At 47.0% G+C, this 72,089-nt stretch overlaps 1 protein-coding gene across 1 annotated transcript; it reads left to right on the top strand.

The window, feature by feature from the left end:
• The first annotated feature begins 54,194 nt into the window (after nt 1-54,194).
• Nucleotides 54,195-64,784, top strand: LOC142188673 (uncharacterized). The gene is made up of 9 exons (XM_075261916.1): nt 54,195-54,234; nt 55,728-55,874; nt 58,585-58,752; nt 58,829-58,952; nt 59,139-59,242; nt 60,166-60,247; nt 60,326-60,414; nt 60,541-60,655; nt 62,489-64,784. The coding sequence occupies exons 2-9, from the start codon at nt 55,797-55,799 to the stop codon at nt 63,493-63,495; spliced, it is 1,767 nt and encodes a 588-aa protein (XP_075118017.1). The 5' UTR covers nt 54,195-54,234; nt 55,728-55,796; the 3' UTR covers nt 63,496-64,784.
• The last annotated feature ends 7,305 nt before the right edge of the window (nt 64,785-72,089 follow it).

Genomic DNA, 72,089 nt, shown 5'->3' with positions numbered 1-72,089 from the left:
AGCACCATGGGATTAATATAATAATGTACAGCACCATGGGATTAATATAATAATGTACAGAACACCATGGGATTAATATAATAATGTACATAGCACCATGGGATTAATATAATAATGTACAGAGCACCATGGGATTAATATAATAATGTACAGCACCATGGGATTAATATAGTAATGTACAGAACACCATGGGATTAATATAATAATGTACAGAGCACCATGGGATTAATATAATAATGTACAGCACCATGGGATTAATATAATAATGTACAGAGCACCATGGGAATAATATAATAATGTACAGCACCATGGGATTAATATAACAATGTACAGAGCACCATGGGATTAATATAATAATTTACAGAGCACCATGGGATTAATATAATAATGTACAGAGCACCATGGGATTAATATAATAATGTACAGAGCACCATGGGAATAATATAATAATGTACAGCACCATGGGATTAATATAATAATGTACAGAGCACCATGGGATTAATATAATAATGTACAGAGCACCATGGGATTAATATAATAATGTACAGAGCACCATGGGATTAATATAATAATGTACAGAGCACCATGGGAATAATATAATAATGTACAGCACCATGGGATTAATATAATAATGTAGAGAGCACCATGGGATTAATATAATAATGTACAGCACCATGGGATTAATATAATAATGTACAGAGCACCATGGGAATAATATAATAATGTACAGAGCACCATGGGAATAATATAATAATGTACAGAGCACCATGGGATTAATATAATAATGTACAGAGCACCATGGGAATAATATAATAATGTACAGCACCATGGGATTAATATAATAATGTACAGAGCACCATGGGATTAATATAATAATGTACAGAGCACCATGGGATTAATATAATAATGTACAGAGCACCATGGGATTAATATAATAATGTACAGAGCACCATGGGATTAATATAATAATGTACAGAGCACCATGGGATTAATATAATAATGGACAGCACCATGGGATTAATATAATAATGTACAGAGCACTATGGGATTAATATAATAATGTACAGCACCATGGGAAGTAATATAATAATGTACAGAGCACCATGGGATTAATATAATAATGTACAGAGCACCATGGGATTAATATAATAATGTACAGAGCACCATGGGATTAATATAATAATGTACAGAGCACCATGGGATTAATATAATAATGTACAGAGCACCATGGGATTAATGTAATAATGTACAGCACCATGGGAAGTAATATAATAATGTACAGAGCACCATGGGATTAATATAATAATGTACAGCACCATGGAAGTAATATAATAATGTACAGAGCACTATGGGATTAATATAATAATGTACAGCACCATGGGATTAATATAATAATGTACAGAGCACCATGGGATTAATATAATAATGTACAGAGCACCATGGGATTAATATAATAATGTACAGAGCACCATGGGATTAATATAATAATGTACAGAGCACCATGGGATTAATATAATAATATACAGAGCACCATGGGATTAATATAATAATGTACAGAGCACCATGGGATTAATATAATAATGTACAGAGCACCATGGGATTAATATAATAATGTACAGAGCACCATGGGAATAATATAATAATGTACAGCACCATGGGATTAATATAATAATGTACAGAGCACCATGGGATTAATATAATAATGTACAGAGCACCATGGGATTAATATAATAATGTACAGCACCATGGGATTAATATAATAATGTACAGAGCACCATGGGAATAATATAATAATGTACAGCACCATGGGATTAATATAATAATGTACAGAGCACCATGGGATTAATATAATAATGTACAGAGCACCATGGGATTAATATAATAATGTACAGAGCACCATGGGATTAATATAATAATGTACAGAGCACCATGGGATTAATATAATAATGTACAGAGCACCATGGGATTAATATAATAATGTACAGAGCACCATGGGATTAATATAATAATGTACAGAGCACCATGGGATTAATATAATAATATACAGAGCACCATGGGATTAATATAATAATGTACAGAGCACCATGGGATTAATATAATAATGTACAGAGCACCATGGGATTAATATAATAATGTACAGAGCACCATGGGAATAATATAATAATGTACAGCACCATGGGATTAATATAATAATGTACAGAGCACCATGGGATTAATATAATAATGTACAGAGCACCATGGGATTAATATAATAATGTACAGCACCATGGGATTAATATAATAATGTACAGAGCACCATGGGAATAATATAATAATGTACAGCACCATGGGATTAATATAATAATGTACAGAGCACCATGGGATTAATATAATAATGTACAGAGCACCATGGGATTAATATTATAATGTACAGAGCACCATGGAAGTAATATAATAATGTACAGAGCACCATGGGATTAATATAATAATGTACAGAGCACCATGGGATTAATATAATAATGTACAGAGCACCATGGGATTAATATAATAATGTACATAGCACCATGGGATTAATATAATAATGTACAGAGCACCATGGGATTAATATAATAATGTACAGCACCATGGGATTAATATAGTAATGTACAGAACACCATGGGATTAATATAGTAATGTACAGAGCACCATGGGATTAATATAATAATGTACAGCACCATGGGATTAATATAATAATGTACAGAGCACCATGGGAATAATATAATAATGTACAGCACCATGGGATTAATATAACAATGTACAGAGCACCATGGGATTAATATAATAATTTACAGAGCACCATGGGATTAATATAATAATGTACAGCACCATGGGATTAATATAATAAATTATTATATTAATCCCATGGTGCTGTACATTATTATATTATTCCCATGGTGCTCTGTACATTATTAGATTAATCCCATGGTGCTCTGTACATTATTATTAATATTGTACAGAGCACCATGGGATTAATCTAATAATGTACAGAGCACCATGGGAATAATATAATAATGTACAGCACCATGGGATTAATATAATAATGTACAGAGCACCATGGGATTAATATAATAATGTACAGAGCACCATGGGATTAATATAATAATGTACAGAGCACCATGGGATTAATATAATAATGTACAGAGCACCATGGGAATAATATAATAATGTACAGCACCATGGGATTAATATAATAATGTACAGAGCACCATGGGATTAATCTAATAATGTACAGAGCACCATGGGATTAATATAATAATGTACAGCACCATGGGATTAATATAATAATGTACAGAGCACCATGGGATTAATATAATAATGTACAGCACCATGGGATTAATATAATAATGTACAGAGCGCCATGGGATTAATATAATAATGTACAGAGCACCATGGGAATAATATAATAATGTACAGCACCATGGGATTAATATAATAATGTACAGAGCACCATGGGATTAATATAATAATGTACAGAGCACCATGGGATTAATATAATAATGTACAGAGCACCATGGGATTAATATAATAATGTACAGAGCACCATGGGATTAATATAATAATGTACAGAGCACCATGGGATTAATATAATAATGGACAGCACCATGGGATTAATATAATAATGTACAGAGCACTATGGGATTAATATAATAATGTACAGCGCCATGGGAATAATATAATAATGTACAGAGCACCATGGGATTAATATAATAATGTACAGAGCACCATGGAAGTAATATAATAATGTACAGAGCACCATGGGATTAATATAATAATGTACAGAGCACCATGGGATTAATATAATAATGTACAGAGCACCATGGGATTAATATAATAATGTACAGCACCATGGGATTAATATAATAATGTACAGCACCATGGGATTAATGTAATAATGTACAGAGCACCATGGGATTAATATAATAATGTACAGAGCACCATGGGAATAATATAATAATGTACAGCACCATGGGATTAATATAATAATGTACAGAGCACCATGGGATTAATATAATAATGTACAGAGCACCATGGGATTAATATAATAATGTACAGCACCATGGGATTAATATAATAATGTACAGAGCACCATGGGAATAATATAATAATGTACAGCACCATGGGATTAATATAATAATGTACAGAGCACCATGGGATTAATATAATAATGTACAGAGCACCATGGGATTAATATTATAATGTACAGAGCACCATGGAAGTAATATAATAATGTACAGAGCACCATGGGATTAATATAATAATGTACAGAGCACCATGGGATTAATATAATAATGTACAGAGCACCATGGGATTAATATAATAATGTACATAGCACCATGGGATTAATATAATAATGTACAGAGCACCATGGGATTAATATAATAATGTACAGCACCATGGGATTAATATAGTAATGTACAGAACACCATGGGATTAATATAGTAATGTACAGAGCACCATGGGATTAATATAATAATGTACAGCACCATGGGATTAATATAATAATGTACAGAGCACCATGGGAATAATATAATAATGTACAGCACCATGGGATTAATATAACAATGTACAGAGCACCATGGGATTAATATAATAATTTACAGAGCACCATGGGATTAATATAATAATGTACAGCACCATGGGATTAATATAATAAATTATTATATTAATCCCATGGTGCTGTACATTATTATATTATTCCCATGGTGCTCTGTACATTATTAGATTAATCCCATGGTGCTCTGTACATTATTATTAATAATGTACAGAGCACCATGGGATTAATCTAATAATGTACAGAGCACCATGGGAATAATATAATAATGTACAGCACCATGGGATTAATATAATAATGTACAGAGCACCATGGGATTAATATAATAATGTACAGAGCACCATGGGATTAATATAATAATGTACAGAGCACCATGGGATTAATATAATAATGTACAGAGCACCATGGGAATAATATAATAATGTACAGCACCATGGGATTAATATAATAATGTACAGAGCACCATGGGATTAATCTAATAATGTACAGAGCACCATGGGATTAATATAATAATGTACAGCACCATGGGATTAATATAATAATGTACAGAGCACCATGGGATTAATATAATAATGTACAGCACCATGGGATTAATATAATAATGTACAGAGCGCCATGGGATTAATATAATAATGTACAGAGCACCATGGGAATAATATAATAATGTACAGCACCATGGGATTAATATAATAATGTACAGAGCACCATGGGATTAATATAATAATGTACAGAGCACCATGGGATTAATATAATAATGTACAGAGCACCATGGGATTTATATAATAATGTACAGAGCACCATGGGATTAATATAATAATGTACAGAGCACCATGGGATTAATATAATAATGGACAGCACCATGGGATTAATATAATAATGTACAGAGCACTATGGGATTAATATAATAATGTACAGCGCCATGGGAATAATATAATAATGTACAGAGCACCATGGGATTAATATAATAATGTACAGAGCACCATGGAAGTAATATAATAATGTACAGAGCACCATGGGATTAATATAATAATGTACAGAGCACCATGGGATTAATATAATAATGTACAGAGCACCATGGGATTAATATAATAATGTACAGCACCATGGGATTAATATAATAATGTACAGCACCATGGGATTAATGTAATAATGTACAGCACCATGGGAAGTAATATAATAATGTACAGAGCACCATGGGATTAATATAATAATGTACAGAGCACCATGGAAGTAATATAATAATGTACAGAGCACTATGGGATTAATATAATAATGTACAGCACCATGGGATTAATATAATAATGTACAGAGCACCATGGGATTAATATAATAATGTACAGAGCACCATGGAATTAATATAATAATGTTCAGACTACAGAGCACCATGGGATTAATATAATAATGTACAGAGCACCATGGGATTAATATAATAATGTACAGAGCACCATGGGATTAATATAATAATGTACAGCACCATGGGATTAATATAATAAATTATTATATTAATCCCATGGTGCTGTACATTATTATATTATTCCCATGGTGCTCTGTACATTATTAGATTAATCCCATGGTGCTCTGTACATTATTATTAATAATGTACAGAGCACCATGGGATTAATCTAATAATGTACAGAGCACCATGGGAATAATATAATAATGTACAGCACCATGGGATTAATATAATAATGTACAGAGCACCATGGGATTAATATAATAATGTACAGAGCACCATGGGATTAATATAATAATGTACAGAGCACCATGGGATTAATATAATAATGTACAGAGCACCATGGGAATAATATAATAATGTACAGCACCATGGGATTAATATAATAATGTACAGAGCACCATGGGATTAATCTAATAATGTACAGAGCACCATGGGATTAATATAATAATGTACAGCACCATGGGATTAATATAATAATGTACAGAGCACCATGGGATTAATATAATAATGTACAGCACCATGGGATTAATATAATAATGTACAGAGCGCCATGGGATTAATATAATAATGTACAGAGCACCATGGGAATAATATAATAATGTACAGCACCATGGGATTAATATAATAATGTACAGAGCACCATGGGATTAATATAATAATGTACAGAGCACCATGGGATTAATATAATAATGTACAGAGCACCATGGGATTTATATAATAATGTACAGAGCACCATGGGATTAATATAATAATGTACAGAGCACCATGGGATTAATATAATAATGGACAGCACCATGGGATTAATATAATAATGTACAGAGCACTATGGGATTAATATAATAATGTACAGCGCCATGGGAATAATATAATAATGTACAGAGCACCATGGGATTAATATAATAATGTACAGAGCACCATGGAAGTAATATAATAATGTACAGAGCACCATGGGATTAATATAATAATGTACAGAGCACCATGGGATTAATATAATAATGTACAGAGCACCATGGGATTAATATAATAATGTACAGCACCATGGGATTAATATAATAATGTACAGCACCATGGGATTAATGTAATAATGTACAGCACCATGGGAAGTAATATAATAATGTACAGAGCACCATGGGATTAATATAATAATGTACAGAGCACCATGGAAGTAATATAATAATGTACAGAGCACTATGGGATTAATATAATAATGTACAGCACCATGGGATTAATATAATAATGTACAGAGCACCATGGGATTAATATAATAATGTACAGAGCACCATGGAATTAATATAATAATGTTCAGACTACAGAGCACCATGGGATTAATATAATAATGTACAGAGCACCATGGGATTAATATAATAATGTACAGAGCACCATGGGATTAATATAATAATGTACATAGCACCATGGGATTAATATAATAATATACAGAGCACCATGGGATTAATATAATAATGTACAGCACCATGGGATTAATATAATAATGTACAGAGCACCATGGGATTAATATAATAATGTACAGAACACCATGGGATTAATATAATAATGTACAGAGCACCATGGAATGAATATATTAATGTACAGCACCATGGGATTAATATAATAATGTACAGAGCACCATGGGATTAATATAATAATGTACAGCATCATGGGATTAATATAATAATGCACAGCACCATGGGATTAATATAATAATGTACAGAACACCATGGGATTAATATAATAATGTACAGAGCACCATTGGAGTAATATAATAATGTACAGAGCACCATGGAAGTAATATAATTATGTGCAGCACCATGGAATTAATATAATAATGTACAGCACCATGGGATTAATATAATAATGTACAGAGCACCATGGGATTAATATAATAATGTACAGAGCACCATGGGATTAATATAATAATGTACAGAGCACCATGGGATTAATATCATAATGTACAGCACCATGGGATTAATATAATAATGTACAGAACACCATGGGATTAATATAATAATGTACAGAGCACCATGGGATTAATATAATAATGTACAGAGCACCAGGGGATTAATATAATAATGTACAGAGCACCATGGGATTAATATAATAATGTACAGCACCATGGGATTAATATAATAATGTACAGAGCACCATGGGAGTAATATAATAATGTACAGAGCACCATGGGATTAATATAATAATGACAGAGCACCATGGGATTAATATAATAATGTACAGAGCACCATGGGATTAATATAATAATGTACAGAGCACCATGGGATTAATATAATAATGTACAGAGCACCATGGGAGTAATATAATAATGTACAGAGTGCCATGGGATTAATATAATAATCTACAGTGCCATGGAAATAATATAATAATGTACAGAGCACCATGGGAGTAATGTATTGTATTATTCCTCTGTATTATTCTCTGTATTATTTTCATTGCCTTTAATTCCCTTTAATATTTTTTGACTCCATACCTGCATTAGGTGAAGGATATTATCTATATGTTGGAAGTTGTTGGGCCAATCAGACAGAGGCAGGGTGTTCAGATCACACTTGTAGGTTTATTGGTAACAGTTCAGACAGTCCAGCAGTAAATATAACAGAATGTCTTTCTCCAGCACAAGGATCACTCACAGTAACATCAGCCGTCCTCACTTCAGGTACAAGGAAGTAAATCTCCAAAGTTTCTCTCACCAACACCCCGGGGGATTAGTTTGGGCTTTCTCCTCCAGACACATAAGGCCGTGTGTACACCAGGTTCTCTTACAGGAGACGACCACCCCCCCCCTCCCATGGAGGACCTCACTGCTGTAATATCTGACCACCTGGGTCAGCCAACAAAACCAGGACTGGAGCATCGGCCGGGGTGTACAACAATACCCAACTCCTGGTCCCATACTCCAGCCAGTCACCTTGTAGATACCAAACACCTCAGTGGAAGATACCTGCCCTCTACCACCGTACCATCTGCCTGTTTACAATGTGTATATAAGGGACTACACCATGGCCACCTACCTGGAGAGAATACGCCACCCCAAGCACAGACAGACCCTGAGCCGATACAGACTGAGCGCCCACAACCTAGAGATAGAGACGGGGCGATACAGACAGACGTACAAGCCACGGGAGAAGAGACTGTGCCAGCACTGTGACCAGGGGGCCCAAGAAGACCAGACCCACTTCCTGCTACACTGCACCAAATACTCAGCTGTGAGGGCCGTCTACTACCAAAGACTCTCTGCCCACATCCCAGACTGGGAGAAGAGGAAACTCTACATCCTACTGGGAGAAGAAGAGGCCACTGTGGAGATCGCTGCCCAATACGTGTCCAGCTGTCACCAAACCAGAGGAAGATGAGACTCCACGGACTGTTATATTTATCCCAATACACCCCCCCACCCCCACCTCCCCATATAGCAGTCACCAACGAAGAGGAAGACGAGACTCCACGGACTGTTATATTTATCCCAATACACCCGCACCACCCCACCCCACCCCCACCCCCCCATATAGCAGTCACCAACTAAGAGGAAGATGAGACTCCACGGACTGTTATATTTATCCCAATACACCCACCCCACCCCCACCTCCCCATATAGCGGTCACCAACGAAGAGGAAGATGAGACTCCACGGACTGTTATATTTATCCCAATACACCCGTCCCACCCCACCCCACCTCCCCATATAGCAGTCACCAACGAAGAGGAAGATGAGACTCCACGGACTGTTATATTTATCCCAATACACCCGTCCCACCCCACCCCACCTCCCCATATAGCAGTCACCAACTAAGAGGAAGATGAGACTCCACGGACTGTTATATTTATCCCAATACACCCGCCCCCCCCCACCTCCACCTCCCCATATAGCGGTCACCAACTAAGAGGAAGATGAGACTCCACGGACTGTTATATTTATCCCAATACACCTGCCCCACCCCCACCCCACCTCCCCATATAGAGGTCACCAACTAAGAGGAAGATGAGACTCCACGGACTGTTATATTTATCCCAATACACCCGCCCCACCCCACCCCCACCTCCCCATATAGCGGTCACCAACCAAGAGGAAGATGAAACTCCACAGACTGTAATACCCCAAAACAACCCCCCCCCCACACACACACACTCACACTTTACTAGCTTTGGCAATGCCAAATATCTATTCGGATGTGCCAATAAAGCTTGTTTGATTTGATTTGTATCTCTGTACTTTCCTGCCCCCTCCATCCTCTCCTATAGAATTCCTCTCTATACTGAGCCTTACCTGTTTTCTGTGCTGTATCATCATCTAGTGGTCATTTCTGAGTATTACAATTGTAAATGCAGTCTATGAGACAAGACTAGATGTGTCTATAGGAGGTGTAAAGGTATTGTCTGCCCCTGGCCCCGATGTTTGGAGGGGGGGGGGGGTAGTATTTAGGTTGACACGTTACTATATAAGAAGACCCCATTATTATAAATACACGCACAGGGTGGAGGATCCGTCACATATTTTGCTTACTTTTACAACCAATCCCCTGATATCTGTCGCTGATCAGACCCCGGACAAGGCTCCAGATCCCAATACATAATGTCATTTAATGGCCCCTCTGAAGGGGGTTGTAGGAATAGGGGTTGCATTAAAGGGGTTGTCCCATCTTCAGGATCCTATCTATACTGCTAGCTTATCAAAACTGCTTTGTTTGGCCACTGAGATTATTCACTTCATTGTTTACACTGCGTTTCCATAAGCAAGGACTTGGGAATGATCTTATCTCTCCGCCCAGGACAAGTGACCTAGCGCCATACTCTCAGGAGGGGAGGGGGGCTGAGTGCGCGGAGCAGCTTGTATTTCTGAGCTCTTTATCTCCAGCTCTTCCAGTTATCAGGGGGTGCACGATGGCGGTGGTAGTCCAGGGCTGATGGGGTAGTAGTCACGGTTGTGTCACAGGCCTGAGTGCTATACACCCCTGTTCCCCTGTCACATACACTATCACTTTAGCTGTTACTTGTCTACACTGTACAGGCTGCAATGACTTCTGTGAGTCCAGTAACAAAGGTTTGGAAGAACTTTACTTGGAAATCTCTTGTGCAGGCAAAGTCCAGACATCTCAGTGTCTTTAGTAGCAAATAGCAGTATAGCTTTTACACTTCTCACAAGTAATTGCAGCACGTCAGTCACAGTCCCATATCCACTGCAGTAGCAGGTATACAGATTCTGGGTAGGTAATGGTTAATCAGTCACAGTCCCATATCCTCTTGTGGGGGGCTAACAATATTGTTTGAAAATTATATTTGATAAATTACATGAAGTGGGGGCCCAGATTACTTGTCTTCCAGTGATATTGCCTTTCCAGCCATCTTGTCCCTATCAAAGATAAGTAGTTTTGTCTCACAAAGGAATTGGTAAGACTAATTAACATGGAGACGCTATGGGCTGCGCTATTGAGACTTTAAACAAAAGATCAAAGAAGAAAAGCCCTTCTTTAAGGTGATAAGGAAATGGAATGTTAATGAATCCTTATCTAACTAATTGTCTTCACGGAGATGTAAACACAGGATGTCTATAGGCTATTGAATGTTAGCCCCAGACTGGAGTGACCTGACCAGCCTGTGATTATTATCTCTCTTGGTATGATATATGCAGAAAGTCCATCCCAGTTTGGATAGCAATAATGAGATGGAGATTACAGTAGGCTTTAGCCAATGGTCACAGGCTAGGATTATGTTACCACTCTACATCCAATCCTGTTATGTTATGTTATAGTCCAAACTGCTCATTTGTATTGTATAAAAACTACCTCTCTGTAACAATAAATTATAATTCATTTTGATACACCACCATCTGTGTCTTTGTGATTCTCCAGGCTTAGAGGATGGGTGTAGCCTGTCCAGGCCTGTTATTTAATTTGAAACTACAGACAACATAGCTCTGGGGGTCTTGTGCCCCTAACAGAAATTGGTGCCCAACGTGGGGTCATCGATGATCGTTTGATGTGCAGCCGATAGTGTACTGATCCACTCACCAACCGATTTGGAGACGGGCCCAGAGGACCTCAGATGAATAAAACAGTGCTGTAAAAGGTAAGCCCTTGCCTTGCCAAATAATTAATCTGAGTTCCTATGTGTCCTGGATCCTGTGTGTTGATAAGTGAGGTTATTGCTGCATATTTCTATTATAACAATCAATGCCATTTTTATATAGCTCGGAAGAACCAAAAGCGTATGTTGTTGTAGCGGGGTGGGAAATGTTATACTTCATTCTTTGTATACTGTCCATGCTGTCATTTGATTGATACATCTGTTATAAAGTGTATAAGGCGGTACAGGAGGGAGAGTCAGTCTCTATCCTTAATCTATAGAATTGCAAAAGTACTGAGTGATTGAAAAGTCCTTGTTTGGGAACACTAGCCTCCAGCCGTGCCTGGATGGTCAGGGTCAAATGAGACCTGAGTAGTAGCACTAAGGACTGAGTAGAATCTGTGCAAGTACGTGCAAAGATTCAGGTGTGTTTTTGTAAGGGACAACCAAAAATTGAGGATTACAAAATATATATATATATATATATATATATATATATATATATATATATATATTGAAAAAATAATCATAAAACACATACAAAACATATAACATACAATGGAGGGCAACACAGAGGGGTCTGACTGTATGAAAACAGTCCGACAGAACCGTACCCCTCTCACTACTGATGAACCAGAGAAAACATCCTCATATATGGTATATAATCCGAATTACTCTAATCGTCAGAGAAATAAATATATGCACTGCACTGACAAAATGCACACATGTAGGATAAAAAAGGTGCAAAAATATAGACCTCCAAAAAGATTATATCCCCTATGACAGAAGTAATGACATAGTAATACAATACACCTGTAGTTACCTACATCTGCAGCGTTTCCATGTCCCTTCGTTTCCGGCTAAGGCCACGTATGCGCAATGACGTCACCATGTACGCGTACCGTGATGACGACACTGTCACTATAAGATAAGACGCACCGGCCGAATAAAGCAACTAGAGGCCGTACAATACGGCTGAAGTACTACAAAGACATGGCCGCCGGATAGGACATATATAAGTAACAGTCTCTAATAGAACGGAGCAATTTATAAATAACATATAAACTATCGAGAATTCATCAGATAAGATAAAATTCCACATAATATATTAAACAAAATGAAAAAACAAATAATAAATACATAATCATGACATATAATAAATGCTAAAAACAATCAAGTGACAAAAAGTAGTGACAAATAAATAATATATAGATATCATATAATATCAAAAAGTGCAAGTGCATTTAATATACATAATAAACATGATATTTACATAAATAATAATCATTTGTCAAAAAATGACACAATTAGATTGTCACGGAGCGAAGGTATACGTCCTTCCCCCGGAGGATATCTTGAATCAACACGGACGCAAGAGGACGGGAGACAACAGCAATTTATTGTAATCCACAAAGTTAGTAGCCGGTGGCGGTCGCATCAACCGTAATAACAATAAGTCCACAGAAGTCACAATCCAATGATAGCTTTGGTTCCTTGGTCCTGTAACTAAATCCTGGCTCTCTGCAGAGCTGTGCACAGGCCGGCTAACACATACTAACTGCTAGCTATATACTATATACTAAGACTGTTACACCTATATCTGTGGGTGGGAAGGGCTGAGTCACAGATCCTTCCCCCCTCACCTATACCAAGGAGAGCAGACTCCCTGTCTACTATGGACAACGCACCATCCAACATCTTCTTGGAGACACTGATCAGATTATCTCCACCCATTGTCCTCACTAGTTAGAGGTATTTGCATACAATGTGCTAACACACTAGACCCTAATCAGCCAACTACACATTGATGTATACAACAGGTTAGAGAATACATTCCACACCAAATATATATTACACATGGCCTATAGTATAGACTCTAACCATCCCGTGACATAGATTAAACAATAATACAATATTTAGTCAAAAAGTGCATAAGTGCTAACTATAAATGTAAGTGCGGTGCCATAAAGTGCACGTGCCGAAAATAAATAAATTAATTAATATTTGTCTGAAAGCTCCGGCTTCAGACATCTCATACAATGGATCCAAATGGAAATGAAGGAAACACAGACAGGGTAGACCTACAACAAAACAAAACAGAAACAGGACAAATTAATTATAATAAAAAGACAAGGGACAAAAGAATAATAAAATTTGCGCAAGATGGAAAATACCAAAAAGAAATTTTACAAAAAGGACCTAAAACTTACAGCTTCATTTAATCCAACTGGGCTAACTGTGTCTAACTCCACAATCCAACGGGTCTCCTTACGCAATAGAGCCTTGTGTAGGTTACCCCCCGACTTTCTAAATGGACCCTATCAATGCCCCGTACCCTGAAACCCCGAGGATTGCTCTGATGAAATTCTTTAAAATGTCTGGGGACAGGTTGTAATCTTTCAAAATCGCGAGATCTCGCAGATGCTAAAATTTTCCCAACATGTTCAAGTACACGTACTTTAAAGGCCCTGCTGGTCATACCAATATATATTAGCCCACAAGGGCATGTGGCATAGTAGATCACCCCCCTGTATTGCACGAAATGTGTTGAACGATGTTATATTCCCTATCACCTTTGGAATTTGCAAACATAGATGTACGTAACATATACTTGCAAGCAGTACAGTTGCCACAGCAAAAAGAGCCCCAAACTGGACCTTGACTCCCAAATATATACCTCGGCGTATCAGGCACATAATGACTAGAGGTAAGAATATCTCGCAAATTTTCAGATCTCCTCCATGTAATCTGAGGATATGCAGGCAAGATCTGTGAGAGCTGACGATCTGTATGTAGGACGTTCCAATGTTTCTGCAGAATGTCCTGTAGGACCCGCCATTGGCAATTAAATTTAGTAACAAAGCGTAAATCTTGGGAGGAGGATGCTTCCGCCCTCCTTTCCTTACTTACCGACAATGAATCTCTAGAAGTTCTTTTGGCCCTCTCATATCCCGCAGAGATGTTTTTCAGATGATATCCCCGATTCAAAAATCTCATGGTGAGATCAGATGCCTGTCTCTCGAACATTGTATCGTTGGAGCAGATTCTTTTCCTCCGCAAAAATTGGCCAGTTGGTATAGCCTGTTTCACCTTTGGATACACAGTTAGCCCAGTTGGATTAAATGAAGCTGTAAGTTTTAGGTCCTTTTTGTAAAATTTCTTTTTGGCATTTTCCATCTTGCACAAATTTTATTATTCTTTTGTCCCTTGTCTTTTTATTATAATTAGTTAATTTGTCCTGTTTCTGTTTTGTTTTTGTTGTAGGTCTACCCTGTCTGTGTTTCCTTAATTTCCATTTGGATCCATTGTATGAGATGTCTGAAGCCGGAGCTTTCAGACAAATATTATTATTATTTTTTTTTTTCGGCACGCGCACTTTATGGCACTGCACTTACATTTATAGTTAGCACTTATGCACTTTTTGACTAAATATTGTATTATTGTTTAATCTAATTGTGTCATTTTTTTGACAAATGATTATTATTTATGTAAATATCATGTTTATTATGTAAATGCACTTCTGCACTTGCACTTTTTGATATTATATGATATCTATATATTATTTATTTGTCACTACTTTTTGTCTCTTGATTGTTTTTAGCATTTATTATATGTCATAATTATGGATTTATTATTTGTTTTTTCATTTTGTTTAATATATTATGTGGAATTTTATCTTATCTGATGAATTCTCGATAGTTGATATGTTATTTATAAATTGCTCCGTTCTATTAGAGACTGTTACTTATATATGTCCTATCCGGCGGCCATGTCTTTGTAGTACTTCAGCCGTATTGTACGGCCTCTAGTTGCTTTATTCGGTCGGTGCGTTCACCGGCCAGAACTTTATTTAAGATCTTATAATGACAGTGACGTCATCACGGTACGCGTACATGGTGACGTCACTGCGCATACGTGGCCTTAGCCGGAAACGAAGGGACATGGAAACGCTGCAGATGTCGGTAACTACAGGAGTATTGTATTACTATGTTTATTTAGAAGGGTATTTATATGCTATCGCGATGTACTGTCATTCACCTCCTGATGAAGCCACGCTAAGGCGAAACGCGCGTCGGGGTGTCTTGGTTCCCTCACTGCTGATGTTCCGGGATTAACCCCTTATGGTTTATTTACACTGCCACCATGTCTATGGGTATGTATTGACATTGGACCCATGACATTTATTGTCGTATCTTCTATCTACCTTTTATCAGGATACTCTTCATTATATGGTTATCATACCTCAGTTATGGGGATTCTGTCATAGGTGATATAATCTTTTTGGAGGTCTATATTTTTGCACCTTGTTTATCCTACATGTGTGCATTTTGTCAGTGCAGTGCATATATTTATTTCTCTGAGGATTAGAGTAATTAGGATTATATACCATATATGGGGATGTTTTCTCTGGTTCATCAGTAGTGAGAGGGGTACGGTTCTGTCGGACTGTTTTCATACAGTCAGACCCCTCTGTGTTGCCCTCCATTGTATGTTATATGTTTTGTATGTGTTTTATGATTATTTTTTCAATAAATATATTTTTATTTATTTTTTTGTACTCCTCAATTTTTGGTTGTGGTTCAGTTGTATTAGTTTTGGGGTTACTTGTTTATTATTGATGGATAAATTTGGTTGGTTGTATTTTTGTAAGAGGACACAGACAGAAAGTTGAGTCTGTGGAAACCGAATGAGGTTTTGTCCTGAGCACTACGCCAGAATTTTGCACATCAGACATTAGGTCGACTGTTGAGAATTCCCCTATAGAACAGTCTGTGTGGCCGTGGAAAGGTCTGTGTGGCCGTAGAACGGTCTGTGTGGCCGTGGAAAGGTCTGTGTGGCCGTAGAACGGTCTGTGTGGCCGTGGAAGGATCAGAGGTCTGTGTGGCCCTAGAAAAATCTGTGTGATGACCCTGGGGAGAAATCTGTGTGACCCCCAGAGAAATAGTGGGAAGCTCACAGCTGAGTGGCCATCAGCTAACATGGGGAAGGGACCCTCTAAGATATGGTACACCCCATGTGAACTAATAGAGATGAGAGAAGGGAAAGAAGTTGCCGCCGAAGTAAAAATGATTTTTAAAAGAGCAGGTGTCCCAAGATAGGATAGGATTGTTTGATAGTAAATTTTGGGAACCAATGGGGATTAGATCATGCAGGACAGATACAGGAGCATAAGTTACAAAGGGGAATATATGCTCTGATTGAAGGTAGTAACGGAGCACAGAAGGGACAGTCCGCTGAAGTATATTGTGGCAGACCACTCACCAAGGTAGTAGATTCTGGGTGAAATCAGGTCTATAATGCTTTGAAAACACCATGATTGCTGAAGCATTTATGCAAGGAATCAGACCAAAACTGGCCGAAAAGATCAGAAGCTGCCTCCTGCCTGTCTCTGATTGTGGTCAGGATAATTCACAATGAATGTCAGGCCCCTCCCCCACCTCCCAGTGTCCTTTGTATCCACAGCAGAGGTATACAGTATATATGCTTTGGTAAAAGTCAGCAAGAAGGGGGAGGGGGAGACACGTCAGGTAGTTAAGATGTCAGCTTTAAGTGATAGATTGTAACATCACTCGGTTAATGTATGGACAATTATGAATATATGGTTTAATAATTTGTAACTGTATAGTGTAAGCTGTTTCTAGCAATGCCAGTATTTCTAAAAGAGTATTGTGATGTGTAACAGTGGTAAAAACTTTGATTGGAATCTCGTAAAGAATAATGTTAAAAGTCTGGCAGTCGGCCAAGGCAAACCTTAAATATAGTTTAAGAGGTTCTGAACATCTGTGGTAATTAGAAGAGTGAGGTTTGCCATGGAAATATTCAAAAATTGCACAAAAATATTAATATGTAATGTTGGTGTCAGTATTGGCTGTTTAAATCATATTTAATGTCTTTAGAATTGGATTAATGGCATAAATGTTAGATAATCATTATCATGTTTATTTTACAGTAATATACAAATTGATGAGAAGATGAAGCCATCTAATTACTTGTTTTGTTTATTTTTCTCCTCAATATTTAGCTGTGTGGGGATTATAACTAACTCTGTGATTATTTGTAGGAAAAGAAGAACAAGATTTGGCCATCCTGAGATAATAAGTGATATCACTGTACAAAATATATGAAAACTTGACAAGTTCTTTATGATTTAATGGATGTGTTTTGTCTGGAGCTCCAGTGTGAAGTTTGCATGTATATATGGAAGTGAATGGGCCCATATGTGTTACCTATATGCACATGCTCTGTTTGTCTATGTCTGTATTGTTACATTCTTAGACTCCACAGCGAGCAGATGAACATATTGACTGCTTGATAACCCCACAGAGGGTGTTGACAAGTAGATATGAAAGGGAGACATAAGTTCTTTCCATCGTTGAATACATATGTGTGTTCTGGTGAATATGAGATGTACTTGATATACCATGTACATGTACTAGGTACTCAGTGTTTATTGGTGCTTGTGTGTATCAAGTATATCACATGGGCTTTATACTTGTAATATAAATATTGGTTATGGGTTTATACTACAAATCCATGAATGTTAACAATCGGGAATTATTGTGTGAAGAAGTTTTATCTGATACTTGTACATGTACATTGTTATTGGTCATTGCTATTCGGATGATCCTTCTGATATGGGATTAGGCACCATAGGGGTAGGCAATACATGTGAACTATCTTACCACAAGGGGCACAGAACTCCCCTAATATGTACACGCAGGTAAAGATAAATTGCAGTTCTGCAAAACTAAAGTGGTGTTTCTGCGACATTGTTTGCTACAAGGTGCTAGACATCTGACTAAGTAAATTAGAAGTCACTTGCATATCTGCTCTGTAATGTGTTTTTGTGTATAAATTTTTGTTATGGTGATCAGGAGATAGATTTGATCCCTTATTTAAGGCTTCCGCCTTCTCTGCTGATATATTTTGAGCATTTACTTACCTCAATGAATTAGTTGTAATTCTGGAGTGTTTAGAAGTTTTAGAGAATTTAATTTACTTAGGATTGTAGAAATATGTCTGAATACAGGTTTGACAAGTTTGGGGAAAGCCAGCTGATTCTATGATAAGACACTGTTTAATCTTACAGTGGAGACAAAGAGAACAATGACTGGTCCGCTCAGACTACAGAGTGTCTTATTTATGTCCCAATTGTCCCTATTGTGTAACTGCTGATAGTGTCCTGAGGGCAAATGAAGTATTGTACTGCTATATCTTAAAGTGACCCACTGGATTGTGAGTAATTACTTTCTAGAGATAGGTTTTGTATGAAAAAATAAGACAAATGTTTTATGGGAAATTAAGTGAATATTATTGCGAGATGTTGATAATTTTTATTTATTTATTTATTTTTGTGCCACAGATAGACAGACATGAACCTGATGTGTTTCCTCTATCAGAATGGTGGTAAGGCAATCCTCACACAGGTAGACAGATGTCATATTTCCTTGGCAAGATAGAGCAAGATGGAATTTGCTCTACAATCCTCCTCAAACATCTCATTTCAGCGTTATTTGACTTTTGAATCCTGCAACTCTTTTACCAGTAGGAGTTCACCAGTAGGGGGAGTAGATGATGAGATATTTAGTAGATGATGAGATATTTAGTAGATGATGAGAATTTTTTAATTTTTTTTATTATTAATGAGATATTTTTAAACTCCCTCTTAGAAGAGTCAGTTTCAGTTATGTCACTGATGCCCCATTGGAGAATCCTGACTATGAGATGTTTGTGGACGGTTCCAGGTACCTAACAGAAAAAGGCAAATTTGTTACAGGGTATGCTGTAGTCACTATACACCATAGTATAAGAAGCCCTTCCACCACACATGTCAGCACAAGAGGCTGACCTTATAGAAGCCTGATAGCACAGCAAACATTTACACTGACTCCAGGTATGCTTTTGGCATTGCACATGGTTATGGTCCAATATGGAGGTCCAGGAACTTCCTGACAGCACAGGGCAAACCAATTAAGAATGGAATCTTAGTAAGTCAGTTGATGGAGGCCATATTGCTCCCTAAGCAGTTGGCAATTGTGAAAGTCAGAGCTCACACAAAGGGAAGAGACCCTGAGAGTATTGGAAATGAAAAGGCTGATTAAGCAGCGGCACTACTGCCATGGAAGGGTCTCAACCAGGTGAGAAAAATAGACATTGACCTAGCAGACCCCAAGGGGCTGTACTCTAAGGTGACTGGTGCCAGAGAATGTGAAGGAATGTGGAAAATGGGGGATAGACTGTGTCTGCCCGCAGCAGTATACCCCCAAATGGCTGGTTTGGCCCACGGTAAGGTGCATGCCTCTTGAAATGCCATGGAGTCACTAGTGGGTAAACTATAGTTTGCCTCAGGTTTTGGAAGGGCTGCAGGGAATCACGTAAAAGCATGTCACATATGTGCTCTACACAATCCAGGGCAGGTAGTTAAGGCACACTGCATGCACACCAAAATCCCTGTATCCATTTCAGATAATACAAGTAGTTTACATACAATTGCCTGAATCTGGAACGTACGAATATGTGTTGGTCTGTGTGGATTTGTTCTCAAGTTGGATCAGCCGAGCAACGACACAGGTAACTGCCAAGAAATTGATATCGGAGCTTGTGTGTAGATTGGGGATACCTGAGATGATAGAGTCTGATAGAGGTACATGTCTGTATTGGGGATTCAGCAGAGTTCAGGCAAAGTAGAAAGGTTGAAATGCACACTCAAGGTGCTTTATAGAAGGGTGATGATAAGTACTGCCAGATGTGTCCAGAACTTGTGACAAAGACTGAAATTAACACATGACCAGGTGTTCTCTTCTATTCCAGACCCTGTTTGATTTTTCAGGAGCACATAGCTTGCAGGTGGTGATTGGGTGATCGTGAAAAGACATATCAGAAAACCTCTTGAACCAAGATTTGATGGTGCCCTCCAAGTGCTGCTAACCACTAATACTTCTATGAAACTTGAAGGAAAGAGTAACTGTATCCATGCTTCACATGGCAAAGAAGTCTCTACACGAAAAGTGATGAAGATTCTCCTGATAACGCTGTTACAGATGGTTCTGGCGATAAGCCCACATAGAATATTTGACAATGAGTGGGACAATAAGTTTCTTGAACATCATATGATCTTGAACGAAGATCTGAATGTGTCAGATTGTAGGATATGTACTCATAGCCCCATATTAGCCTCAGTCATGTTATATAACTCTGTTTTCATAATGCAACAGGAAATGTTTGAAGTAGTGATACATAGTATAAGCAAGTGAATGTCAGTAAAGTTGCAGTAATAATCGTATGTTTATTTTGTTTGAAAAATACAAAGCAGACTGAAAATAACAGGCCAGAACTATGATTGAGATTAGGTTGGAATACAGGAACATATGAGGGGAATCTGGAAAAAGTCCAGCAGTAGACGTTAAGCCACTGAAGTACCTAAATATGAATTCCTGTATTCAAATATCTCAAAATGGGGGAATTGTGGGGGGCTAACAATATTGTTTGAAAATTATATTTGATAAATTACATGAAGTGGGGGCCCAGATTACTTGTCTTCCAGTGATATTGCCTTTCCAGCCATCTTGTCCCTATCAAAGATAAGTAGTTTTGTCTCACAAAGGAATTGGTTAGACTAATTAACATGGAGACGCTATGGGCTGCGTACTATTGAGACTTTAAACAAAAGATCAAAGAAGGAAAACCCTTCTGTAGGTGATAAGGAAATAGAATGTTAATGAATCCTTAGCTATCTGATCGACTTCAGAGCTGCACCTTTGTGTCAATGTAGAGTGTGTAAACACAGGATGTCTATAGTCCATTGAATGTTAGTTCCAAGAGTGGCTTCAAGCCTTTTGATCTCTAATTATCTTCTGAGCCTTGAAATGTACATCTACAGTGACTGTGTGTGTGTGTGGGGGGTAGCTTCCTGTTGGAATGTAATAATTAGATGGAGATTACAGTAGACTTTAGCCAATGGTCACAGGCTAGGATTATGTTACCACTCCACATCCAATCCTGTTATGTTATGTTATAAGTCCAACCTGCTTTTGTCTGTATAAATACTACCTCCTTTGTAACAATAAAATAGAATTCATCTTGATACACCACCAGCTGTGTCTTTTGTGGTTCTCCAGGCTACAAAGATGGGTGTAGCCTATCCAGGCCTGTTATTTAATTTGAAACTACAGACAACATAGCTCTGGGGGTCTTGTGCCCCTAACAGGTATGTTTGAGAAAAAGGGTTGAGACCTCTTCAGTTAGTAGAGCTCGCCCTTTTTTTAGATTGGTGTGTTTCATGAGTCGAGTTGAGTCTTTGAGGTATAAAGGCCGTTGTATAACAAGTCCTTGAGATTGGAGGTCAATAAAGTGGGAAAGGTTACTTGTGAGTGATCCTATTCCAGAAATAAGGAGCCGACCAGGGAGACAAGCCAAAGATTTGGTAGGAGGTAAAAGAATGGGAGAGGGGATCCGTGATTTGAAGGAATCTTTTTTGTTGAGTCGTTTGTTTTTATCAGCCTGATAAATAAAGATCTATATTGACTACCATAGGTCGGCAGTGGGCTACTTGTTGGAGGTTCATAGAACTACTTATCATCAAGGCGACGGTTTGCTTCTTTTATAGAGTCGGTATGATTGTGAATTTCATCTCCGCTTGCATTGTCGGCTGTTCGGATAACAGTTTCTGAGTTCAGTTGTAGGTTTTCTGAGGATGAAGGATTCTTTCATGACCGTATCTTTTCCACTTTTTGGAATCTCCAATGACCAAGGAAAAGAGGCCCCTGTGCTAGTTTAGACAGAGGGTGTGCATGGACGGGAATCACTTGTGGTGTAGGGTCCATAGCAGTAATGGTTATTTGAGGAGAAGCTGTCTGGTGAAGGAATTAAAGGGGTTGTCAAGGATAAGTTGATAATTCTAAACTAAGCTACAACCCCCCCCACCTATCTTTCAAATTTCTCATTGTTCAAAAAAATCTATATTTGTGTAGATCGACGTGGCAGTCACGTGAGCCCCAGGCACTTTCCTGATCTTCCTAACTCACCAGCCTTACAATCCGCAACTTCTGGGCCCTTACGTCATTTCTTCTGGGCCCACGACTGCAAAATAGTCTACGTCACCCCATGCATCGTGTGCCAGCCGCTCACTGTAGTGTGCCTGCCAGCATTCCAGCTCTATTGCACAGGTGAGAAGGTCCCAGAAGAACAGACCTAAGTGCCCAGAAGGTCCGAACTCGAAAATAGGCAAGTATGGTGGGTCGGGGGAGAAAAGGGGGTTGAGTTAGCTAGAATGCTAGTAGTGGGCAGGCTAGCTAGGGAAACAGGGAGGGGTTGTGAGTGATAAAGAGAGGGGCATCGAGTGATTGAGGGATGTGGGGTGAGTTAGCTATGAGTGAAGTCTATGGCATCATGGTAGTTGTAGGAAACTCAGAACAGGAAGATGCTCAAGTAAACAAATGCAGAAAATACAAGGAGCTCCCAGATCAACCCAAAAATCATCCAAAATACTGCTAAAGGTATTCGAGTGCACTTATTAACTGGTGGTAGCAGCTAGTTATGGATTGGGGTGTAGGCAGTAGCCTGGGTATTAGAGGCATGGTGAGTTGAGAGGGAAATGCTAAACAAAAAGACAAAAGAGGGCCAGACAGAGAGACAGAAGGAAGGTGATACGGAGGATGGGAGAGTTTGGATGGATCCACTGGTCATGGATGCTGGCCGAGAGGAAGGCAGAGGATCATCGTAGGCAGATAGAAGGTATAAATGCAAAGATTATACTCAAGTTACATTATTATTGTCACAGTTACATTATTATTATCACAGTTACATTATTATTATTGTCAGTTACATTATTATTGTTACAGTTACATTATTATTGTTAGTTACATTATTATTATCACAGTTACATTATTATTATTGTCAGTTACATTATTATTGTTACAGTTACATTATTATTATCACAGTTACATTAACACAAGTGGCAAAACCTAAACAAACAAAAAAAATATACAAATTTGGTGTCAAATTAATAGTATCGCCCCAGGTATCGACTAAGAGGTTCATGTTCTTGCGATTCTCATTCAGAAAGTCCATAAAGGTGCAAAACACTCCATTCAAGCCCTGCCAGATGACAAATTTCTATTTCTAGTGGTCAGGTTAAACTTTAAGTCTGAAAAAACTGAGAAACCTCTTTCTGGACTAGGAATTTAATGTCATTGCCATCGATGCCTGCAATACAAATAAAATGATATTTATACTCCCCGGCTGCTGTACTCCTGGCGCTGGTTGGTGCAGAGAAGTAACCCTCAGCTTGGGTGCGCATGCGCCATACCACTGACACCTGCGCACTGAAGCCGGGGTGTATGTGCTTGTCTTCACTGAGATTATCAGACTCATCTCTAGGTATTGGAAATGGATTTAGACAAGGAGATCTGGGACACCCCTGTGGGGGTTTAGTGTCTCGAATCCACCGGAAAGTTTCCCATTAAAATGGACGCAAGCTTTAAGTCTTGTATTAGTGTCTATGGGGCACACACAACCCTCAAACCTTCGAACTTGTGCCCCTTTGATAGACTCTTAAACCCAAAGAATATAATAGTTGTCAGTGACACATGGAACGTTCATTGTGTTGTGCGGTTACATTGTGTACCAACGGCAGGTCTTCACCTCATGTTCTGGACACCGTGCATCTGTCTCGTGTCATGGTCAGACAAGGTCTTGCCAAGTCCTCACAATCTAGATGATGAAACCCACAGTAGTTACACTACGAGGCAAGTCTACCTGGAGCCACGTCTCCCATTGCAGAAAGGTTCCACCCCTTATGGACTCCGCCTCCTGATTTGAAGCTTGATATTAATCTTCTGACTTGTCTTCAGGTTAGAGCGGAGTGTTTGTGAGCCATAATAACACATCGCTAACCTGCCAACGCGAGAATCCACCATTGCTGACAGGACAACCCTACGAAGCTGGCCGATTCTTCCTGAACCTTCTTCCTACCATCAGGTGAAGATGAGAGCTCTGCTGTTCCTGCTGCTTAGCTCTCCAATGCTACATGGACAGAGAACGGCCTGCCCCATCTACGAACGTAAGAGCCTAGAACACACATGACTGTACCCATGGGCCGACCACTGATACTGGGGACTGTTTCTAGGGGGGCTTCTTTACCGGTGATGAAATGTTTGATTTTCTTGTTTGGTAGAAAAGTTACTAAGTGGGGAAGGAAAGACGTGAGCTGGAGATTAGCTGGAAAGAGTAGCAAAAGACGATTTTACCTTCATTTAACCTTCCCTGCTGGTCAAATCAAGGAAAGGGGACAATGTTTCTACACACTCAGCTCTGCTGCATCGGACTGCTACATCGGACGCTGCTACACTTCTATATCGGCCAGCACTGCTACATCGGGCCATGCGCTCAGTTCAACTACTCCGGAGATGCAGTCAAGCAGAGCGCACGCCCAGCACTGCTACATCAGAGATGAAGCAGAGCTGGCCGTTCGTTGAGCTTGGCTACTCCGGAGTGGTCGAGCTGAGTGCACGGCCCGATGTAGCAGTGTCCGATGCAGCAGAGCTGAGTGTGCAGCAGGATTCAGAGCACACTCAGCTCTACTTCATCTCCGGTGTAGCAGTGCCAGGACTGCTACATCTCGGCATAGGAATGCATTGACCAGCGTTGATTGTCCAAATACTATAGCATTCGGCCAATCAATGCTGGTTCTGCCGGTGGAGTCTAAGGGTGGTCCACAGCAGTCTCCATTCTGGTCCAATTCTTAGATTCCGCCTCCTCACAGACGAGCCTCCAGCAGAACCAGCGTTGATTGGGCGAATGCTCTACTTCTGTATGGCATTCAGCCAATCAATGCTGGTCAATGCATTCCTATGGGAAAAAGTCAGCTCCTGCATATCACAAGCTGACAGGGATCCCGACATAATACAGTGTCTTGGGCTTGTGAGATACCCCCAGACATGCGCCCCCTGCTGTCCCAGTTGCATTTTAGAGGTGTTGGCATCATTTTCTGGGGTGTCATAGTGGACTTGGTGACTCTCCTGAGGTGAATGGTGGGATCCCCTGAAACGAAGCATTTTCTCCCATAGACTATAATGGGGTTCCATATTCCTTCCAATAGTCCAATATTGAGCGGCTACTCGGAATGAATATCGAATATCGAACATTTTACTGTTCGCTCATCTCTAATAGTAACCTCGGATCTTCTCTTGCCTCTCCTGCCATAGCTTGTGGTGTTCACTGCTCCATGGCGGTCTTCTTCTATCTTCTTCTGGTCTCCTGGATGATGTGACGGGGCTTTGGCACAGAACAGAAATGGGACAATCTCGACAACTCTCAGATTGAGTTCATTGTGTTATAATATCTGTAGTTTATAGCTGTCAATGTGTTATTATCAATATAAAGCCCAGTAATTCAGACACAAACACACAATAACACAACTTGTCTGCTTTTATTTCACAACTAGACATTAAGTTGCTGGTGGTGACGAGTAATGGTGAGCTAAAGATTGGCAATCCTCCGCTGGATAGATATAACAATTATGATGGCGGTACGAGAGTCATTGGGAAAGTGAAGAATCACGACAAGATAGTCTGCAGTCCTGATGGTTCCCTGTACGTAGTCCAGAATGGAGATCTCTTCACCGGACCACTGCCCTGTGATAGTAACCAGGACTGGTTTTCTACAGCCAAGAGAGTTGGAATAGGGGGATGGGGAAATTATAAATTCATTTTCATTGATCCTTCTGGAAATTTCTATGCAGTAACAAAGGACGGAGATTTTTACAAAGGTCCAAAACCCGACAATGAAGACGTCTGCTGGCATAGAAAACTAGCCACCAGAATTGGACATGGAAACTGGAATCAATTTGAAGCCCTGTTCATCAATGCAAGAGATTATCTTTTTGCGGTGACTAAGGATGGTTTATTTCTGAAGGGAAAAACACCAAGTGCAGGCACCAATTGGCAGGGGTCCGCCAAAAAGATTGGAAGTGGTGTGTGGCAACACATGACCCACTTCATGGCTTTCAGTTGTGATGGAGACCTGTGGTGTGTGAATAATATCAATGGAAACTTCTACAGAGGTTCACAGCCAGATAACGAGAATGACATTTATACCTCTAGAGCTTACCATTTGGGAGAGGGATATCACGTGTACCCCTTTATGTGCCTTATATAACCTCTGTACTTTGGGGTCTGTAGATTGGCCTCTGGTTTTTAGTAGATGCAGATTCTTCTTTAGCTGATTATTTGCAGGTCTCTTCTGGCTTATTGTTTGCAGATTTCCTCTGGCTCTTAATGATCACAGATCTCTAGTACTTAGTGTTTGGTTTTCTCCTCAAGCTACAAGTGTCTTTAGCTCTTAGTATCGGGATCTTTAGCTCTTGGTATCGGGCTCTTTGGCTCTTGATATCGGGCTCTTGGTATCAGGCTCTTTGGCTCTTGGTATCAGGCTCTTGGTATCGGGCTCTTTGGCTCTTTGTATCGGGCTCTTTGGCTCTTGGTATCGGCCTCTTTGGCTCTTGGTATCGGGCTCTTTGGCTCTTTGTATCGGGCTCTTTGGCTCTTTGTATCGGGCTCTTTGGCTCTTGGTATCGGCCTCTTTGGCTCTTGGTATCGGGCTCTTTGGCTCTTGGTATCGGGCTCTTTGGCTCTTGGTATCGGCCTCTTTGGCTCTTGGTATCGGGCTCTTTGGCTCTTGGTATCGGGCTCTTTGGCTCTTGGTATCAGGCTCTTTGGCTCTTGGTATCGGGCTCTTTGGCTTTTGGTATTGGGCTCTTTGGTTCTTAGTATCGGGCTTTTTGGCTCTTGGTATTGGGCTCTTGGTATCGGGCTCTTTAGCTCTTGGTATTTGGCTCTTTGGCTCTTGGTATCGGGCTCTTTGGCTCTTGGTATTGGGCTCTTTGGCTCTTGGTATCAGCTTTTGGCTCTTGGTATCTGCAGCTTGCTCTGTGACTTAGTTTCTGCAGTTCTCCTCTGGCTTTTAGTGTCTGTGACTTTCATTGCCTCCTCTCACTGATCTATACAGGAGGGTTTGTATAAGTTGTCCTCACCATGTCCAGGACAGTCCTGGCTATTAGAGATGTCTGTGGTTTCTATAGTTGGGTTTATTGCTGATTCTAAGACATTTAGAGGATACATTTCCTTCTACATACCATACCATACCATACCGTAGCATACCATACCGTAGCATACCATACCGTACCGTACCATACCGTACCGTAGCATACCATACCGTACCATACCGTACCATACCATACCATACCGTACCATACCATACCGTAGCATAGCATACCGTACCATACCGTACCATACCATACCATACCGTACCATACCATACCGTACCATACCATATCTATGCAGTAGTTGTTGATGTGGTGTCTTATCTACTCCATCCATGTAACATAAGTCTTCATGGAGTCAGCCATTAATTTTAACTTGCATGCTACATCTCCTCCACCTGAACTCATAAGTCTGTCCCTGGATCTGTATAAGAAATATTTGATCACTAGAAAATCCTGAACTATATAAGTTTTTCCCTCACTGGTAGAGATGGATGAGCCAGTTTATAATGAATCAGATTTAACCCGAATTTTGCAAACGTTTTGGTTTCTAACACAAGCAAAACCTCGTCTCAGATGAACTGGCAAAATGTCCACCATCACATAGAAATGAGGTAGAAGAACTGAGAGTACGAGGGTCACATGGTTGGTCGGTGACCTAGGTGGGCTCTTGCTATAAGTCTCCAATCTTGCTTGACTTGTATTTTTTCCCTAGAGACTGTGTGTCGGGCCGTCAGTGCTTAGTTTAGACGCCATATACCAGATAATTCAGCAGAGCCCCCACACTGTGCTACTCCTTGCAGTTATGTGTAGTGTTGGCCGCAGTAAACCTAACATGTCCATCGATCTATTACATGTGCTGACAATTCATGCCACTTAGGGCACAGTATAAAGACATTGTTCACACTTTCCTCCTCACTGTTATATATTTCTTTTAGCTAGCCAATGTAGGCCCAGTGCAATCTAAAGTTTTGGAAGTTGTCATCCACACAAAAAGTCACATCGATCTTCATCCTGGCATATTCCCGATCTGTCCATGGGCCAATATTTAACATTTTCTTAAAATTTTGTACTTTTCACCTCCACCGCCTAAATCCCCTTCTCCTTACAATAACACCATGTTTGTGCAGCATCTGCTCCCAAAAAGGGATTATTTTTTTTTGGGGGGGGGGGGTTGGGCTAGTTCACAGGGGGTCAAGGAGGCGGATTTTGATTTTCGCTTCAAAATCCACCTCCATACAATGGAGGTCTATGGAGACCACTGGGGTTGGAGACCGCTAGCAGAAAAAGAAGCGAACTGCCCTATCTTCAGGCCGGCAGCAACCTCCGGAGTCGGCCCATTCATGTGAGCCAACTCTGGAGGGGGCGGTTGTGGCAGGCGAGTTTTGACCCAAGAGTGACGCGGCTCCCCACTCCCTGTGTCACTCTCGGTGCCAAAATCCACCCCGCCGCCCCCCATGTGAACGAGCCCTGCAGCTTTAAACGTTTTCCCGTTTCAACCAGACACGCTGACAGTCTGCCTCAAGTCCTTTAGTTGCCATTTCCACACTATTGCCATAAAGACAGAAAATAATAAAAAACAACTATAAATTACTTCTTACAATACCATTTTGGTGTGACTTCTGCTCCCTTAGGTTTCTTAAAGCCGCTTCTTCACTTTTCTCACCTGACACTTTGACTCAAGTTTTTGTTCAAAATAGAGAACCTGTTGCCTGGCAAAGCCCTGAGATCTTCCAGTGCAACTGTATGAAAAAACCCAAGCAGGCGTGTTCCTTGGGCCACATTGTTTGTTTCTCGCTTCAGTTTTCACAAAATGTAGCAAAGTGGGGCAAAGATCTCTTTTATTCTTGCAATCCTTAAATCTGACGTCAAACATTTGGTGTCAGAAGTGGGATCGCTGTAATAACACTTCTGCAGCAGAGTAACTAGTATGAGTTGTGTTTCCAGGACACAGGTTACGTTACAATTGCTTCTCATTTGTTATTCTTCACATATAAAATAGCTTCTTGAAACCAAGGCGCACCGCGGGAATCCGCTGAAATAGAAGTGACGTTGCTTTTGGCTACAATTCATGGCAGTGGTCAGGTTCAGGGCTGGATGTAGGGAAGGGATACATTGTTGTTGTGACACTTCAATGAATGTTTAGAATGTTCTATGAATGGATGAGTAAGACCCGCTGGTGGAGATTTCTGAAGTCCTGCAGAATATATCAGTGTTGTGTTCATAGTGAAAGGTTGGGCTTCCCCGGGAACATGAAAGCCAAGCCCTGACTTCAGTGATCTGCTTTGTCTGTAGTGAGATTTCTTGCATTGTAATAATAAACTCAGTAGAATATACAGTATATACTCACTCAGTAATGTGTGTGGTCTCTTTATTCTCCAAACACTTCAATCCATTACACATTACTCTTGTAACCCAGTCTGTTATAACAGCGTCTCCACCTTATAATAAGACGCGTCCAGAGATATGTGGCTGCACAATGGTTGTGATGAGATCATCTAATATGCAGAAGAGGTGACAGCAATCAATGACAAGTTTGTTGGATCATCTCCCTGATTGTGTTGGTGGAAATCGTCCTGTAACAGGCCGGGCACAGATCTGAGCTGGATCACTATGACGGGGATCACAACAGCTCACAGTGATCTCTATATAACACCATCAGACATGGAGATGGGCGGAGGAGTAGCCGTGCACTACAGTCTCTTCCCCCAGGACATGCCGAGGGGTCAGGGATTAGACATCGATTTCCAATGTTACAATATCCAGAGAAAAGACTAAAAAATATCAAAACATAAACAAAAGTCAGCAACACCAGAGATTTCTAATGTCCTGGTATCACCCGCAGCCCACCCACCAGGAACCTCACCAGCTCATAGCAATGTCCCGGGCTGTGTTGGGTTATTGGATAGAAATGCCAAACTGAGGAGATTTGTTGTAGTTTTAAAGTTAAAGTGACCAAGGATGAGATCTCTGAGAGGTCCAGGGAGCGAGACACCATATAGGGCTGCAGGAGATATCTGGCTCCAGAGATTGTATGGTTAAGCTTCTAGGAGTTACATCATCACCTATATAAGTGGGGGATGGGCAAATAACCAGTATACAGATCTCCAGCCAAGAGAACTTCTGCCTGGTCTGAGACTGGTTTATTAGGGGGAAAAACTTACATTGCAGTATAGGAGAACTAGTCTGGAGCACAGTATATAGAATTATAGTAGAGGAGTAGTCTGGAGTATAGTATATAGTATTATAGGAGAGGAGATCTAGTGGAGCACAATTCATAAAGTAAATAGTAGAGGAGAACTGGTCTTGATAATTTCCCTATCTCTCTATATTATAAAAATGAATTCCTGTCTGTCTGTCTGTCTGTCTGTCTGACCAGTCCATTGTTTTATGGTTCATGACCGGGCCATTGTCTCTGGTTAATGACTGGGCCATTGTCTCTGGTTAATGACCGGTCCATTATCTCTGGTTAATGACTGAACCATTGTCTCAGGTTCATGACCGGGCCATTGTCTCTGGTTCATGACTGGGCCATTGTCTCTGGTTCATGACTGGGCCATTGTCTCTGGTTCATGACTGGACCATTGTCTCTGGTTAATGACTGGGCCATTGTCTCTGGTTCATGACCGGGCCATTGTCTCTGGTTAATGACTGGGCCATTGTCTCTGGTTAATGACCGGTCCATTATCTCTGGTTAATGACTGAACCATTGTCTCAGGTTCATGACCGGGCCATTGTCTCTGGTTCATGACTGGGCCATTGTCTCTGGTTCATGACTGGGCCATTGTCTCTGGTTCATGACTGGACCATTGTCTCTGGTTAATGACTGGGCCATTGTCTCTGGTTCATGACCGGGCCATTGTCTCTGGTTAATGACTGGGCCATTGTCTCTGGTTAATGACCGGTCCATTATCTCTGGTTAATGACTGAACCATTGTCTCAGGTTCATGACCGGACCATTGTCTCTGGTTAATGACTGGGCCATTGTCTCTGGTTCATGACCGGGCCATTGTCTCTGGTTCATGACTGGGCCATTGTCTCTGGTTCATGACTGGACCATTGTCTCTGGTTAATGACTGGGCCATTGTCTCTGGTTCATGGCCGGGCCATTGTCTCTGGTTCATGACTGGGCCATTGTCTCTGGTTAATGACCGGGCCATTGTCTCTGGTTAATGACCGGGCCATTGTCTCAGGTTCATGGCCGGGCCATTGTCTCAGGTTCATGACCGGACCATTGTCTCTGGTTAATGACTGAACCATTGTCTCTGGTTCATGACCGGGCCATCATCTCAGGTGATCAGTCCATTGTCTCCAGTTCATGACAGGGCAATTGTCTCTGGTTAATGACCGGGCCATTGTCTCTGGTTCGTGACCGGACCATTGTCTCAGGTTAATGACCGGGCCATTGTCTCAGGTTCATGACCGGGCCATTGTCTCTGGTTCACGACTGGACCATTGTCTCAGGTTCATGGCCGGGCCATTGTCTCTGGTTAATGACTGGGCCATTGTCTCTGGTTCATGGCCGGGCCATTGTCTCTGGTTCATGACTGGGCCATTGTCTCTGGTTAATGACCGGGCCATTGTCTCTGGTTAATGACCGGGCCATTGTCTCAGGTTCATGGCCGGGCCATTGTCTCAGGTTCATGACCGGACCATTGTCTCTGGTTAATGACCGGGCCATTGTCTCTGGTTCGTGATCAGTCCATTGTCTCTGGTTCATGACCGGGCCATTGTCTCTGGTTAATGACCGGGCCATTGTCTCTGGTTCGTGACCGGGCCATTGTCTCTGGTTAATGACCGGGCCATTGTCTCTGGTTCATGACCGGGCCATTGTCTCTGGTTCATGACTGGGCCATTGTCTCTGGTTCGTGACCGGACCATTGTCTCTGGTTAATGACCGGGCCATTGTCTCTGGTTCATGACTGGACCATTGTCTCTTGTTAATGACCGGGCCATTGTCTCAGGTTCATGGCCGGGCCATTGTCTCAGGTTCATGACCGGACCATTGTCTCTGGTTAATGACCGGGCCATTGTCTCAGGTTCATGACCGGACCATTGTCTCTGGTTAATGACCGGGCCATTGTCTCTGGTTCGTGATCAGTCCATTGTCTCTGGTTCATGACCGGGCCATTGTCTCTGGTTCATGACTGTGCCATTGTCTCTGGTTCGTGACCGGACCATTGTCTCTGGTTAATGACTGGACCATTGTCTCTGGTTAATGACCGGGCTATTGTCTCAGGTTCATGACCGGGCCATCATCTCAGGTTCGTGATCAGTCCATTGTCTCCAGTTCATGACAGGGCCATTGTCTCTGGTTCATGACCGGGCCATTGTCTCTGGTTAATGACTGGGCCATTGTCTCTGGTTCATGGCCGGGCCATTGTCTCTGGTTCATGACTGGGCCATTGTCTCTGGTTAATGACCGGGCCATTGTCTCTGGTTAATGACCGGGCCATTGTCTCAGGTTCATGGCCGGGCCATTGTCTCAGGTTCATGACCGGACCATTGTCTCTGGTTAATGACCGGGCCATTGTCTCTGGTTCGTGATCAGTCCATTGTCTCTGGTTCATGACCGGGCCATTGTCTCTGGTTAATGACCGGGCCATTGTCTCTGGTTCGTGACCGGGCCATTGTCTCTGGTTAATGACCGGGCCATTGTCTCTGGTTCATGACCGGGCCATTGTCTCTGGTTCATGACTGGGCCATTGTCTCTGGTTCGTGACCGGACCATTGTCTCTGGTTAATGACTGGGCCATTGTCTCTGGTTCATGACTGGACCATTGTCTCTTGTTAATGACCGGGCCATTGTCTCAGGTTCATGGCCGGGCCATTGTCTCAGGTTCATGACCGGACCATTGTCTCTGGTTAATGACCGGGCCATTGTCTCAGGTTCATGACCGGACCATTGTCTCTGGTTAATGACCGGGCCATTGTCTCTGGTTCGTGATCAGTCCATTGTCTCTGGTTCATGACCGGGCCATTGTCTCTGGTTCATGACTGTGCCATTGTCTCTGGTTCGTGACCGGACCATTGTCTCTGGTTAATGACCGGGCCATTGTCTCTGGTTCGTGACCGGACCATTGTCTCTGGTTCATGACTGGACCATTGTCTCTGGTTAATGACCGGGCTATTGTCTCAGGTTCATGACCGGGCCATCATCTCAGGTTCGTGATCAGTCCATTGTCTCCAGTTCATGACAGGGCCATTGTCTCTGGTTAATGACCGGGCCATTGTCTCTGGTTCATGACCGGGCCATTGTCTCAGGCTCATGATTAGACACAATTGCAGTTTCTTTTTTACATGCAATTTTTTTGCAGTAATTTTTGGGTCTCTTGGTCATAGATAGGGCTTAATTTTTGCCAGTCTTTTACCTGTTTTTAATATGCCAAAGTAAAACTAAAATACTTTTTCAAACATTTTTCCCTGTCCCTTATGGTCATTATTAGAGAGGTGACTATTGGTGTGTGAAGGAGGGACTAGAACCTGTAATGTGGGGATGAGTTTTATTTTACTTATATGGGCCTTAATAATAATAATAGTAATAATAATAGTAGTAGTAATAATAATAATAATAGTAATAATAATAGTAATAATAATAATAATAATAATAATAATAATAATAATAATAATAATAAAAGTAATTTGTGGCCTAGAGAATGGTGGCACAGACTCCCAAACACCCTATGGAGTCGCCCTCACTCCGCTTCATCACTCAGTATGGATGCTTACCTGGTGAAGGCAGGCTGAGACTCCCAGGTAGGCATCTAAGATGGTGCTGGATCCCTCTGAATCCTCACAAGGCTGAGTACTGTAGCTGTAGTTCATGTATTTTTGCTTTGCTCCATTGCGGTTTAGGCCAGACCATCCATAGGCCTCCTACTCCACGAAGACTTTCCGCTACATTGCCTTTCCTATGCATCGGAGACTGGTGGTCATCGCCAGTGGGGCATCTCACCTTGCTGCACATCTACAGATTACAGCAGATACCGGGTATGTAAAGGTAATGGCGGCCGCTCTGGGCCACAACTGGGTCTCCGCTGTATCAATGGAGTCCCAAAGTTAATCCCTGCGATCAGAGTCCACTCTGATCACGGGTATTAATACTTAAAAGACCCCCCTCCAAAAAATGTGCAAAAATACCTATAAAGTTGCAGGCCGGCTCCTGCATGGCGAGATCGCACGAATCGACCTGTTCCTGTGACAGTCGGTAGCCTAAAGGCTCCCAGGCCTGTCATAGCAATATTGGTCTATGTAATGTATAGAATCTCCCGTAGACACTTGTATTACAATCTATGGAACGTGCAGTCAAATCATTGCGGGTTCAAGCCCTCTAGCAGGGCTAATAAAATAGATGAAAAAAAGATGTATAAGCTGTGCGAGTGTATATCAGGGGGCACCCCAAATGTAGAGCTTAGGAGAGAGAATACCCCAGCGCTACCCAGAATGGTCAGTAGGGCCTTGATACATTCCTTGAGGGGTGAAGCTTACAAACTGGGGCCATGTTTTGAGGTTTGCATTCTTACCATAACATTTGATCATAAATCTCATTATTATTATTTCATATATGCATCAGTCTGGATATTTTCTGCTCTTATTTCTGTCTCTCTCATTGGCCCCAGTGGATCTAATAACTTCTTATCTCCATGATAGATGTCTCGGCTTATTTTCATGGTCAGTTTTTTCCTCCTTTCACTATATTTGCATTCCCTTAGTTGTCACTTGGATGAGCAGCAACTCTGGAAGTAAGTCAGGAGAGCATTAGATCCATCCATCCATCTATTGAGAAGGTTCAAGGCACCAGGATCAAAGACATTTTTCTTATTGCACCCAAGATGATATCACCTCAGTAAGAAGCTTCTCGTCCATGGCCACCAATGAACACAAGTGGTAACACTTTAACAAAAATAAAAAAATAAATAAAACTTTGGTATCAAATTAATAGTATCGACCAGGTATCCACTAAGGGGTTCATGTTCTTGTGATTCTCGTTGAAAAAATCCATAAAGGTGCAAAGCACTCCGTCCACGCCCTGCCAGGAGACAATACGTATTTGTGGCTAGTGGTCAGGTTAAACTTTAATCTGAAAAGTCTGATTTACTCTTTCTGGACCAGGAGCTTAGTGCCATTGCCATCGATGCCTGCAATGAAAGTAAAATGATCTTTATACTCCCCGGCTGCTGCTGTACTCCTGGCGCTGGTTGGTGCAGAGAAGTAACCCTCAGCTTGGGTGCGCATGCGCCATACCACTGACACCTGCGCAGTGAAGCCGGGGTGTATGTCTGTTAGATTAGCAGATAAAGTTCTGAGCCAATAGTGAGAACCAGTACTAGACACTGAACAAAATGGCAAACGCCGCGCTGAGTGTCCAGCCCTCCCCAGGCCGCACCAACTCCAACCCCACAGAGATGTTCCCCAGAGTCCCAGATGGTGGAGATGGGGTTGGCACTGCCGAAGAAGACTGATGAAGAAGACACACCCTGAATGCCCGCCCAGCGTGCATGATGCGTAAGTAGATCACATTCTTTTTTAGGTTATTATTTTAAAACTGGGGGGGGGGGGGGGGGGTAGTGTAATATAACATTTACGTTGCCTGAATAGCCTTTATAAAGGCTTCACGCATATGTGGGGCTCTAGCAGCAGGATTTTGCTGATGGAGCCCCTTTAAGTAAGCACAAATCTGTAGGGGGCATCGGCCTCCCTGACTTGAGGCTGTATTATCAAGCCGTACAATTAAGATGGAGGGCACATCTGACGGAACACCCATGTTTGTCTTATCCATGGAGACACGGACTTATGGCTTCCTCCTGGTATCCAGAGATCACTCACTACCAGATGTCCTCTATTAAGGGGTGGGCTGGAGACTTGGAGAGACCTTGGCCCCTCCCTTGCCTGTTGGTTTGATACCTTCTCTGCTGGATGACGTCTCAAAGTTATACGATACATTGTGGTCAGCCTTAAACAACCTGTCTCTTAGAGATATTTCTAGTGGTACCTCCCTCGCATCTTGGAAAGATTTCATCAAACTGAAACCGGACTTGAAACTATCCTTCCTACACCAACAACATGGAAAATGTTATTTTACTAGATTTGAGAAGAAGTTTGCTCTGAGGGCAGAGTAGACTCCCTTTGAAAAACTTCTTATATCAAAAATTAAGATGTTGCACAAAACGTCTATCCTCCTCCTGCACAGATTTGTCTCGCTGATAACATTCTACAATCCGGCATGTCTTACCCGCTGGGAGACAGAACTTGTCCTGAACATTTTCTTGACATTTACATTTCTTCACCAGCACCTGCTGCAGAACTTCACCTACCACCCGCTGTCCCCACGCACCGGCAACTGAGATTGCTAATAATGTCCACAGACTTCCCACGTCAGGATTCATGTGCAGGCAACAGGGACAACTACCGATCCCTATTACTACTACTAATGTAAGATATCAGGGCCTGGGGACAGCAGGCGGGCTAATGGGGAGTACGAAGGAGCAGACTGTGAGGGGCCACAACTGTGGGGGGACCAGGAGGGGGGCGTTATACTGTGTGTGAGTGTGGGGGGGGGGGGGACCAGGAGGGGGGCTTTATACTGTGGGGGCAGCTGGAAAAGGGCATTATACTGTGGGGGGACATTATACTGTGGGGGCACCAGGAGGGGACATTATACTGTGGGGGGACATTATACTGTGGGGGCACCAGGAGGGGACATTATACTGTGGGGGGACCAGGAGGGGACATTATACTGTGAGGGGGCACCAGGAGGGGGACATTATACTGTGGGGGCAGCTGGAGGAGGACATTATACTGTGGGGGCACCAGAGGGCGTTATACTGTGGGGGCACCAGGAGGGGGACATTATACTGTGGGGGCACCAGGAGGGGGACATTATACTGTGGGGGGGCACCAGGAGGGGACATTATACTGTGGGGGGGCACCAGGAGGGGACATTATACTGTGGGGGCACCAGGAGGGGACATTATACTGTGGGGGCACCAGGAGGGGACATTATACTGTGGGGGCACCAGGAGGGGACATTATACTGTGGGGGCACCAGGAGGGGGACATTATACTGTGGGGCACCAGGAGGGGACATTATACTGTGGGGGGACCAGGAGGGGACATTATACTGTGAGGGGGCACCAGGAGGGGGACATTATACTGTGGGGGCAGCTGGAGGAGGACATTATACTGTGGGGGCACCAGAGGGCGTTATACTGTGGGGGCACCAGGAGGGGGACATTATACTGTGGGGGCACCAGGAGGGGGACATTATACTGTGGGGGGGCACCAGGAGGGGACATTATACTGTGGGGGGGCACCAGGAGGGGACATTATACTGTGGGGGCACCAGGAGGGGACATTATACTGTGGGGGCACCAGGAGGGGACATTATACTGTGGGGGCACCAGGAGGGGACATTATACTGTGGGGGCACCAGGAGGGGGACATTATACTGTGGGGGCACCAGGAGGGGACATTATACTGTGGGGGCACCAGGAGGGGGACATTATACTGTGGGGGCACCAGGAGGGGGACATTATACTGTGGGGGCACCAGGAGGGGGCATTATACTGTGGGGCACCAGGAGGGGACATTATACTGTGGGGGCACCAGGAGGGGGACATTATACTGTGGGGCACCAGGAGGGGACATTATACTGTGGGGGCACCAGGAGGGGGCATTATACTGTGGGGCACCAGGAGGGGACATTATACTGTGGGGGCACCAGGAGGGGACATTATACTGTGGGGGCACCAGGAGGGGGACATTATACTGTGGGGCACCAGGAGGGGACATTATACTGTGGGAGCACCAGGAGGGGGACATTATACTGTGGGGGCACCAGGAGGGGGACATTATACTGTGGGGGCACCAGGAGGGGGCATTATACTGTGGGGCACCAGGAGGGGGACATTATACTGTGGGGGCACCAGGAGGGGGACATTATACTGTGGGGCACCAGGAGGGGACATTATACTGTGGGAGCACCAGGAGGGGAAAATTATACTGTGGGGGCACCAGGAGGGGGACATTATACTGTGGGGGCACCAGGAGGGGGCATTATACTGTGGGGCACCAGGAGGGGACATTATACTGTGGGGGGTGCAGGAGGGGACATTACACTGTGGGGCACCCAGGAGGGGACATTACACTGTGGGGCACCAGGAGGGGACATTATACTGTGGGGGGTGCAGGAGGGGACATTACACTGTGGGGCACCAGGAGGGGACATTATACTGTGGGGGCACCAGGAGGGGGACATTATACTGTGGGGGCACCAGGAGGGGGACATTATACTGTGGGGGCACCAGGAGGGGGCATTATACTGTGGGGCACCAGGAGGGGGACATTATACTGTGGGGCACCAGGAGGGGACATTATACTGTGGGAGCACCAGGAGGGGAACATTATACTGTGGGGGCACCAGGAGGGGGACATTATACTGTGGGGGCACCAGGAGGGGAACATTATACTGTGGGGCACCAGGAGGGGACATTATACTGTGGGGGGTGCAGGAGGGGACATTATACTGTGGGGGGTGCAGGAGGGGACATTACACTGTGGGGCACCAGGAGGGGACATTATACTGTGGGGGCACCAGGAGGGGGACATTATACTGTGGGGGCACCAGAAGGGGGACATTATACTGTGGGGGGTGCAGGAGGGGACATTACACTGTGTGTCCTATTATGGTGACTGTAGGGGGACATTATACTGTGGGGGGGACCAGGAGGAGATATTACACTGTGGGGGCACCAGGAGGGGACATTACACTGTGGGGGCACCAGGAGGGGACATTATACTGTGGGGACACCAGGAGGGGACATTATACTGTGGGGGCACCAGGAGGGGGACATTATACTGTGGGGGCACCAGGAGGGGACATTATACTGTAGGGGCACCAGGAGGGGGACATTATACTGTGGGGGCACCATGAGGGGGACATTATACTGTGGGGGGTGCAGGAGGGGACATTATACTGTGGGGGGACATTACACTGTGTGTCCTATTATGGTGACTGTAGGGGGACATTATACTGTGGGGGGGACCAGGAGGAGATATTACACTGTGGGGCACCAGGAGGGGACATACTGTGGGGGCACCAGGAGGGGACATTACACTGTGGGGGCACCAGGAGGGGACATTATACTGTGGGGACACCAGGAGGGGACATTATACTGTGGGGGCACCAGGAGGGGGACATTATACTGTGGGGGCACCAGGAGGGGACATTATACTGTGGGGGCACCAGGAGGGGGACATTATACTGTGGGGCACCAGGAGGGGACATTATACTGTGGGGGCACCAGGAGGGGGACATTATACTGTGGGGCACCAGGAGGGGACATTATACTGTGGGGGCACCAGGAGGGGGCATTATACTGTGGGGGCACCAGGAGGGGACATTATACTGTGGGGGCACCAGGAGGGGACATTATACTGTGGGGGCACCAGGAGGGGGACATTATACTGTGGGGGCACCAGGAGGGGACATTATACTGTGGGAGCACCAGGAGGGGAACATTATACTGTGGGGGCACCAGGAGGGGGACATTATACTGTGGGGGCACCAGGAGGGGGCATTATACTGTGGGGCACCAGGAGGGGACATTATACTGTGGGCACCAGGAGGGGACATTATACTGTGGGAGCACCAGGAGGGGAAAATTATACTGTGGGGGCACCAGGAGGGGGACATTATACTGTGGGGGCACCAGGAGGGGGCATTATACTGTGGGGCACCAGGAGGGGACATTATACTGTGGGGGGTGCAGGAGGGGACATTACACTGTGGGGCACCAGGAGGGGACATTATACTGTGGGGGGTGCAGGAGGGGACATTACACTGTGGGGCACCAGGAGGGGACATTATACTGTGGGGGCACCAGGAGGGGGACATTATACTGTGGGGGCACCAGGAGGGGGACATTATACTGTGGGGGCACCAGGAGGGGGCATTATACTGTGGGGCACCAGGAGGGGGACATTATACTGTGGGGCACCAGGAGGGGACATTATACTGTGGGAGCACCAGGAGGGGAACATTATACTGTGGGGGCACCAGGAGGGGGACATTATACTGTGGGGGCACCAGGAGGGGAACATTATACTGTGGGGCACCAGGAGGGGACATTATACTGTGGGGGGTGCAGGAGGGGACATTATACTGTGGGGGGTGCAGGAGGGGACATTACACTGTGGGGCACCAGGAGGGGACATTATACTGTGGGGGCACCAGGAGGGGGACATTATACTGTGGGGGCACCAGAAGGGGGACATTATACTGTGGGGGGTGCAGGAGGGGACATTACACTGTGTGTCCTATTATGGTGACTGTAGGGGGACATTATACTGTGGGGGGGACCAGGAGGAGATATTACACTGTGGGGGCACCAGGAGGGGACATTACACTGTGGGGGCACCAGGAGGGGACATTATACTGTGGGGACACCAGGAGGGGACATTATACTGTGGGGGCACCAGGAGGGGGACATTATACTGTGGGGGCACCAGGAGGGGACATTATACTGTAGGGGCACCAGGAGGGGGACATTATACTGTGGGGGCACCATGAGGGGGACATTATACTGTGGGGGGTGCAGGAGGGGACATTATACTGTGGGGGGACATTACACTGTGTGTCCTATTATGGTGACTGTAGGGGGACATTATACTGTGGGGGGGACCAGGAGGAGATATTACACTGTGGGGCACCAGGAGGGGACATACTGTGGGGGCACCAGGAGGGGACATTACACTGTGGGGGCACCAGGAGGGGACATTATACTGTGGGGACACCAGGAGGGGACATTATACTGTGGGGGCACCAGGAGGGGGACATTATACTGTGGGGGCACCAGGAGGGGACATTATACTGTGGGGGCACCAGGAGGGGGACATTATACTGTGGGGGCACCATGAGGGGGACATTATACTGTGGGGGCACCAGGAGGGGAAGATTATACTGTGGGGGCACCAGGAGGGGGACATTATACTGTGGGGGCACCAGGAGGGGAACATTATACTGTGGGGGCACCAGGAGGGGACATTATACTGTGGGGGCACCAGGAGGGGGACATTATACTGTGGGGGCACTAGGTGAGGACATTACACTGTGGGGGCACCAGGAGGGGGACATTATACTGTGGGGGCACCAGGAGGGGAACATTATACTGTGGGGGCACCAGGAGGGGACATTATACTGTGGGGGCACCAGGAGGGGGACATTATACTGTGGGGGCACCATGAGGGGGACATTATACTGTGGGGGCACCAGGAGGGGAACATTATACTGTGGGGGCACCAGGAGGGGGACATTATACTGTGGGGGCACCAGGAGGGGGACATTATACTGTGGGGGCACGAGGAGGGGACATTATACTGTAAGGGCACCAGGAGGGGAACATTATACTGTGGGGGCACCAGGAGGGGGACATTATACTGTGGGGCACCAGGAGGGGACATTATACTGTGGGGGCACGAGGAGGGGACATTATACTGTAAGGGCACCAGGAGGGGAACATTATACTGTGGGGGCACCAGGAGGGGGACATTACACTGTGGGGGCACCAGGAGGGGGACATTACACTGTGGGGGCACCAGGAGGGGACATTATACTGTGGGGGCACCAGGAGGGGGACATTATACTGTGGGGGCACCAGGAGTGGACATTATACTGTGGGGGGACCAGGAGGGGGACATTATACTGTGGGGGGACCAGGAGGGGGACATTATACTGTGAGGGCACCATGAGGGGGACATTATACTGTGGGGGCACCAGGAGGGGGACATTATACTGTGGGGGCACTAGGAGGGGGACATTACACTGTGGGGGCACCAGGAGGGGGACATTATACTGTGGGGGCACCAGGAGGGGGCATTATACTGTGGGGCACCAGGAGGGGACATTATACTGTGGGGGCACCAGGAGGAGGACATTATACTGTGGGGCACCAGGAGGGGACATTATACTGTGGGAGCACCAGGAGGGGAAAATTATACTGTGGGGGCACCAGGAGGGGGACATTATACTGTGGGGGCACCAGGAGGGGGCATTATACTGTGGGGCACCAGGAGGGGACATTATACTGTGGGGGGTGCAGGAGGGGACATTACACTGTGGGGCACCAGGAGGGGACATTATACTGTGGGGGCACCAGGAGGGGGACATTATACTGTGGGGGCACCAGGAGGGGGACATTATACTGTGGGGGCACCAGGAGGGGGCATTATACTGTGGGGCACCAGGAGGGGACATTATACTGTGGGGGCACCAGGAGGGGGACATTATACTGTGGGGCACCAGGAGGGGACATTATACTGTGGGAGCACCAGGAGGGGAACATTATACTGTGGGGGCACCAGGAGGGGGACATTATACTGTGGGGGCACCAGGAGGGGAACATTATACTGTGGGGGGTGCAGGAGGGGACATTACACTGTGGGGCACCAGGAGGCGACATTATACTGTGGGGGCACCAGGAGGGGGACATTATACTGTGGGGGCACCAGAAGGGGGACATTATACTGTGGGGGGTGCAGGAGGGGACATTACACTGTGTGTCCTATTATGGTGACTGTAGGGGGACATTATACTGTGGGGGGGACCAGGAGGAGATATTACACTGTGGGGGCACCAGGAGGGGACATTACACTGTGGGGGCACCAGGAGGGGACATTATACTGTGGGGACACCAGGAGGGGACATTATACTGTGGGGGCACCAAGAGGGGGACATTATACTGTGGGGGCACCAGGAGGGGACATTATACTGTGGGGGCACCAGGAGGGGGACATTATACTGTGGGGGCACCATGAGGGGGACATTATACTGTGGGGGGTGCAGGAGGGGACATTATACTGTGGGGGGACATTACACTGTGTGTCCTATTATGGTGACTGTAGGGGGACATTATACTGTGGGGGGGACCAGGAGGAGATATTACACTGTGGGGCACCAGGACGGGACATACTGTGGGGGCACCAGGAGGGGACATTACACTGTGGGGGCACCAGGAGGGGACATTATACTGTGGGGACACCAGGAGGGGACATTATACTGTGGGGGCACCAGGAGGGGGACATTATACTGTGGGGGCACCAGGAGGGGACATTATACTGTGGGGGCACCAGGAGGGGAACATTATACTGTGGGGGCACCAGGAGGGGACATTATACTGTGGGGGCACCAGGAGGGGGACATTATACTGTGGGGGCACTAGGTGAGGACATTACACTGTGGGGGCACCAGGAGGGGGACATTATACTGTGGGGGCACTAGGTGAGGACATTACACTGTGGGGGCACCAGGAGGGGGACATTATACTGTGGGGGCACCAGGAGGGGAACATTATACTGTGGGGGCACCAGGAGGGGACATTATACTGTGGGGGCACCAGGAGGGGGACATTATACTGTGGGGGCACCATGAGGGGGACATTATACTGTGGGGGCACCAGGAGGGGAACATTATACTGTGGGGGCACCAGGAGGGGGACATTATACTGTGGGGGCACCAGGAGGGGGACATTATACTGTGGGGGCACGAGGAGGGGACATTATACTGTAAGGGCACCAGGAGGGGAACATTATACTGTGGGGGCACCAGGAGGGGGACATTATACTGTGGGGCACCAGGAGGGGACATTATACTGTGGGGGCACCAGGAGGGGGACATTACACTGTGGGGGCACCAGGAGGGGACATTATACTGTGGGGGCACCAGGAGGGGGACATTATACTGTGGGGGCACCAGGAGTGGACATTATACTGTGGGGGGACCAGGAGGGGGACATTATACTGTGGGGGGACCAGGAGGGGGACATTATACTGTGAGGGCACCATGAGGGGGACATTATACTGTGGGGGCACCAGGAGGGGGACATTATACTGTGGGGGCACCAGGAGGGGGACATTACACTGTGGGGGCACCAGGAGGGGGACATTATATTGTGGGGGGACCAGGAGGGGACATTATACTGTGGGGCACCAGGAGGGGACATTATACTGTGGGGGGACATTACAATGTGTGTCCTATTATGGTGACTGTAGGGGGACATTATACTGTGGGGGGGACCAGGAGGAGATATTACACTGTGGGGCACCAAAGGGGGACATACTGTGGGGGCACCAGTAGGGGACATTATACTGTGGGGGCACCAGGAGGGGGACATTATACTGTGGGGGCACCATGAGGGGGACATTATACTGTGGGGGCACCAGGAGGGGAACATTATACTGTGGGGGCACCAGGAGGGGGACATTATACTGTGGGGGCACCAGGAGGGGAACATTATACTGTGGGGGCACCAGGAGGGGACATTATACTGTGGGGGCACCAGGAGGGGGACATTATACTGTGGGGGCACTAGGTGGGGACATGACACTGTGGGGGCACCAGGAGGGGACATTATACTGTGGGGACACCAGGAGGGGACATTATACTGTGGGAGCACCAGGAGGGGACATTATACTGTGGGGGCACCAGGAGGGGGACATTATACTGTGGGGGCACCAGGAGGGGAACATTATACTGTGGGGGCACCAGGAGGGGGGCATTATACTGTGGGGCACCAGGAGGGGACATACTGTGGGGGCACAAGGAGGGGACATTACACTGTGGGGGCACCAGGAGGGGACATTATACTGTGGGGACACCAGGAGGGGACATTATACTGTGGGGGTACCAGGAGGGGGACATTATACTGTGGGGGCACCAGGAGGGGACATTATACTGTGGGGGCACCAGGAGGGGGACATTATACTGTGGGGGCACCAGGAGGGGAACATTATACTGTGGGGGCACCAGGAGGGGGACATTATACTGTGGGGGCACCAGGAGGGGAACATTATACTGTGGGGGCACCAGGAGGGGACATTATACTGTGGGGGCACCAGGAGGGGGACATTATACTGTGGGGGCACTAGGTGGGGACATGACACTGTGGGGGCACCAGGAGGGGACATTATACTGTGGGGACACCAGGAGGGGACATTATACTGTGGGAGCACCAGGAGGGGGACATTATACTGTGGGGGCACCAGGAGGGGGACATTATACTGTGGGGGCACCAGGAGGGGACATTATACTGTGGGGGCACCAGGAGGGGGACATTATACTGTGGGGGCACCAGGAGGGGACATTTTACTGTGGGGGCACCAGGAGGGGGACATTATACTGTGGGGCACCAGGAGGGGACATTATACTGTGGGGGCACTAGGTGGGGACATTACACTGTGGGGCACCAGGAGGGGGACATTACACTGTGGGGGCACCAGGAGGGGACATTATACTGTGGGGGCACCAGGAGGGGGAAATTACACTGTGGGAGCACCAGGAGGGGGACATTATACTGTGGGGGCACCAGGAGGGGGACATTATACTGTGGGGGCACCAGGAGGGGAACATTATACTGTGGGGGCACCAGGAGGGGGACATTATACTGTGGGGGCACCAGGAGGGGGACATTATACTGTGGGGGCACCAGGAGGGGAACATTATACTGTGGGGGCACCAGGAGGGGAACATTATACTGTGGGGGCACCAGGAGGGGACATTATACTGTGGGGGCACCAGGAGGGGGACATTATACTGTGGGGGCACTAGGTGGGGACATGACACTGTGGGGGCACCAGGAGGGGACATTATACTGTGGGGACACCAGGAGGGGACATTATACTGTGGGAGCACCAGGAGGGGACATTATACTGTGGGGGCACCAGGAGGGGACATTATACTGTGGGAGCACCAGGAGGGGACATTATACTGTGGGGGCACCAGGAGGGGGACATTATACTGTGGGGGCACCAGGAGGGGAACATTATACTGTGGGGGCACCAGGAGGGGGGCATTATACTGTGGGGCACCAGGAGGGGACATACTGTGGGGGCACCAGGAGGGGACATTACACTGTGGGGGCACCAGGAGGGGACATTATACTGTGGGGACACGAGGAGGGGACATTATACTGTGGGGGTACCAGGAGGGGGACATTATACTGTGGGGGCACCAGGAGGGGACATTATACTGTGGGGGCACCAGGAGGGGGACATTATACTGTGGGGGCACCATGAGGGGGACATTATACTGTGGGGGCACCAGGAGGGGAACATTATACTGTGGGGGCACCAGGAGGGGGACATTATACTGTGGGGGCACCAGGAGGGGAACATTATACTGTGGGGGCACCAGGAGGGGACATTATACTGTGGGGGCACCAGGAGGGGGACATTATACTGTGGGGGCACTAGGTGGGGACATGACACTGTGGGGGCACCAGGAGGGGACATTATACTGTGGGGACACCAGGAGGGGACATTATACTGTGGGAGCACCAGGAGGGGGACATTATACTGTGGGGGCACCAGGAGGAAGACATTATACTGTGGGGGCACCAGGAGGGGACATTATACTGTGGGGGCACCAGGAGGGGGACATTATACTGTGGGGGCACCAGGAGGGGACATTTTACTGTGGGGGCACCAGGAGGGGAACATTATACTGTGGGGCACCAGGAGGGGACATTATACTGTGGGGGCACTAGGTGGGGACATTACACTGTGGGGCACCAGGAGGGGGACATTACACTGTGGGGGCACCAGGAGGGGACATTATACTGTGGGGGCACCAGGAGGGGGAAATTACACTGTGGGAGCACCAGGAGGGGGACATTATACTGTGGGGGCACCAGGAGGGGGACATTATACTGTGGGGGCACCAGGAGGGGGACATTATACTGTGGGGGCACCAGGAGGGGACATTTTACTGTGGGGGCACCAGGAGGGGGACATTATACTGTGGGGCACCAGGAGGGGACATTATACTGTGGGGGCACTAGGTGGGGACATTACACTGTGGGGCACCAGGAGGGGGACATTACACTGTGGGGGCACCAGGAGGGGACATTATACTGTGGGGGCACCAGGAGGGGGAAATTACACTGTGGGAGCACCAGGAGGGGGACATTATACTGTGGGGGCACAAGGAGGGGACATTATATTGTGGGAGCACCAGGAGAGGGACATTATACTGTGAGGGCACCATGAGGGGGACATTATACTGTGGGGGGACCAGGAGGGGGACATTATACTGTGGGGGCACCAGGAGGGGACATTATACTGTGGGGGCACCAGGAGGGGACATTATACTGTGGGGGCACCAGGAGGGGACATTATACTGTGGGGGGACATTATACTGTGGGGGGACCAGGAGGGGACATTATACTGTGGGGGCACCAGGAGGGGACATTATACTGTGGGGGCACCAGGAGGGGACATTATACTGTGGGGCACCAGGAGGGGACATTATACTGTGGGGGCACCAGGAGGGGGACATTATACTGTGGGGGCACCATGAGGGGGACATTATACTGTGGGGGCACCAGGAGGGGAACATTATACTGTGGGGGCACCAGGAGGGGGACATTATTCCACGGGGGCACCAGGAGGGGGACATTATACTGTGGGGGCACCAGGAGGGGAACATTATACTGTGGGGGCACCAGGAGGGGACATTATACTTTGGAGGCACCAGGAGGGGGACATTATACTGTGGGGGCACTAGGTGGGGACATGACACTGTGGGGGCACCAGGAGGGGACATTATACTGTGGGGACACCAGGAGGGGACATTATACTGTGGGAGCACCAGGAGGGGGACATTATACTGTGGGGGCACCAGGAGGGGGACATTATACTGTGGGGGCACCAGGAGGGGAACATTATACTGTGGGGGCACCAGGAGGGGGACATTATACTGTGGGGGCACCAGGAGGGGACATTTTACTGTGGGGGCACAAGGAGGGGGACATTATACTGTGGGGCACCAGGAGGGGACATTATACTGTGGGGGCACTAGGTGGGGACATTACACTGTGGGGCACCAGGAGGGGGCCATTACACTGTGGGGGCACCAGGAGGGGACATTATACTGTGGGGGCACCAGGAGGGGGACATTACACTGTGGGGGCACCAGGAGGGGGACATTATACTGTGGGGGCACCAGGAGGGGACATTATATTGTGGGAGCACCAGGAGAGGGACATTATACTGTGAGGGCACCATGAGGGGGACATTATACTGTGGGGGGACCAGGAGGGGGACATTATACTGTGGGGGCACCAGGAGGGGACATTATACTGTGGGGGCACCAGGAGGGGGACATTATACTGTGGGGGCACCAGGAGGGGACATTATACTGTGGGGGGACCAGGAGGGGGACATTATACTGTGGGGGGACCAGGAGGGGGACATTATACTGTGGGGGGACATTACACTGTGTGTCCTATTATGGTGACTGTAGGGGGACATTATACTGTGGGGGGGACCAGGAGGAGATATTACACTGTGGGGCACCAGGAGGGGACATACTGTGGGGGCACCAGGAGGGGACATTATACTGTGGGGGCACCAGGAGGGGGACATTATACTGTGGGGGCACCAGGAGGGGGACATTATACTGTGGGGGCACCATGAGGGGGACATTATACTGTGGGGGCACCAGGAGGGGAACATTATACTGTGGGGGCACCAGGAGGGGGACATTATACTGTGGGGGCACCAGGAGGGGAACATTATACTGTGGGGGCACCAGGAAGGGACATTATACTGTGGGGGCACCAGGAGGGGGACATTATACTGTGGGGGCACTAGGTGGGGACATGACACTGTGGGGGCACCAGGAGGGGACATTATACTGTGGGGACACCAGGAGGGGACATTATACTGTGGGAGCACCAGGAGGGGACATTATACTGTGGGGGCACCAGGAGGGGGACATTATACTGTGGGGGCACCAGGAGGGGAACATTACACTGTGGGGGCACCAGGAGGGGGACATTATACTGTGGGGGCACCAGGAGGGGAACATTATACTGTGGGGGCACCAGGAGGGGACATTATACTGTGGGGGCACCAGGAGGGGGACATTATACTGTGGGGACACCAGGAGGGGACATTATACTGTGGGAGCACCAGGAGGGGGACATTATACTGTGGGGGCACCAGGAGGGGGACATTATACTGTGGGGGCACCAGGAGGGGAACATTATACTGTGGGGGCACCAGGAGGGGGACATTATACTGTGGGGGCACCAGGAGGGGACATTTTACTGTGGGGGCACCAGGAGGGGGACATTATACTGTGGGGCACCAGGAGGGGACATTATACTGTGGGGGCACTAGGTGGGGACATTACACTGTGGGGCACCAGGAGGGGGACATTACACTGTGGGGGCACCAGGAGGGGACATTATACTGTGGGGGCACCAGGAGGGGGAAATTACACTGTGGGGGCACCAGGAGGGGGACATTATACTGTGGGGGCACCAGGAGGGGGACATTATACTGTGGGGGCACCAGGAGGGGACATTATATTGTGGGAGCACCAGGAGAGGGACATTATACTGTGAGGGCACCATGAGGAGGACATTATACTGTGGGGGGACCAGGAGGGGGACATTATACTGTGGGGGCACCAGGAGGGGACATTATACTGTGGGGGCACCAGGAGGGGGACATTATACTGTGGGGGCACCAGGAGGGGACATTATACTGTGGGGGGACCAGGAGGGGGACATTATACTGTGGGGGCACCAGGAGGGGGACATTATACTGTGAGGGCACCAGGAGGGGGACATTATACTGTGGGGGCACCAGGAGGGGACATTATACTGTGGGGGGACCAGGAGGGGGACATTATACTGTGGGGGGACAAGGAGGGGACATTATACTGTGGGAGCACCAGGAGGGGACATTTTACTGTGGGGGCACCAGGAGGGGGACATTATACTGTGGGGCACCAGGAGGGGACATTATACTGTGGGGGCACTAGGTGGGGACATTACACTGTGGGGCACCAGGAGGGGGACATTACACTGTGGGGGCACCAGGAGGGGACATTATACTGTGGGGGCACCAGGAGGGAGACATTACACTGTGGGGGCACCAGGAGGGGGACATTATACTGTGGGGGCACCAGGAGGGGACATTATATTGTGGGAGCACCAGGAGAGGGACATTATACTGTGAGGGCACCATGAGGGGGACATTATACTGTGGGGGGACCAGGAGGGGGACATTATACTGTGGGGGCACCAGGAGGGGACATTATACTGTGGGGGCACCAGGAGGGGGACATTATACTGTGGGGGCACCAGGAGGGGACATTATACTGTGGGGGGACCAGGAGAGGGACATTATACTGTGGGGGGACCAGGAGGGGGACATTATACTGTGAGGTCACCAGGAGGGGGACATTATACTGTGGGGGCACCAGGAGGGGACATTATACTGTGGGGGGACCAGGAGGGGGACATTATATTGTTGGGGGACCAGGAGGGGACATTATACTGTGGGAGCACCAGGAGGGGACATTATACTGTGGGGCACCAGGAGGGGACATTATACTGTGGGGCACCAGGAGGGGAACATTATACTGTGGGGGCACCAGGAGGGGACATTATACTGTGGGGGCACCAGGAGGGGACATTATACTGTGGGGGCACCAGGAGGGGACATTATACTGTGGGGGCACCAGGAGGGGACATTATACTGTGGGGGGACATTATACTGTGGGGGGACCAGGAGGGGAACATTATACTGTGGGGGCACCAGGAGGGGACATTATACTGTGGGGGCACCAGGAGGGGACATTATACTGTGGGGGCACCAGGAGGGGGACATTATACTGTGGGGGCACCATGAGGGGGACATTATACTGTGGGGGCACCAGGAGGGGAACATTATACTGTGGGGGCACCAGGAGGGGGACATTATACTGTGGGGGCACCAGGAGGGGGACATTATACTGTGGGGGCACTAGGTGGGGACATGACACTGTGGGGGCACCAGGAGGGGACATTATACTGTGGGGACACCAGGAGGGGACATTATACTGTGGGAGCACCAGGAGGGGACATTATACTGTGGGGGCACCAGGAGGGGGACATTATACTGTGGGGGCATTAGGAGGGGAACATTATACTGTGGGGGCACCAGGAGGGGGGCATTATACTGTGGGGCACCAGGAGGGGACATTACACTGTGGGGGCACCAGGAGGGGACATTATACTGTGGGGACACCAGGAGGGGACATTATACTGTGGGGGCACCAGGATGGGGACATTATACTGTGGGGGCACCATGAGGGGGACATTATATTGTGGGGGCACCAGGAGGGGAACATTATACTGTGGGGGCACCAGGAGGGGGACATTATACTGTGGGGGCACCAGGAGGGGAACATTATACTGTGGGGGCACCAGTAGGGGACATTATACTGTGGGGGCACCAGGAGGGGGACATTATACTGTGGGGGCACTAGGTGGGGACATGACACTGTGGGGGCACCAGGAGGGGACATTATACTGTGGGGACACCAGGAGGGGACATTATACTGTGGGAGCACCAGGAGGGGGACATTATACTGTGGGGGCACCAGGAGGGGGACATTATACTGTGGGGGCACCAGGAGGGGAACATTATACTGTGGGGGCACCAGGAGGGGGACATTATACTGTGGGGGCACCAGGAGGGGACATTTTACTGTGGGGGCACCAGGAGGAGGACATTATACTGTGGGGCACCAGGAGGGGACATTATACTGTGGGGGCACTAGGTGGGGACATTACACTGTGGGGGCACCAGGAGGGGACATTATACTGTGGGGCACCAGGAGGGGGACATTACACTGTGGGGGCACCAGGAGGGGACATTATACTGTGGGGGCACCAGGAGGGGGATATTACACTGTGGGGGCACCAGGAGGGGGACATTATACTGTGGGGGCACCAGGAGGGGACATTATATTGTGGGAGCACCAGGAGAGGGACATTATACTGTGAGGGCACCATGAGGGGGACATTATACTGTGGGGGGACCAGGAGGGGGACATTATACTGTGGGGGCACCAGGAGGGGACATTATACTGTGGGGGCACCAGGAGGGGGACATTATACTGTGAGGGCACCAGGAGGGGGACATTATACTGTGGGGGCACCAGGAGGGGACATTATACTGTGGGGGGACCAGGAGGGGGACATTATACTGTGGGGGGACCAGGAGGGGACATTATACTGTGGGAGCACCAGGAGGGGACATTTTACTGTGGGGGCACTAGGTGGGGACATTACACTGTGGGGCACCAGGAGGGGGACATTACACTGTGGGGGCACCAGGAGGGGACATTATACTGTGGGGGCACCAGGAGGGGGACATTACACTGTGGGGGCACCAGGAGGGGGACATTATACTGTGGGGGCACCAGGAGAGGACATTATATTGTGGGAGCACCAGGAGAGGGACATTATACTGTGAGGGCACCATGAGGGGGACATTATACTGTGGGGGAACCAGGAGGGGACATTATACTGTGGGGGCACCAGGAGGGGGACATTATACTGTGGGGGCACCAGGAGGGGACATTATACTGTGGGGGGACCAGGAGGGGGACATTATACTGTGAGGGCACCAGGAGGGGGACATTATACTGTGGGGGCACCAGGAGGGGGACATTATACTGTGGGAGCACCAGGAGGGGGACATTATACTGTGGGGGCACCAGGAGGGGGACATTATACTGTTGGGGGACCAGGAGGGGGACATTATACTGTGGGGGCTCCAGGAGGGGACATTATACTGTGGGGGCACCAGGAGGGGGGCATTATACTGTGGGGGCACCAGGAGGGGGGCATTATACTGTGGGGCACCAGGAGGGGACATTATACTGTGGGGCATTACACTGTGTGTCCTATTAGGGTGACTGAGCACTGGATAGGAGCGGGCAGAGCTGTGACACCTGTGCGCTCAGTCCTAGCTGTTACTATGGGCGGAGGAATAAGAGAGAACTACAACTCCCAGCACTGCCCGCGGTGTCCGCCATCACACAGCTCCTCCCACTGCTGAGCTCCGCCCCTCCTGTCACATGACCTCTTTAGCCGATTCGCCATTTATCGTCGTCCCTGCTTAGCTCCCACCGCTCACGTGATTGATCACCTGATAATGACGTCCCCTCAGGTCCTTCAGCCTAATATACTGAGTGCCGCATGGTCACATGACTCTGACGTCACGGCAGGTCCTTCGGGCTGAGCTGTGTAGAGCAGGTCCTGTGCAGGTATTTCCGGTGCTCAGCGCTGTTGTCTTGCGCTCTGTTATCAGCCGGCGCTATGTCCAGGCATGCAGAGGAGGGAGAGCTCTATACACGGCCGTATACTGCGCCTGACCGCACCAGTCACTCTGCAGGCTGTATTCACACCATGTCTATAACCTGCGGTTTCGCAGGCGCCCACATTATATTATATATATATACTGCCCAGTGGTCACATGACTGGACTCTAGCTCAGAGTCACATGACCATTGCTGGGTGAGGGTCTCCTCTGACTCCTCCCCCTGCTCCATCTGATTGACAGACTTCTCCCCCTTTGTGTGTGTCAGTGGCCTGCTCAGTGCTCTTCTCTCCATGTATACCCTATAGATACCACATACATGTCTGGGGCAGGGGTTATCCTACCAGGAGTCGCCCGCGGTCCTCTAGTGTCAGGCACCCAGACTGTATGAGGTTCTCCTCTGACTCCTCCCCCTGCTCCATCTGATTGACAGACTTCTCCTCCTTTGTGTGTGTCAGTGGCCTGCTCAGTGCTCTTCTCTCCATGTAAGTGCAGATGTCACATATATACCCTATAGATACCACATACATGTCTGGGGCAGGGGTTATCCTACCAGGAGTCGCCCGCGGTCCTCTAGTGTCAGGCACCCAGACTGTATGAGGTTCTCCTCTGACTCCTCCCCCTGCTCCATCTGATTGACAGACTTCTCCCCCTTTGTGTGTGTCAGTGGCCTGCCCAGTGCTCTTCTCTCCATGTATACCCTATAGATACCACATACATGTCCGCCCTGGGGGTTATCCGCGGTCCTCTAGTGTCAGGCACCCAGACTGTACGAGGGTCTCCTCTGACTCCCCTTTGTCTCAGCAGACATGACAGACTCCTCATCTCAGTTTGCGGCCGTGTGTCTGTAGTCAGCTTGGGTTATGTTCGCTGTTCATTGCTTTGCACACAATCTTTCTCTGACTGTATTCACACTGCGACTTCCAGTTTGTGACCATAGGTCGCTGCGTCTCCTCTGCTTTTTGTGACTAGATGTCGTGGTCTCCGCACCCTCAGGGCCACATGGGGCCATTCACTAACATGAGTGACGGAGTGGCAGGTAGTCACGGTGACAGGATTGCAGCCAAAGTGGCTGTGTGGCCCCGAATGTCCTGCAGGGCCCTTAATCGGATAAAGAGAACCTCTGCCGTCTGGAGCGGAGCCCTCCTCTCTGGCACCCTCACCCGTCTCCTATTAAAAGGCTTGTCCAGGATCAGAGAATTAAAGGGGATGTCCATGAATCTTTATCATTGAATTATTTAGTGAGACAAATTGTCAAAACCCGCCGGCCAGTATATCAGTGTATGGGATATATGGGATATATACTGTATATACATTTCCTATAGGTGGGGCGTTCTTGGACTTCGGGGTGCCTCATTTATATATTCTGTGTTGTAATGTGATCCGTATCCGAGGCTCTATGTGATTCTGAGCCTTCCCTTCTTTATTTCGCCGCCCACAGCTCTAGATTCGTCGCCCTCCCGGCTGATGTCGGTTTCCTCATATCCTGGTCCCGAATGACCCGACGAAGATGGACAAGGACAGGACGGAGGTCACCAGAAGAATACTGAGCTTCACCCTGGAGATCATCTCCCTGCTGACCGGAGAGGTATCTGTACTACATTTCTATCATCTCCCTGCTGAGCGGAGAGGTATCTGTACTACATTTCTATCATCTATCTGCTGAGCGGAGAGGTATCTGTACTACATTTCTATCATCTCCCTGCTGACCGGAGAGGTATCTGTACTACATTTCTATCATCTCCCTGCTGACCGGAGAGGTATCTGTACTACATTTCTATCATCTCCCTGCTGAGCGGAGAGGTATCTGTACTACATTTCTATCATCTATCTGCTGAGCGGAGAGGTATCTGTACTACATTTCTATCATCTATCTGCTGAGCGGAGAGGTATCTGTACTACATTTCTATCATGTATCTGCTGAGCGGAGAGGTATCTGTACTACATTTCTATCATCTATCTGCTGAGCGGAGAGGTATCTGTACTACATTTCTATCATCTCCCTGCTGACCGGAGAGGTATCTGTACTACATTTCTATCATCTATCTGCTGAGCGGAGAGGTATCTGTACTACATTTCTATCATCTATCTGCTGAGCGGAGAGGTAACTGTACTACATTTCTATCATCTATCTGCTGAGCGGAGAGGTATCTGTACTACATTTCTATCATCTATCTGCTGAGCGGAGAGGTATCTGTACTACATTTCTATCATCTATCTGCTGAGCGGAGAGGTATCTGTACTACATTTCTATCATCTCCCTGCTGACCGGAGAGGTATCTGTACTACATTTCTATCATCTCCCTGCTGAGCGGAGAGGTATCTGTACTACATTTCTATCATCTCCCTGCTGAGCGGAGAGGTATCTGTACTACATTTCTATCATCTATCTGCTGAGCGGAGAGGTATCTGTACTACATTTCTATCATGTATCTGCTGAGCGGAGAGGTATCTGTACTACATTTCTATCATCTATCTGCTGACCGGAGAGGTAACTGTACTACATTTCTATCATCTCCCTGCTGAGCGGAGAGGTATCTGTACTACATTTCTATCATCTCCCTGCTGAGCGGAGAGGTATCTGTACTATATTTCTATCATCTCCCTGCTGAGCGGAGAGGTATCTGTACTACATTTCTATCATCTATCTGCTGAGCGGAGAGGTAACTGTACTACATTTCTATCATGTATCTGCTGAGCGGAGAGGTATCTGTACTACATTTCTATCATCTCCCTGCTGAGCGGAGAGGTATCTGTACTATATTTCTATCATCTCCCTGCTGAGCGGAGAGGTATCTGTACTACATTTCTATCATCTATCTGCTGAGCGGAGAGGTAACTGTACTACATTTCTATCATGTATCTGCTGAGCGGAGAGGTATCTGTACTACATTTCTATCATCTCCCTGCTGAGCGGAGAGGTATCTGTACTACATTTCTATCATCTCCCTGCTGACCGGAGAGGTATCTGTACTACATTTCTATCATCTCCCTGCTGAGCGGAGAGGTATCTGTACTACATTTCTATCATCTCCCTGCTGACCGGAGAGGTATCTGTACTACATTTCTATCATCTCGCTGCTGACCGGAGAGGTATCTGTACTACATTTCTATCATCTCCCTGCTGAGCGGAGAGGTATCTGTACTACATTTCTATCATCTATCTGCTGAGCGGAGAGGTATCTGTACTACATTTCTATCATCTATCTGCTGAGCGGAGAGGTATCTGTACTACATTTCTATCATCTCCCTGCTGACCGGAGAGGTATCTGTACTACATTTCTATCATCTCCCTGCTGAGCGGAGAGGTATCTGTACTACATTTCTATCATCTCGCTGCTGACCGGAGAGGTGACCACATTTCTGTCATATGTAACACACAATCATCCGTGATCAGCAGAGTCCGGTGTCCTGTATAGGGACAGACCGGCCCCCGTATGTATCAGGACCACTAAGGCACTATCAGTGTTTGTCACGGACCGCCCTAGGACAAGACATGGCTGCGGCTCTCACTCCTCTCACACTTCAGTCAGGCTGTAAATTGAGCATAAATGGCACCCCAACACAGCCCACTCCCCTCAGATACACGCTCCACCACTACTGACCTAACAGGCCCGGCACGAACCCCATTCACAAACACACGCACCCCACTTTATAAAGGTATTGGCTTCATAGCAAGTTCCAAGGGCTTCAGTGAGACAAAAAAAAGCAAAACAGTTTCTAAAATAAAAGGAGAAAAAGCAGAATAAGCCTCATAACGTCCAAGACATTCCCAGTTTCTTGTAAGGTGAAGCTCTTGGCTTGTGCTTAGCCCTGCCCCCTGCCAGGGGGCTCCTCCCCTCTTTCCTCAACTTGGACAGCTGGAGAATGAACTGTTCCATCTCCATGCGGCAGAGCTGGGTGCCATGGAGGTCAGGGGTCACTGCTCACACCCGCCCCCTCTTCTGACATCTAGTTGTAAAACAATACACCCGGCTAAATATGGCCGAGAACCTGGTCCTGTGATCACAAGGAGAGAACAGTCTCATCCCTGATCCAATCACCTCCCCCTCCGACCCGCTCCAGACTAAGTATATATACAAGAACACTATAATTCAGCAATGGTATATACACAAGTGCGGCCTCTTCCATGACACCCCAATATGGTCTGTTATGTATCATGGGGTCTAAGATTCATGCTAAAGCCCACAAGTATAGGAGGGGTCTCTAGAACTGCTGGATACAGCGGGGTCTCACTTTCTGTCTATCCAGGGTCTATCTGGGGTCCGTTGTCTGATCACGTCTCTTCCCGTACACAGGACTACACAGTAGTGAAGAAGACATCGGGTGACGGTGTAACAGCCAATGGCCATCTCCGCGAGTCAGGAGTCCGGAGCAGGAGCCCCATCATGGAGCCTTACCCCCTCATACATGAGCAGAAGATCCTCCACCTCACCAACAAGATGCTGGAGCTGCTGACTGGAGAGGTGACACTGCGGGGAATGCTGGGACCTCACACCGTCACCTGAGGGACTGCTGACAACTCTATCATTGTGTTGTCAGGTTCCTATGAGGTGTCAGGATGTCACTGTCCATTTCTCCATGGAGGAGTGGGAGTATTTAGAAGGACACAAGGATCGGTACGAGGAGGCCATGATGGAGGATGACCAGCCCCTCACGTCACCAGGTACGATGTAGGTTGTCATCCATTACTGGTGGCACCACTGGCTGGTGACCTTAGCAGGAGAGAAGTTCTCATACCCCAGGAGGTTTAGGGTCCGTCCTTAGTGAGGAAGAGTCGTCTCCTTCTATCCACTACAAGGTGAAGTAGCGCAGGGTGTGTGTCCATCACTGTGTGTTTGCGTCTCCACAGACATATCTAGTAAGAGAAGTTCCCCGCAGAGATGTCCGGATCTTCTGTCCTCCCAAGATCGTCCACTCGAACAGCCAACTATCCCAGAGAGTCACCAGCTACAGGTATGTCCACACTTGGCTTAAAGGGATCCTATCATTAAAACTCAATTTTTTGTCCCTAACACGTAGGAATGGCCTTAAGAAAGTCTCTTCGTCTCCTACCTTTAGATGTCTTCTCCGCGCCGCCGTTCGGTATATAATCTGGTTTTCGTCGGTATGCAAATGAGTTCTCTCGCAGCACTGGGGGTGGGTCCCAGCGCTGAAACAGCACTGGAGGCGTCCCCAATGCTGCAAGAGAACTCTCCAGCGCCGCCTCCATGTCTGGAACGGCCTCTCTTCGCGTCTCTTTCAACGCTGGCTTCAAACTTCTAGGCTTCGGGTAGCCAACTGCGCTTGCCCGCCAGTCACAAGAAAATGGCTGATTACAACACTTTGTAAGCGGCCATTTTCTTGTGGCGGTGGGCATGCGCAGTCGGCTTTGCCCGAGGCCTTGAAGTTTAAAGCCAACCCCCAGAAGAAGACGCGTGAAGAGGCCATTCCTGAAGATGATGGAGGCGGTGCTGGCTGGAGAGTTCTCTTGTAGCATTGGGGATGCCCCCAGTGCTGTTTGGGTGCTGGGACCCGCCCCCAGTGCTGCGAGAGAACTCATTTGCATACCGCCGAAAACCAGATTATATACCGAACGGCGGCGCGGAGAAGACATCTAGGAGAAGAAGAGACTTTCTTAAGGCTAATCCTACGTGTTATCGAGAAAAAAATGTGTTTCAATGATAGGATCCCTTTAAGGTTTTTGAATTTCTTATTCAACCAATTCCAGGCTGCAGCTCACAATGCAACCACTGGGGGCGTCAGACTATCTTATGTACAAAGTCACTTTGTGACACAGTATGGCGGAACCAGGTTGTTCTGAAAAGCTGTTAATCTGGGGACAGGTGAGGGAGGACACAACTGTAGGTGGCGCTAATTCTGGGGTTCTTCTTGTTTAGGGTGAAAATCTGATGGATATTAAGATCGAGGTGGTGGATGATGACAATGAAGACGAGCCGGATCTAAGGGCCAATGAACAGTGTAAGGAGGGGAGACTTTGCTTTCGGGGTCACCTACCTACTACTCCCATCCTCACATACTATCCATCCTTTCCTACAGATGGACCTATTGAAAGAAATCCACCGGAGACTTGTCACATGTCCCAGGACTATCCGGAGGAAATTTACAACGTCCCAGAGAATTACCAGGTAGGGGGCGCTCCAGGCCACATCTATACAGGACTGTGGGCCAGTGTGGTCGCTTCTCGCATTGATCTTCTAGATCTTTCCACCGGTCTGCTGTATTGTACTGAATCGTTCCATGTGTCACATCAGGGAGAAGATCTGACGCACATTAAGGTGGAGTCCGAAGCAGAAGAACCGAGGGCGAGAGACGTTCCTCTGTGTAGGAGCGAGGTGGAGGAGGACAGGTCTGCAGATGGTACCACAGGTATGGGATAGTGGATTCAGGGATGACATGACCTAAGGCTACCCCATTAGTCAAGGTCTAGGGGCCACATCGGTTTGCGGCCTACCAATTGCCGCATGGGTTTTTTTTAAAGGAATTTTTGACTCTACGAGGTCACTTTACGACTTCTTCAGGACTGGCTGTTTGGACCAGTCAGTGGTTGAGCCCACTCCGTAGGCAGAGGGTGATGATGGCGGACAATGTCTGTGATCGGGAACAACCCTGCACATGCCATGGTCTCTATTGAGATGGTCACTGGGGCCCTGATCAACATGATTGTGCCAAGTGGTTATCGTGGCGGCCAGGAGCCTTGTGGAAGCTGCCAGGCACAATATACTGCAGTATGAAAGCATTGCAGTGTATTGTACAAGGGATCCACTGATCACATGTAAGACCATTTAGACTAAAAATGGAATATAGTAAAATCTAATAAGTGTCAGCTCCATTCATATGTTACAGGTAATAAAAATCTTCTTCTTATGGCTGAAAGGGTCCAAACTGGTAAAATATAAAAGAAAAAAATATCCACAATGGTCAAATTGCCGGTCACCTCGTCCTCTCCCCAAAACGAAGAGTGCCTAAATAGTCTTATATAATGTAAGACAGTGCCAATAGAAAATACAGCTCACCCTACAGAAAACAAGCCCTCGTACAGCTGTGTAGACTGAAAGGAATGTTATACATGTCTCATGATAGTAAATAATAAAAAAGAGGGCTGCACATCCACAGGGTTCACGCTGACCGTGGTTGGTTCTTCAAACTTGATCCACATGGTGCACACTAACCGTGGCCGGTCCGCCACACTAGACCCATATGCTGCACGCTGACCATGGCCGCTCCTCCATATGTGATCGTAAGTGGTCCTCTACACTTGATCCATATGGTACCTGCTGACCGTGGCCGATCCGCCACACTAGATCCATGTGGTACACGCTGACCATGGCCGCTCCTCCATATGTGATCGTGAGTGGTCCTCTACACTAGATCCATATTGTACCTGCTGACCGTGGCCGGTCCTCAACACTAGATCCATGTGGTACACGCTGACCGTGGCCGATCCTCCATCCTAGATCCATATGGTACACATTGACCGTGGCCAGTTCTCCACACTAAATTCATATGGTACACGCCAACCGTGGCTGGTCCTCCACACTAAATCCATGTGCTACACACTGACCGTGGCTGGTCCTCCACATTAGATCCATATGGTAGACGTTGACTGTGGCCAGTCTTCCACATGTAAACCACATGGTACACCCTGATCACGGCCAATCCTTCAACTTAGAACCACGTGGTACATGCTGACCATGGCCGGTCTTCCACACTTGATCCACACGGTACACGCTAACCTATCTTCTTGGCATCTAAGGATGATTAATAAAGATAAACCTGAGCTACTGAGTGTACCGTGTGACCACGTTGTATAAGCCCATTATACACTTCAGCCTAAATGTTCCCGTCATAGTGCAACGTATCTTAGTATAAACCAGCCATTACAAGCCCCAGTCCGGATTGGTAAACCTGGTGGATTGGGTGGATTTCCTGGTCCATAACTGGTTAAGAGATGGGACCCTTTGCGTTTTGATTTCTGGTCATGGCCGATTTCTTGTGGCTTGACTGTCCTATACTATATACTGTATACAGTATATAGTGTATGTATTGTAGACAGAGGGCTGGAAATGGAAGAATAATGTCATCTGCTTCAAATTCCTCCATTTCTGGGGTCAAAAAACTATGAAAAACTTCATGTCTGTTTTCAGCCTTATGGGAATGTTGTAAAAAATAAAAAATAATATTTTTTTTTAACCCGAACAGAAAATCCAAGTCCTGAGGGAACCTTCATGTTCTTGCTAAATTATAAAGTAGAAGATGACAATACCATGCAGCTCGCCTCGGGAGAAAACCTCATTGCCCTAAATATACATTCGGGACTTGACCATACAGATCCATCATACAACCTCCCAAATCACCAGGGACTTTCTGCTGACCAGTCACGGATCGTTACCCTAAGTACAGGTCAGAAAGAGCCGAAAAGATTTCGATGCGGTGAATGCGGGAAAGAGTTTACCAAAAGCTCGAGTTATTTTACTCACATGAGAATTCACACGGGGGAGAAGCCATACTCCTGCTCCGAATGTGAGAAGTGTTTCACGTCAAAATCAAATCTGGTTACCCATGAGAGAATTCACACGGGAGAGAAGCTTCACTCATGTTCACTGTGCGGGAAGTGTTTCACGGACAAATCAAGTCTTGTTCGACACGAGAGAAGTCACACGGGAGAGAAGCCCTATTCATGTATGGAGTGCGGGAAAGGCTTTGTACAAAAATCCGACCTGGTTAAGCACGAGCGAATTCACACAGGAGAGAGACTGTACTCGTGTCTAGAATGTGGCAAATGCTTTACGACCAAGTCCAATCTTGCCACACATGAGAGAATTCACACAGGAGAGCGGCTGTATTCGTGTTCGGAATGTGGGAAATGTTTTACGTCCAAATCGAACCTCATCAGACATGAGAGAAGCCACACGGGAGAGAAGCCGTTCTCATGTTCAGAATGTGAGAAATGTTTCATTACTAAAGCCAAGCTCGTGGACCATCAGAGAAGCCACACAGGAGAGAAGCCCTATTCATGTTCATTGTGTGGCAAATGTTTTACCAAAAAGGCAATTCTTGTTATACACGAGAGGACTCACACGGGAGAGAAGCCATACTCATGTTCAGAATGTGGCAAATGTTTCATTAGTAAAGCCAAACACAGGGACCATCAGAGGAGACACGTGGAGAAGAAGGCGTATGGCCTTCTCCCAAATATGGTTTCATGAGAAAGGGGGTCAGTAGTAAATAGTGATGGGCGGCCATTGCAAGATTCGTTACGGAAAATTTTTAAGTGGAGATTGCGAACCAGTTTGTAACAAGCTGGGCTAACAAGAAATTTTGGGATTTCGCCACTAAGTAATTACTGATACTCACTTTCTCTCACCTCTCCTGGGCTCCTTTGCAGTCCTCTTTGGTCTTCTTGCAGCCAAAATCTTAAAACGCACATTCACCTTTCCTGGGCTCATTCCTTCTATCCCTGGCATCCTTGGTGTGTTCCACCTCTCTCCCTGACATCATAAGCCTCAGGTCACCACAGTGGGCTGTGATTGTGCCTCACCAGTCACTTGGGGGGCATCTATGTTATCAAGATGTTAAAGGGGTTTTTCCCACCTCGCCTGCTCACCAACTTGCAGGCTGTATGCTCTGTTCACTTCCTGGTTTTCTCGGTAATTTGGTGGGCAGGGTTTCACTTGCTCTGCTTAGCTCTCTTCATAGCAGTACATGTTTGCAGTCAGTAATGAGCAATGGTTGTAAATAAATTAGCACAGTATCACTGGAAGATGCACAATATGAAGCTGATGTAGCAGAGCTGGATTTGTTAGGTGATGAGAATCCTAAATTTACATGCTACAGGACCAAATGTTTACATTCAGAGGTAATAGACTCCCTGTCTCAGCCCTTATCAGCAAAATTCAAGTGGCTGACCTGATAACTAGAAGAGCCAGAGATAAAGAGCTCATAAATACAAGCTCACTCCGAGCACTCAGCCCCCCTCCCCTCCTGAGAGCATGGAGCTACATCACTTGTCCTGGGTGGAGAGATAAATAGCTCAGAAATACAAGCTCACTCAGAACACTCAGCCCCCCTCCCCTCCTAAGAGCATGGAGCTATGTCACTTGTCCTGGGTGGCAAGATAAGATCATCCCCAGGTCCGTGGTTATGGAAACGCAGTGTAAACAATGAAGTGAATAAATTAAGATAACAGCCAAACAAAGCACTTTTGATGAAGCAGTGTATTTAGGAAAAGTCTTAAATCCACATAAGCTAGCAGTATAGATAGGATCCTTGAGATGAGACAACCCCTTTAATGTTCACTACAGTGAATCGTGTTTCGATACGTTTCCTTTTACTGCTGAAATTCAGACTAAGGTACAGTGGGGCAAAAAAGTATTTAGCCAGTCACCAATAGTGCAAGTTCCACCACTTAAAAAGATGAGAGGCGTCTGTAATTGACATCATAGGTAGACCTCAACTATGAGAGACAAAATGAGAAAACAAATGCAGAAAATCACATTGTCTGATTTTGTAAGAATTTTTTTGCAAATTATGGTGATTATTATTTATAGTGGTAGTAGTAGTATATTATTTATATATTATTTATTTATAGTGATTAGTATTATTATATGGTGATATTAAATTTTTTTCACTGCCTCCGTTGTCGTAGTTCCTGTCCCACCTCCTCTGCACAGTTATTGGTGCAAAAAAAGCGCCAGGGAAGGTGGGAGGGGACACGAATCTTTACTGCGTTTCTCACGTGGTATTCGATTGGAGTCGAATACCTTGAACGGCCTGATATTCAATCAAATACCTATTTAATCGAACGGTGTTCACTCAGCTCTAGTACTTAACAATACTAATAGAAGTTACTTAGTGTACTTAGCCTGTTGTTCCTTCCTCGGTCCTTCCTGCATTTACCTTTGGGGCTCAGGGTAAGAGGGGATCATCCTACAACTGGAAGTGCCCCGGGAACAACTACCGCCACCTACCTGTCACATCACCACTACTACTACTCCCATCCTATGGTCACTATTGTCTGTAGCATGTAACACTACAGCATACCTCCCAACTTTTGAAGAACCAAAGGAGGGACAAAATGTGCAGTGCGCGTAGCCCCACCCACTTTTGTGTTGACTCCGCCCATTCTCATTAATTTTTCATGTGCCCGCACACAGTAAAATCCTCCTACAGTCACCCGTAAATTATATGTCCCCCCTCTATCTCTCCCCCAGCTTCATATACACCCTTCATCTGCCCCCAGATTCATGTCCCCTCCATCTCTGCCCCAGATTCATGTCCCTCCATCTCTGCCCCCAGATTCATGTCCCCTCCATCTCTGCCCCAGATTCATGTCCCTCCATCTCTGCCCCCAGATTCATGTCCCCTCCATCTCTGCCCCCAGATTCATGTCCCCTCCATCTCTGCCCCCAGATTCATGTCCCCTCCATCTCTGCCCCCAGATTCATGTCCCCCCTCCATCTCTGCCTCCAGATTCATGACCCCCATCTCTGCCTCCAGGTTCATGTCCCCTCCATCTCTGCCCCCAGATTCATGTCCCCTCCATCTCTGCCCCCAGATTCATGTCCCCTCCATCTCTGCCCCCAGATTCATGTCCCCTCCATCTCTGCCCCCAGATTCATGTCCCCCCTCCATCTCTGCCCCCAGATTCATGTCCCCTCCATCTCTGCCCCCAGATTCATGTCCCCTCCATCTCTGCCCCCAGATTCATGTCCCCTCCATCTCTGCCCGCAGATTCATGTCCCCTTCATCTCTGTCCCCAGATTCATGTCTCCACATCTCTGCCCCCAGATTCATGTCTTCTCCATCTCTGCCCACAGATTCATGTCTCCACATCTCTGCCCCCAGATTCATGTCCTCTCCATCTCTGCCCACAGATTCATGTCTCCACATCTCTGCCCCCAGATTCATGTCCCCTCCATCTCTGCCCCCAGATTCATGTCCCCCCTCCATCTCTGTCCCCAGATTCATGTCCCCTCCATCTCTGCCCCCAGATTCATGTCCTCTCCATCTCTGCTCCCAGATTCATGTCCCCTCCATCTCTGCCCCCAGATTCATGTCCCCTCCATCTCTGCCCCATATTCATGTCCCCCCATCTCTGCCCCCAGGTTCATGTCCCCTCCATCTCTGCCCCCAGATTCATGTCCCCTCCATCTCTGCCCCCAGATTCATGTCCCTCCATCTCTGCCCCCAGATTCATGTCCCCTCCATCTCTGCCCCCAGATTCATGTCCCCTCCATCTCTGCCCCCAGATTCATGTCCCCCCTCCATCTCTGCCCCCAGATTCATGTCCCCTCCATCTCTGCCCCCAGATTCATGTCCCCTCCATCTCTGCCCCCAGATTCATGTCACCTCCATCTCTGCCCCCAGATTCATGTCCCCTCCATCTCTGTCCCCAGATTCATGTCTCCACATCTCTGCCCCCAGATTCATGTCTTCTCCATCTCTGCCCACAGATTCATGTCTCCACATCTCTGCCCCCAGATTCATGTCCTCTCCATCTCTGCCCACAGATTCATGTCTCCACATCTCTGCCCCCAGATTCATATCCTCCCCATCTCTGCCCCCAGATTCATGTCCCCTCCATCTCTGCCCCCAGATTCATGTCCCCCCTCCATCTCTGCCCCCAGATTCATGTCCCCTCCATCTCTGCCCCCAGATTCATGTCCCCCCATCTCTGCCCCCAGATTCATGTCCCCTCCATCTCTGCCCCCAGATTCATGTCCTCTCCATCTCTGCCCACAGATTCATGTCCTCTCCATCTCTGCTCCCAGATTCATGTCCCCCCATCTCTGCCCCCAGATTCATGTCCCCCATCTCTGCCCCCAGATTCATGTCCTCTCCATCTCTGCCCCAGATTCATGTCCCCCTCCATCTCTGCCCCCAGATTCATGTCCCCCCATCTCTGCCCCCAGATTCATGTCCCCTCCATCTCTGCCCCCAGATTCATGTCCCCTCCATCTCTGCCCCCAGATTCATGTCCCCTCCATCTCTGCCCCCAGATTCATGTCCCCCCTCCATCTCTGCCTCCAGATTCATGACCCCCATCTCTGCCTCCAGGTTCATGTCCCCTCCATCTCTGCCCCCAGATTCATGTCCCCTCCATCTCTGCCCCCAGATTCATGTCCCCTCCATCTCTGCCCCCAGATTCATGTCCCCTCCATCTCTGCCCCCAGATTCATGTCCCCCCTCCATCTCTGCCCCCAGATTCATGTCCCCTCCATCTCTGCCCCCAGATTCATGTCCCCTCCATCTCTGCCCCCAGATTCATGTCCCCTCCATCTCTGCCCGCAGATTCATGTCCCCTTCATCTCTGTCCCCAGATTCATGTCTCCACATCTCTGCCCCCAGATTCATGTCTTCTCCATCTCTGCCCACAGATTCATGTCTCCACATCTCTGCCCCCAGATTCATGTCCTCTCCATCTCTGCCCACAGATTCATGTCTCCACATCTCTGCCCCCAGATTCATGTCCTCCCCATCTCTTCCCCCAGATTCATGTCCCCTCCATCTCTGCCCCCAGATTCATGTCCCCCCTCCATCTCTGTCCCCAGATTCATGTCCCCTCCATCTCTGCCCCCAGATTCATGTCCTCTCCATCTCTGCTCCCAGATTCATGTCCCCTCCATCTCTGCCCCCAGATTCATGTCCCCTCCATCTCTGCCCCATATTCATGTCCCCCCATCTCTGCCCCCAGGTTCATGTCCCCTCCATCTCTGCCCCCAGATTCATGTCCCCTCCATCTCTGCCCCCAGATTCATGTCCCTCCATCTCTGCCCCAGATTCATGTCCCCTCCATCTCTGCCCCCAGATTCATGTCCCCTCCATCTCTGCCCCCAGATTCATGTCCCCCCTCCATCTCTGCCCCCAGATTCATGTCCCCTCCATCTCTGCCCCCAGATTCATGTCCCCTCCATCTCTGCCCCCAGATTCATGTCACCTCCATCTCTGCCCCCAGATTCATGTCCCCTCCATCTCTGTCCCCAGATTCATGTCTCCACATCTCTGCCCCCAGATTCATGTCTTCTCCATCTCTGCCCACAGATTCATGTCTCCACATCTCTGCCCCCAGATTCATGTCCTCTCCATCTCTGCCCACAGATTCATGTCTCCACATCTCTGCCCCCAGATTCATATCCTCCCCATCTCTGCCCCCAGATTCATGTCCCCTCCATCTCTGCCCCCAGATTCATGTCCCCCCTCCATCTCTGCCCCCAGATTCATGTCCCCTCCATCTCTGCCCCCAGATTCATGTCCCCCCATCTCTGCCCCCAGATTCATGTCCCCTCCATCTCTGCCCCCAGATTCATGTCCTCTCCATCTCTGCCCACAGATTCATGTCCTCTCCATCTCTGCTCCCAGATTCATGTCCCCCCATCTCTGCCCCCAGATTCATGTCCCCCATCTCTGCCCCCAGATTCATGTCCTCTCCATCTCTGCCCCAGATTCATGTCCCCCCTCCATCTCTGCCCCCAGATTCATGTCCCCCCATCTCTGCCCCCAGATTCATGTCCCCTCCATCTCTGCCCCCAGATTCATGTCTCCACATCTCTGCCCCCAGATTCATGTCTCCACATCTCTGCTCCCAGATTCATATCCCCTCCATCTCTGCCCCCAGATTCATGTCCCCTCCATCTCTGCTCCCAGATTCATGTCCCCTCCATCTCTGCCCCCAGATTCATGTCCCCTCCATCTCTGCCCCCATATTCATGTCCCCTCCATCTCTGCCCCCAGATTCATGTCCCTTCTATCTCTGCCCCCAGATTCATGTTTCCACATCTCTGCTCCCAGATTCATGTCCCCTCCATCTCTGCCCCCAGATTCATGTCCCTCCATCTCTGCCCCCAGATTCATGTCCCCTCCATCTCTGCTCCCAGATTCATGTCCCTTCCATCTCTGCCCCCAGATTCATGTCCCCTCCATCTCTGCCCCCAGATTCATGTCCCCTCCATCTCTGCCCCCAGATTCATGTCCCCTCCATCTCTGCCCCCAGATTCATGTCCCCCATCTCTGCCCCCAGATTCATGTTTCCACATCTCTGCCCCCAGAGTCATGCCATCCTCTCCTTCATCTGCCCCGTTTCACGTTCCACCTTAGTGTACACATTACACTTACCTTTTCCTCGTTCCCTCGCTTCACTCTGTGCGCCTCTCTCTCTCTCACTGGCGCACAGTTGTAGATGCGATGTGACATCATCACATCGCGTCTACAAGCCAGTAGGCAGCGTGCAGCGGCGAAGCGAGGAGCTGAACTGTGACAGCTCCTTGCTTTAGCCGCCTATGTGTTCAACTCAGATCTGTGTCCTCTGGACGCAGATCTGAGTTTGAAATCAGGACATACCTCCCTCCAACCGGGACCGCGGGACATGTCACCGGAATTGTGAATGTCCCGCGAAAATCGGGATGGTTGGGAGGTATGCTATAGCAGGTATCATCTGTCCATTATAGTGACCCCCTGCTATAGATGTCACCGCCATGTCCACACCCTACACTCACTGCACGGTGCGTTACATTGTATGGTGTGAAGGACCGGTTCATGTCGTTCTCCTGAGTCTCTCCTCCACTAGTATTTCTGTGTATATTATATGTACAGGATATTATAGCATTAACCCCTTCTTACTGGGGGCTCCCATGTATACATAGCCCTGGACAGTATGGCCGCCCCATATAGCACATCCTCTTACTTTAGTATGGGCTGCTCTTTAGGAGCCTTATAGGCGACATCCTCGGGTGACTTGATCAGTTTTCTATGTAAGAAGATATGATGTAAGACGGGATTAGAGGGGCCTGAGACCCCGACAATATGGTGAATACCTGCTATATAAACACTGCCCGCTGGTGGACATTACATTGTATTACATGTCTTGTAGTCACATTGAGGTTTATTATAAATGACATATGTAGAATGTAATTGAGTGTATAACATGAAGATGACATCATGAGCTGCAGTATATGATATATATGGTATATATGCGGTATATATGGTCAGGCTGGATTTCTTGCTGTAGACATATTATAGGTGATCTCGCCGGCGCTGCCTGGTGGAGACTCCTCTGAACTGCTGGTGGGGATCATTCACTAGGAGCCTCAGTCACAGCAGTGAAAGCCTTCTTAAAGGCATCCAGTTCCTCAGGGGTTAATTCTTTAGGGGCCTTACTGACCACGACAGCCAACGCCATACCTAGAAAACGCTGAGACAGAAGCAAATGTGTTAGAGCGGCCACAGCCACGACTAGTCAGTAGTCACAGATCAGTCACTTATACAATGGGAGGATCCGGGGGTCCTGTAATCCTGCCTCATGGACCCCCTGTGGGGAATCGCTCGGGTAGATGCTTGGTAGCAGGAAACAGGGACACAGACACTGGCTTACACACAAGTTCAGTATTTATTCACTTGCGGTGCATTAACTGCCTTTGCAAAGGCACAAACAAACAAAACAAAAGCCTTCTTGGCTGAGAACTAACTAAACATAAGAAACTTCTCCTTGTTTCTACAGGAGCCTAGCTGCCAGATTCTCACAATGGTAACATCAAACGGGTATCGGCACAGTACCTGCTTTGTAGGTTCTGGTTGGACAGGTCGGGTGTGTCAGTGTGGTGCCACCGCTACTAGCAATTACACAACCTAATATCAGGCCTTAACCCTGGTGCGGCTCTTTACCAAACACCATTAGGCTGCCTGGCTGGAACATACATGTCTTCCCACACCACACCCTTCACTTTCTCACACCCTCTATAGGAACCATCTCATGGAATTGTCCTTATATGACGTAATTCGAGGCTCAGAAGGGAGAAACAGTACAGAGACGACTTACACCAGATATGTCCTGCTAAGAATTCTGGGACAGGAGTATGCAAATAAGTCCTCACTAGTGGAAAAGGAAACCTTGCTCTAGCCCCACCTTCTAGAAGGAACCCCCTATACATCAATGCCTGGGATTCCTGAAACCTAGATGACATGGTCGGGGAATAAAGCCAAACCAGAATATCTACTCCAAAGGAAGAGGTCCCGTCCACAGAAGGTGTATGGGGGTTATTACCCCTCCGCTGGTGAGAGGTCATAGATGGGGGTCTGTGGCTTTATTCCCAGATTATACCTCTATGGTCAGGAAGATCAGGCATTGATCTATAGAGAGCGCCTTCTATAAGGAGGTTCTAGAGCGGAAGGTTCTCCTTTATCTCCCAAGGAGAAGATATTTATATAATTCTATCAGAGAAGTCTTATCACATTATGTAATGTATGGCAGGAGGTGGCCTCGTAGAGATGACATCTCCATAAGGAGGACCCTCTGACCCCCATCTATGACCTCTCACCCAGAGAATCCCCTTCATCACACTGACGGGGATAATAACCCCAATACAGCTATCTGTGGATGGGGCCCCTTCATTTTGGAAGAGATATTCTGGCTTTATTCCCAGATTATACTGCTAGGTATCAGAAGAGTCAGAAATTGCTCCATGTCAGGGGTTGGTCACAGATGAAGTCCTCGGAGTGTCGGCAATAACTGTAAGGCTGACGGCCCCTGTACTGAAGTCATATAGCACAAACCATAACCAAGAGGTGCGGCCACCAAATGCTTCAGGACTCCCTACTGCGCTTACCTGGGACTGAGAACTGGAAATCTTACTTTGATGTAAAACGGCGTTCACATGGTGCAAAAACACAGTTATACAGAATAATGTCCCATAGTGGCCCCTGCACACAGTATTATGTCCCATAGTGACCCCTGCACACAGTATTATGTCTCATAGTGGCCCCTGCACACAGTATTATGTCTCATAGTGGCCCCTGCACACAGTATTAT

Source organism: Leptodactylus fuscus, chromosome 1 (assembly GCF_031893055.1).
Source record: "Leptodactylus fuscus isolate aLepFus1 chromosome 1, aLepFus1.hap2, whole genome shotgun sequence".
NCBI classification, from domain to species: Eukaryota; Metazoa; Chordata; class Amphibia; order Anura; family Leptodactylidae; genus Leptodactylus; species Leptodactylus fuscus.
Note: the sequence above shows the minus strand (reverse complement) of the source record. Positions and strands in the feature narration are given on the sequence as shown.

What these genes read in the sequence shown, in the direction of transcription:
- LOC142188673 (XM_075261916.1), top strand. Translation starts at nt 55,797, where the DNA reads ATGGACAAGGACAGGACGGAGGTCACCAGAAGAATACTGAGCTTCACC. An exon ending in ACGTCCCAGAGAATTACCAG is followed by an intron (nt 60,415 to 60,540) that starts GTAGGGGGCGCT and finishes GTGTCACATCAG; the next exon opens with GGAGAAGATCTGACGCACAT. An exon ending in GTCTGCAGATGGTACCACAG is followed by an intron (nt 60,656 to 62,488) that starts GTATGGGATAGT and finishes TAACCCGAACAG; the next exon opens with AAAATCCAAGTCCTGAGGGA.